Genomic DNA, 72089 nt, shown 5'->3' with positions numbered 1-72089 from the left:
ATTGGCCATTTTTTAATTGGATTATTTGTGTTTTTGCTATTGAGTTGTATGAGTTCCTTATATATTTTGGCCATTAGCTCCTTATCAGATATATGGTTTTCAACTATTTTCTCCCGTTATGTAGTCTGAAATGCCTTTTCATTTATTGTTTCTTTTGCTGCTCAGAAGCACTAAAAAGTTTGACATCGTCCTACTCGTTGATTTTGGCTTTTGTTGCTTGTGCTTTTGGTGTTTTATCCAAAAAATCATTGCGAAGACCAATGTGAAGGAGATTTTGCCTTGTGTTTTCTTCTTGGCGTTTTACAGTTTCAGGTCTTACATTTAAGCCTTTAAGCCATTTTGAGTAAATTTTTGTGAGTTGTGTAAGATAGGGGTCTACTTTTATTCTTTGGCATGTGGATATCCAGTTTTCCCAACACCTTTTATTGAAGAAACCATCCTTTCCCCATTGAGTATTGTTGGCTCCCTTGTCAAATATTAGTTGACCGTATATGGGTTGGTTTATTTCTAGGCTCTATTTCTATTCCATTGACCTATGTGTCTGTTTTATGCCAGTGCCATGTTATTTTGATTACTATAGCTTTGTAATATAGTTTGAGATCAGGATGTGTGATGCCTCCTACTTGGTTCTTCTTTCTCAGGGTTGCTTTGGTTATCTGAGGTCTTCTGTGGTTCCGTATGATTGAATTGTTTGTTCTATTTCTGTGAAAAATGCCACTGGAATTTTAATAGGGATTGCATTGAATCTGTAGCTCTACTTTTCTTTCTTTTCTTTTTTACTTTTTTATCTTGTCTTCCTCTTTTCTTTTTAGGAACCGCTCTGTGCTGTGGTTTCCTTACCAGTAAAATGAGGTTAAGGGTAGCATTGTTGTGAAAGTCTAAGGAGATACCACATGCCAAATTGCATTGATCTATCTTCATAAACCCTCACAATGCTATCCTAATCCACGTAGTAGTGGTAGCTCTTCTGTTTAAGCCAACAGTTTTATTAATGTCGATTTTCAAGAACATGTATTGATATTATGTAGAGTGAGTTATACCTGAGAAGTATTTGGGGAGAAAATCTCCACACACCACTACCCTGCCTTTTGTTATCCATCATTAACCAGCCTATTAGTGAACTGGATGGAGAAGGGGCAGGGGAGGTAGCAGAAGAGCTAATAAGACGTGTTTTGTTTTCACCTGAAAAATGGAGATAATAATAGTGCTTTATAGATTTGTTGTATTAAATGAGTTAGCACATGTAAAAACTTAGAACAGAGCCTGGGACATAAAAAACATGAATTCTCTTGGGCTTCCCTGGTGGCGCAGTGGTTGGGGGTCCACCTGCCGATGCAGGGGACACGGGTTCGTGCCCCGGTCCGGGAGGATCCCACATGCCGCGGAGCGGCTGGGCCCGTGAGCCATGGCCGCTGGGCCTGCGCGTCCGGAGCCTGTGCTCCACGGCAGGAGAGGCCGCAACAGTGAGAGGCCCGCGTACCGCAAAAACAATAACAACAAAAACAAAAAACAAAAAACAAACATGAATTCTCAGCATATGATCCCTGCCCTCAAGTAGCTTAGGGTTCATTTGGAGAGATAGGACTCATGCAATAGAAGGCAATTAACAGTACATGTTACCTCTTATCACTACATACATAGATTGCATGTAGTGTTAGGCCCTAAAAGTGCCAATAAAATAGAGAAAACTGTAAAAGCACCAAGATCAGAGCAGCAAGAAAGTCCTTTGGAGTGGAGTGATCAGAAATGGCTTCATGGAAGATGTAGGACTTGGGGTAGTCCCCAGAAATATGCCAGGGGATGAGTAGGTGGAGCTAGAGCAATGCAGTGGGGGCAAAAGAATGTGGGCTTAGACACAGAAATGCCTGTGGGGTGGAGGGGGAGGTCAGGCCTCTTTGAAATGCATTTAAGGAAGCCCCCTTGCACATGGCCTACTGGTAAAGCACCAAACTAAAAAGAGAAAAGCATTTCCTAACATCCAGGAGCTAGTCTGGTACTATCGGCTAGCCTTGGTGTTGCTAGGTGCTGGCCTGGCACTAGTAACAACAGCAAACTAGAGCTTGGTGTTCTGTTGAACCCAAACAATTTCACAGGACATCAATATTGGACAAGGAAGCTCTGCGACTATGATGGATAGTCACAGACAAAATATGAACATTGTCCAAACCACAGAAATGACCGAATATTTCTCCTTCCTGCCTAATATGAGTGACCACTGCTTCTTTACCAATTACAGTGTCAGCCTCACTCTAGTCTGCCCCCAACTCCAGATAAAATTTATTGAGATACTCATCACAGAACTGTTCTGCTTTCTGACAGCACCCAACCTAGAGTGAACCACAGCTTCCTTTGACCCTCCCCCAAGTCACCCAACCAAAGCTCAAATCCTATAAGTTTCTTTAGCACCCTTTTCTTGAGCCTCACAGTTCTCCATGGTGTACATTCTCTCTCGCTGCAGCAAGTGACAAACCCAGCTTGATCACTACATGTGTGTTCCTGGGAGTCTTTGGCTAGAGGACATTGATATTATCACTAAAACAACTGAGGGCTATGGTTGCAGACCTGCCACTCAGTTTCATTTCAAGAATCCCCACACACAATCCAAGAAATGTCTGAAACATTCACAGTACAACACAGCATGATAAATGAAAGGACAGAGGCAATCTTAGGCACTGTGGAGACAGAGGAAGACTTCTTTTAGTAACAAATCACAATCCCACAATCCAGTGCGCATCATACTTCCTTTTGTCCTGATCACGCTCCAGTTAGGGAGATGACTCAGCTCCTCTCTGCTATTGTTCCAACACCTGGACAGTGTCTTTTCACTTCCCAACAAGACTTGCAGCCATGGCTGGTTTTTCCCTGTAATCTATGTATAAAAGTCCACGCACCACAATGAAGAGCAGCCCCTGCTCGCCGCAACTAGAGAAAGCCCGCCCGCAGCAACAAAGACCCATCGCAGCCAAAAATAAACAAATTAATTAATTAATTTAAAAAAAGATAAGTATCTGAACTACAGTTCAAAGCAAGTTAACTCTGATTACAGCTACTGAATTTATCTTCTTTTAAAAAATGTTCTCTTAACATTTGGATGCATCATCCTTTCAATTAATAATATGCTGACAACATTTTTCTAAAACTGAGTATAGTATTTCCTTAGTTATGAATAAATCACAGACCCAAAATAACAAATTCAAATTAAAATTCATACTTCTGTACCAATTATCTCTGAAACTTTAAATTTAGATCCCTACTTGCACAGGAGCAACCCACTCACTGCAGCAACATGGAGAAGGTCTGTGTGCCATGATTTTGGAAACTTTTGACATATGTGAACTATCCTTACTAAAATGTTCAATCCTATTATCTTTATCTCATTGTTGAGTCGTTAACAGAAATCCAGTTCTGAAGGACCCCAGTCTCTCGTTATTCAACCTTTTCAGTTGCCTCACATCATTTCCCATATTTTTCCCCCATAGACTTTTCTCTTGATGAGTTTCTCTGGATGACACAATATAGGTAGGAAAGGTGTCACCTGGCGATGTGCATCTATTCCTATTGCATTAAATCCAAACTTTCTTTCCAAACTGAAGCGTGGAGCAATAGAGATCTGATTGCCCTAGAAGTACTTGAAAGCCTGTTAAGATTACTAACACTGAAACACTCAGCAAATGTTTCTCAATTTGCCTGGCTAAGTTCGAAATGGTAACATATACAGCATTGTATTGAAGCTAAAACTGGAAGCAACCAAGGTGTCTTTCAATAGATAAATGGATAAACAAATTGTGCTATATCCATACAATGGAATTCAATGATACAAGTAAAAAACTACTAATTCAGGCAACAATATGGATGGATGGATTTTAGATGCATTTTGGTAAGTGAAAGAAGTCAGATCAAAAATGCTACATAATGTATAATTCCATTCGTATTACATTCTGGGAAAGGCAAACTAGAGAGATGGAAAATGGATTAATGGTTGCTAGCGGTTTGGAGAGGAGGAGAGTTTGACTAGTGGAAGCACAGGAGATATTTTTAGCGTGATAGAAGTAATCAGTATGCTACTCTAGTGGTAGACACATGACACTATGCATTTGTCAAAACTCTTAGAACTCTACAGCACAAAAAATAAACCTTAATATATGAAAAAAAATAATTTCTAACCAACCAGGAGGTTGGAGGACCCCAGTATGAGATGCAGACTAATGAATCTAGCTATATTACAAACATATGACATAACCTCCCTGAAGGGAGTGTGGAAAATGATGCTTACCTAAGTAACTTTGCAAATGGTATTTTGACTGGCTAATGTAAAGCTAAAGATAAGAGAGTACATAAACACTCTACTTGGTAAAGGTGTTTCTCATGGAGGTACAGGTGCAATTCTAAAATTGATGTACATGTATACATTGGCCAATTAAGTAAATGGATGGCAGATGGTGGGAACCAGATTCCGACCTGTAGTGGGAGGTTGTAGTGGGAGGCTACAGATAAGCAAGGGGACGAAGCCAGAATGACACATGTGATAACCAATTAGAGATATCAGTTTGAACTCATGTCCATCTTAACACAGATACAGATGAAGACATAGAGAAATAATTCTTGATATGCAAGTATACATGGGTTAGTATGTATGCATATATCTCCTAGCTCTGTCACTGAAGGGGCCTAGAAGCAACAACACTCCAGTAGCAATGAGCACACCCAGTCCCCTGATATTTGTTTCTAATGCTATTCTCCAATAAAGAGAACAGGTCTCCTTGGAGAAAACGCTGATTCCAGGACTGGGGCAGGGAATACATAAGATGAGTCTGGAGCACCTTGTAGTGACAGAGAATAAGAACGTGCTAAAAACAAAATCCCCAAATGATGAGGGTATATCGAAGAGACACAGGAACTGATATGAAAGAGTTTCCAGTGAACAAAGCTGAAATAAGCTGAGTCAAAATATACATAATGAGAATATTGGATTATAACCCAAAGTAAAAAATAAATATCCATGTGTCCATGCTGATATTAAATAAATAATTAATAAATAAATAAATGGGGGAGAAGAGACAAAGCTCCTGTGCTGAAGAATTCCAAATAATTTATGTAGATACTCTGCCTTCAAGGAGGTGGAGTGTAACCCCACACTCTTTAACTGTGGGCTGGGCATAGTGATCTCCTTCTGAAGAATGCAGTATGTAAAGGGGGTGGGCTGGGAAGAGTAATGTTACAGTGGAGAAAGCTGACAGACAGTACCTCCAGCCAGGTGACTAAAGTCAACATCAATAATGACAAGTTGGGTTTCCCTGGTGACGCAGTGGTTGAGAGTCTGCCTGCCGATGCAGGGGACACTGGTTCATGCCCTGGTCTGGGAGGATCCCACATGCCGCGGAGCGGCTGGGCCCGTGGGCCATGGCCACTGAGACTGCACATCCAGAGCCTGTGCTATGCGGCGGGAGAGGCCACAGTGGTGAGAGTCCCACTTACTGCAAAAATAAAAAATAATAATAATGACAAGTTACATTGCTAGCATGTACCCTTGATATGATGTGATGAGAAAGGCACTTGACCTCTGTGGTTTTCCTCCCTCAAAACCCATAACCTCGTGTTAAAAGCATCAGGAGACCCCTAACACGGTAAGTCAAGCAAAATGAGAAGACAAAGAAACACACAGCAGATGAAGGACCAAGGTAAAAACCCACCAGACCTAACAAATGAAGAGGAAGTAGGCAGTCTACCTGAAAAAGAATTCAGAATAATGATAGTAAAGATGATCCAAAATCTTGGAAATAGAATGGAGAAAATACAAGAAACAGTTAACAAGGACCTAGAAGAACTAAAGAGAAAAGAAAAAATCATGAACAACACAATAAATGAGATTAAAAATTCTCTAGAAGGGATCAATAGCAGAATAACTGAGGCAGAAGAACGGATAAGTGACCTTGAAAATAAAATAGTGGAAATAACTACTGCAGAGCAGAATAAAGAAAAAATAATGAAAAGAATTGAGGACAGTCTCAGAGACCTCTGGGACAATATTAAACATACCAACATTCGAATTATAGGGGTCCCAGAAGAAGAAGAGAAAAAGAAAGGGACTGAGAAAATATTTGAAGAGATTATAGCTGAAAACTTCCATAATATGGGTAAGGAAATAGTCAATCAAACCCAGGAAGCACAGAGAGTCCCATACAGGATAAATACAAGAAGAAACCTGCCAAGACACATATTAATCAAACTATCAAAAAATAAGTGCAAAGAAAAAATATTAAAAGCAGCAAGGGAAAAACAACAAATAACACACAAGGGAATCCCCATATGGTTAACAGCTGATCTTTCAGCAGAAACTCTGCAAGCCAGAAGGGACTGGCAGGACATATTTAAAGTGATGAAAGGGAAAAAACTACAAGTAAGATTACTCTATCCAGCAAGGATCTCGTTCAGATTTCACAGAGAAATTAAAACATTTACAGATAAGCAAAAGCTAAGAGAATTCAGCACCAAAAAACCAGCTCTACAACAAATGCTAAAGGAACTTCTCTAGGCAGGAAACACAAGACAAGAAAAGGACCTACAATAACAAACCCAAAATAGTTAAGAAAATGGTCATAGGAACATACATATCGATAATTACCTTAACTGTAAATGGATTAAATGCTTCAACGAAAAGACATAGACTGGCTGAATGGATACAAAAACAAGACCTGTATATATGCAGTCTACAAGAGACCCACTTCAGACCTAGGGACACATACAGACTGAAAGTGAGGGGATGGAAAAAGATATTCCATGCAAATGGAAATCAAAAGAAAGCTGGAGTAGCAATTCTCATATCACACAAAATAGACTTTAAAACAAAGACTATTACAAGAGACAAAGAAGGACACTACATAATGATCAAGGGATTGATCCAAGAAGAAGATATAACAATTGTAAATATTTAAGCACCCAACATAGGAGCACCTCAATACATAAGGCAAATACTAACAGCCAAAAAAGGGGAAATCAACAGTAACACAATCACAGTATGGGACTTTAACACCCCATTTTCACCAATGGACCGATCATCCGAAATGAAAATAAATAAGGAAGCACAAGCTTTAAATGACACATTAAACAAGATGGACTTAATTGATATTTATAGGACATTCCATCCAAAAACAACAGAATAAACTTTCTTCTCAAGTGCTCAGGGAACATTCTCCAGGATAGATCATATCTTGGGTCACAAGTCAAGCCTTGGTAAATTTAAGAAAATTGAAATCATATCAAGTATCTTTTCTGACCACAATGCTATGAAACTAGCTATCAATTACAGGAAAAAATCTGTAAAAAGAATACAAACACATGGAGGCTGAACAATACATTACTTAATAACCAAAAGATTACTGAAGAAATCAAAGAGGAAATCAAAACATATCTGGAAACAAATGACAATGAAAACACGATGACCCAAAACCTATGTGATGCAGCAAAAGCAGTTCTAAGAGGGAAGTTTATAGCAATACAATCCTACCTTAAGAAACAAGAAACATCTCAAATAAACAACCTAACTTTACACCTAAAGCAATTAGAGAAAGAAGAACAAAAAAACCCCAAAGTTAGCAGAAGGAAAGAAATCATAAAGATCAGATCAGAAATAAATGAAAAAGAAATGAAGGAAATGATAGCAAAGATCAATAAAACTAAAAGCTGGTTCTTTGAGAAGATAAACAAAATTGATAAACCATTAGCCAGACTCTTCAAGAGAAAAAAGGAGAAGACTCAAATCAATAGAATTAGAAATGAAAAAGGGGAAGTAACAACTGACACTGCAGAAATACAAAGGATCATAAGAGATTACTATAAGCAACTCTATGCCAATAAAATGGGAAACCTGGAAAAAATGGAAAAATTCTTAGAAATACACAGCCTTCCGAGACTGAAACAGGAAGAAATAGAAAATATGAACAGACCAATCACAAGCACTGAAATTGAAACTGTGATTAAAAATCTTCCAACAAACAAAAGCCCAGGCCCAGATGGCTTCACAGGTGAATTCTATCAAACATTTAGAGAAGAACTAACACCTATTCTTCTCAAACTCTTCCAAAATATAGCAGGGGGAGGAACACTCCCAAACTCATTCTACGAGGCACCCATCACCCTGATACCAAAACCAGACAAGGATGTCACAAAAAAAAGAAAATTACAGACCAGTATCACTGATGAACATAGGTGCAAAAATCCTCAACAAAATACTAGCAAACAGAATCCAACAGCACATTAAAAGGATCATACACCATGATCAAGTGAGGTTTATTCCAGGAATGCAAGGATTCTTCAATCTACGCAAATCAATCGATATGATACACCATATTAACAAATTGAAGGAGAAAAACCATATGATCATCTCAATAGATGCAGAGAAAGCTTTCGACAAAATTCAACACCCATTTATGAAAAAACCCTCCAGAAAGCAGGCATAGAGCGAACTTACCTCAACATAATAAAGGCCATATATGACAAACCCACAGCCAACATCATCCTCAATGGTGAAAAACTGAAACCATTTCCACTAAGATCAGGAAAAAGACAAGGTTGCCCACTCTCACCAGTATTATTCGACATAGTTTTGGAAGTTTTAGCCACAGCAATCAGAGAAAAAAATAAAGAAATAAAAGGAATCCAAATCGGAAAGAAGAAGTAAAGCTTTCACTGTTTGCAGATGACATGATACTATAAATAGAGAATCCTACAGATGTTATTTTAGGATTACTAGAAAACTACTAGAGCTAATCAGTGAATTTGGTAAAGTAGCAGGATACAAAATTAATGCACAGAAATCTCTGGCATTCCTATACACTAATGATGAAAAATCTGAAAGTGAAATTAAGAAAACCCTCCCATTTACCACTGCAACAAAAAGAATAAAATACCTAGGAATAAACCTACCTAAGGAGAGAAAAGACCTGTATGTAGAAAACTATAAGACACTGATGAAAGAAATTAAAGATGATACAAATAGATGGAGAGATATACCATGTTCTTGGAGTGGAAGAATCAACATTGTGAAAATGACTCTACTACCCAAAGCAATCTACAGATTCAATGCAATCCCTATCAAACTACCACTGGCATTTTTCACAGAACTAGAACAAAGAATTTCACAACTTGTATGGAAACACAAAAGACCCTGAATAGCCAAAGCAATCTTGAGAAAGAAAAATGGAGCTGGAGGAATCAGGCTCCCAGACTTCAGACTATACTACAAAGCTACAGTAATCAAAACAGTATGGTACTGGCACAAAAACAGAAATATAGATCAATGGAACAGGATAGAAAGCCCAGAGGTAAACCCACACACATATGGTCACCTTATCTTTGATAAAGTAGGCAAGAATATATAATGGAGAAAAGACATCCTCTTCAATAACTGGTGCTGGGCAAACTGGACAGCTAAATGTAAAAGAATGAAATTAGAACACTCCCTAATACCACACCCCAAAATAAACTCAAAATGGATTAAAGACCTAAATGTAAGGCCAGACACTATCAAACTCTTAGAGGCAAACATAGGCAGAACACTCTATGACACAAATCACAGCAAGATCCTTTTTGACCCACCTCCTAGAGAAATGGAAATAAAAACAACAACAACAAAAAAAACCAAATGGTACCTAATGAACTAAAAGCTTTTGCACAGCAAAGGAAGCCATAAACAACACAAAAAGACAACCCTCAGAATGGGAGAAAATATTTGCAAATGAAGCAACTGACAACGGATTCATCTCCAAAATTTACAAGCAGCTCATGCAGCTCAATATCAAAAAAAAACAAACAACTCAATCCAAAAATGGGCAGAACACCTAAATAGATATTTCTCCAAAGAAGATATACAGATTGCCAACAAACACATGAAAAAATGCTCAACATCATTAATCATTAGAGAAATGCAAATCAAAACTACAATGTGATATCATCTCACAGCAGTCAGAAAGGCCCTCATCAAAAAATCTACAAACAATAAATGCTGGAGAGAGTGTGGAGAAAAGAGAACCCTCTTGCACTGTTGGTGGTAATGTAAATTGATACAGCCACTATGGAGAACAGTATGGAGGTTCCTTGAAAAACTAATAATAGAACTACCATATGACCCAGCAATCCCACTACTGGGCATTTACCCTGAGTAAACCATAATTCAAAAAGAGTCATGTACCCCCATGTTCATTGCAGCTCTATTTACAATAGCCAGGACATGGAAGCAACCTAAGTATCCACCGACAGATGAATGGATAAAGAAGATGTGGCACATATATACAATGGAATATTACTCAGCCATAAAAAGAAACGAAATTGAGTTATTTGTAGTGAGGTGGATGGACCTAGAGTCTGTCATACAGAGTGAAGTAAGTCAGAAAGAGAAAGACAAATACCGTATGCTAACACATATATATGGAAACTAAAAAAAAAAAAAAAAAGGTTCTCACGAACCGAGGAGCAGGACAGGAATAAAGACACAGACATAGAGAATGGACTTGAGGACACGGGGAGGGGGAAGGGTAAGCTGGGACAAAGTGAGAGAGTGGCATGGACATATACACTACCAAATGTAAAATAGATAGCTAGTGGGAAGCAGTCGCATAATACAGGGAGATCAGCTCAGTGCTTTGTGACCAGCTAGGAGGGTGGTATTAGGAGGGTGGGAGGGAGGGAGACACAAGAGGGAAGAGATATGGGGATATATGTATATGTATAACTGATTCACTTTGTTATATAGCAGAAACTAACACACCATTGTAAAGCAATTATACTCCAATAAAAACGTTAAAAAACAAAAAGCATCAGATATATCCCAGTGAGGGACAGTCTATGAAATACCTGACGAGTAGGCCTCAGAACTATCAAGGTCATGAAAAACAAGGAAACTCTGAGAAACTGTCACAGGCAAAAGGAGTCTAAGGAAACATGACAATGAAATGTAATGCAGTGCCCTTGATGGGATCCTAGAACAGAAAAAGGACAGTAGGTAAAAACTCTGGACATCTGAATAAAGTATGGACTGCAGGTAATATTAATGTATTCAATACCAATATTGATTCTCTAATTGTAACAAATACATCATACTAGTGTAAGATGTTAGCAATAGGAGAAACTGTGTGTGAAGTATACAGGAACTCTCTATTCTCTTTGCAACTATTTTCTTAAAGGATTCTAAAATAAAAAGTTTATTTAAATAGTAATTGCATGTTTAGTACATGTTTTGTTTTTAGTGTGGTTTAGGCACTGGGAGGAACATAGTAATGAATAAAATGACAAAAAAATCCCTGGCTCATGGATCTGACATTTTAGTGAGGGTGGACAGGCAATGAACAAAATTGCGTAATATGTTAGATGATGACTAATAAAAATAAACTCAAAATGGATTAAAGAACAAAATGTAAGGCCAGACACTATAAAACACTTAGAGGAAAAAATAGGCAGAACACTCAATGACATAAATCACAGCAAGACCCTTTTTCACCCATCTCTTAGAGAAATGGAAATAAAACAAAAATAAACAAAAGGGACCTAATGAGACTTAAAAGCTTTGCGCAGCAAAGGAAACCATAAATAAGATGAAAAGACAGCCCTCAGAATGCGAGAAAATATTTGCAAATGAAGCAACTGACAACGGATTAATCTCCAAAATATACAAACAGCTCATGCAGCTCAATATCAAAAAAACAAACAACCCAATCCAAAAATGGGCAAAAGACCTAAATAGACATTTCTCCAAAGAAGATATACAGATTGCCAACAAACAAGTGAAAGGATGCTCAAATCACTAATCAGAGAAATGCAAATCAAAATAACAATGAGGTATCACCTCACACAGGTCAGAATGGCCATCATCAAAAAATCTAGAAACAATAAATGCTGGAGAGGGTGTGGAGGAAAGGGAACCCTCCTGCACTGTTGGTGGGAATGTAAATTGATACAGCCACTATGGAGAACAGTATGGAGGTTCCTTAAAAAACTAAAAATAGAACTCCCATACGACCCAGCAATCCCACTACTGGGCATATACCCTGAGAAAACCATAATTCAAAAAGAGTCATGTACCACAATGTTCACTGCAGCTCTATTTACAATAGCCAGGATATGGAAGCAACCTAAGTGTCCATCGACAGATGAATGGATAAAGAACATGTGGCACATACATACAATGGAATATTACTCAGCCATAAAAAGAAACGAAACTGAGTTATTTGTAGTGAGGTGGATGGATCTAGAGACTGTCATACAGAGTGAAGTAAGTCAGAGAGAAAAACAAATACTATATGCTCACACATATATATGGAATCTAAAAAAAAAAAGGTTCTGAAGAATCTAGGGACAGGACCGGAATAAAGATGCAGACGTAGAGAATGGACCTGAGGACACAGGAAGGGGGAAGGGTAATCTGGGATGAAGTGAGAGAGTGGCATGTACTTATATATACTACCAAATGTAAAATAGATAGCTAGTGGGAAGCAACTACATAGCACAGGGAGATCAGCTTGGTGCTCTGTGGCCACCTGAGGGGTGGGATAAGGAGAGTGGGAGAGAGACGCAAGAGGGAGGAGATATGGAGATATATGTATATGTATAGCTGATTCACTTTGTTATAAAGCAGAAACTAACACACCATTGTAAAGCAATTATACTCCAACAAAGATGTTATAAAAAATTAAAAATAAATTAAAAGAAAAGAAAAAAAGAAATTAAAAAAAGAAAAATAGAGGAAAGAGGTATAGGAAATGTAGAGGTGAGATTTTTAAACAGGAGGTCCAAGGACAACCTCGCTGAGAAGAGCACCAATATTAGGACAAGGGCAGGAAATTTTGTAAGGGTCAAAACATAGTAAATTATGCATTCTATCTAACCCTCCGTTAATCAGAATACAGCTCCCTCAGGCATTTTTGTGGTTGGTTTCCCTGCGCTGTGCTTTTTTACTGACGTTCCTAGAACATCTTTTATCCATTTAGACCCCCTTTCTCAAACATTTTTGTTAGTGCCAAATAAAGCAAAAGAGAATTGCAAGAATATAAGGAAAGTTGTGATTATCAAGCTATTTTAGGATTTTTAAACTTTTGTTTATGGTAAATTTAGGAAAGTAAGTAAATATGATTTCAATAGAAGTAAATAGTGGATAACTCCTGAATTAGGAAATCCATGTTTTTGTCCCCTTTATTTCTAAGAACATCTGTGGCCTATATTCAAGTATAAATTTCACCCCCTGTTGGTGAAAACATTCTTAAGCCTGATCAGATGAAGCCACTGATGATAAAATGGGCATTTTCTATTTCTGTATATTATTATATTTCTGTATAACTTGATCAGATGGCTAGATATCATGTCTTCTAAATTAGGAAATCACAGGGTTCAATATTAGTATTCAATTTCTAGAAAAGGGACAACAGAAAGTCTAAAATAAGTCAGTAAACAAAATCAATCTGTATAAGAGCAAGTTAATACATAATAAAGTGCAAACTATTTTAATTGTGGTGATGTCCAATTTATCTATTTTTTCTTTGGCTGCTTGTGCATTTGGTGTCATACCTAGGAAACCATTGTCTAACCAAGGTCACAAAGATTTACATCTATATTTTCTTCTAAGAGTTTTAGCTCTTACATTAGGTCTTGGATCTCTTTGGAGCCAAGTTTTATGTACAGTAGGTGGTAAGGATCTAACTTCGTTTTTCTGCATGTGGATATCTAGTTGTCCCAGCACCATTTATTGAAGAAAGTATTCTTTCTACATTGAATTGTCTTGGTACCTTTGTGGAAAATCAATTAACCATTGATGTATGGGCTCCTTTCTGGACTCTCAATTCTATTCCATTGGCCTATATGTCTATCCTTATGCTAGAACCACATTGTCTAGATTACTGTAGCTTTGTAGTAAGCTTTGAAATTGGAAGTGAAAAGTCCTTCAACTTTGTTCTTCTTTTAAAAGATTGTCCTGGCTATTCAGAGTCCCTTGCATTTCCATATGAATTTTAGAATCAGATTATCCATTTTGTCTAAAAAAATACAGCTGTGATTTTGAGAGGGATTGCCTTGAATCTGTAGATCAATTTGGGAAGTATGCCATTGAACAACAGTAAGTCTTCCAATCCATGAATATAGGATGTCTTTCCATTTATTTGAATCTACTTTAATTTCTTTCAACAGTGTTTTGTAGTTTTCAATGTACAAGTCTTACCTCCTTGGTTAAATTTACTCCTAAGTATTTTATGATTTTTATGCTATTGTAATTAGAATTGTTTACTTAATTTCATTTTTAGAATGTTCATTGCTAGTATAGATAAATACAACTGATTTTTGTATATTAATTTTATTTCTGCTATGGAAAGCTTTTGCCCAGGGGAATGACTTCTCAATGCTTAATTCGGGAAGCATCATATCAGAGCTTAGTTTGGATAATCCCTGGGTTTTTCTAAACCCTGTGCTTTTAGGGCTAATGAGGTCTTGAAATAGGAACAGTTGAAATGGAGAGAAAGAAGTTTTGTTTGTTTTATTTTTAAGAGATTTTCCTTGTCTATCTCCTCCTCGTCTCCCTCAATACCACTACCTCAATCCAGGCCCTTATGGTCTTTCTCTTGAAATTTTGGTAACAGTGATTTTCTGACTGGAATCTCCTGGTTTCCAGTCTTGCCACCATCTCCCATCCACTCAAATGCCTTCTCCATGCTGACACTAGAGTGATCTTTTACACCATAAATCTGATATATTGCCAAACCTAGCGGTCATTTCTCCTCCCCTCTTCCATTACCTTTTAGCAACACTTAACACATTTGCTCACACTCTCCTTCATGAAACACTCTCCTTTCTTCACTTCTGGGAAAGTGCTCTTCTGATTTTCTTCATACCTCACCAACTCCTTATTTTATATTTCCTTTTTTGGATCCTACTGGTCTGCTAAATCTCTAAGTGTTGGGCCCTGTCCTGGGACTCTTGTTTCCCATACACTCTCTCTAGCAATCTCAGCCAGTCCCATGGCTTTAAATACTGTCAATACTGATGACTCTCGAAAGTTTATCTCCAGGACTGACTTTTTCCATGAACCCCAGACATGTGTATCCAGCTTCCCACTTGTATGGCATCTCAAACTTAATATGTCCAAAACTGTACTCTTGATTTTCCCCCACCTCCAGTTACAGAGTTTCCCACTTCAGTACCAAGTTGCTCAAGCCCAACACCTAAAAGTCATCTTTGATTCCTTCCATCCTTTTACCTCTCACCTGAAATCTCTTATCAAGTCCTATTTCCTCTACCTTCAAAACATATTCCAAATCCATCCACTTATCTCCATCTCAACTACCACCACGTTAAGCTAAGCCACTATTATTTCATTCCCAGATGACTACAATGGCCTCCAACCTGGTCTTTCTGCTTTAATTCTTCACACACACACACACACACACTCCAGTCTCCATACCAGAGTTATCTTTTAAAAACATGAATCAGATCATGGTCTCAGGGCAGCCAATAGTGTAATTGCAGTCTGAAGGCCAAAGGCTTGAGACCCAGGAAGAGCTAATGTTTCAATTGAATCTAAAAGCAGGAAAAAGCTGATGTCTATGCTTGCAGGCAGTCAGGCAGGAGAAATTCTCTCTTACTTAGGGAAGGGTCAGCCCTTTTGGTCTATTCAGGTCTTCAACTGATTGGATGAGGCCCACCCACACTGGGTGGAGCAATCTGCTTTCCTCAGTCTACCGATTCAAATGTTAATCTCATCCAGAAACACTTTCACAGACACACTCAGAATAATGTTTGTCCAAATATCTGGGCACCATATGGCCTGGTCAAGTTGACACATAAAATTAACCGTCACAAGTGATAATTTGCATTTGCATAACCTGTAACTTTTCAAGAACATTCACATATTTCTTCTTGTTGACTTAATAGCCACTCTGTATGTCGGAAAGGTAGGTATTAAATAGCCTAGGGGAAACTGAGCCTCTGAAAGGGTAACTGAGACTAAAGTCCAACTCTGCAGATTACCAACTCCATCTACCAGCTCAAACTCTACTTCCAAGGAACAGTAAAATGTTTAGACAATGTCATGGAAATAATAGGGACCCAAGTGATTTGAATGGAAACTGAAAGAGGTATTCACTAAATAATCAGATAGATCCTCATAACCTGTACATCCTAGCATGGTTTCTCTTGTGGGTTTTTTGCCCATATGAGGGATTAAATGAGTTGCTTCAAAGTGTTGCTTTATGGTTTATCTGGGTGCTGTAGAGGGTACCTAGTGCTCAGTTGCAGAGGAGAAGGAAGGTGGGAAATGTGTATGAAAACATTTTGTGGGGGAAAAAACCAAATAGGTACAAACACAGAGGATAGATCCATTACCTCAAGTGGCTTTTACTCAAGTGGCTTTATTCTACCAAAATTCAGTGGGAGGAGATGTATGAATAATTGGAAAAGACAAATAGAATAAATGGATTTATCCTTTCCAAACATCCCAGGATACCTATTCAATCAATATTTTAATTATTTAATTTTTGCCTTCCCCCTCTTAATGCCAACCTGTGCACATTTGCAAGGGCTTATCACAGTGGTGAATGTCAATGAGAGCATTCAGAAGGGAAGAGAAGCTCCTAGAAATAACTTTGTAAATGTTAACGCAGGAAATCATCTTCTCAGGATACAAATGAACAAATGTACAAATCAATTCTGACATTCTGCCTTATAGAGTCTGGTCAACATAAATATCCCCTCTAGTCTGAGTACTCTTCTCCTTGGATTAGATTAGTTAGTTTAGTAAATTAAATATTAAGAGAGTCGTATGGTGTGATGTGTAACCTTGGCTCAGTTACCTGACCTTTCTAAGCCTCCATCTCTTTGTCTATAAAAGTGGGGAAAATATAAGTCCCTACTTCTTAGAGTTGTTTTGGGGATTGCAACCGATAATGTGCTTAACACAATTCCTGGCACATAGAGAGTGGTCAAAAAATATTAGCTGTTATTATCTAAGGTAAAACAAATGCCAATACAGTGGAAAGTACACGTTGTCCCAGAAAGAACACCGAACTGGATTCTAGCTCTGATTCTGCTACTAAATTGTCATAATGGCCTTGGGTAAATGACAAAAATCTCTCTGGACTTTATTCACTTGTAAAAAATGAAGACCTTGGACTAGATGGTTTCTAAGGACCTGCCCAATTTTAAATATCATTCCACAATAATTCCATAAGTCCCCTATGACAGAAAAGTCCACTCTCTCTGCTCCCTACTAGCCCAAAGGTAAGAAAAACTAAAATGTGTAAATTACTGGATTTAAGAATATATCCATGAGACGATCAGAGGCAAAGTTGCACAGGCTCCTCAGCAGCACTGCAGAACTTTTCTGCCCGTGGCTGTAGCCTGTCGTGAGGGGTGGATGACAGCGGGAGCCCTGCAGGAACCTGCAGGAGAAGGTTGGCACAGTCCAGGGGCGCGTCATGAGCACACCAGACGAGGCTGAGGAACCCGCGCCTTATCAGCGACATTTATGTGCCTCTACCCTTCGCATGTGGAACACATGGGCGTGCTTCAGAGGCACCCCTATAATAGTTCTTTGATGACCGTGTCTGGAACAATTAAAACATCGCACTGATCTAGCCTTTGGCCTTGTGCGTATGAACCATTACCGAAAATTTGTTCCTGAAAAAAAAGAGCTCTCTCCAGAGCCTGGAAGCCTGTCGATTTCTCATGACTTACAATCCGGAATTGAAAGGCTGTGTGGAAAATTGGTCTTTATTGATTTGGGGGGAGGATATTAAAAGCACACCCAGTCCTGAAATTGTCTCTCTGCACCTGTTGTAGAAAAGACTAAGCGACATTTCATAGAAGCTCACTTGCAGACTTCCCTTTCTCTGGAGGAAAAAAATAAAGAAAAAAAAGGTAAATGTAGAAGTTTAGTGGCAAACATCTCAATTACTGTAATGTGCTGTTTCCAGAGAAAGAAACTAGCAAAATAGCCTTCAGTTCGAGGGTTGGTCAGTTCCATTGGTTGAGTGTGATGTCAGGGCACCCAAGGGATACCTATAAGGGATGTCAAGTGTGCAGGGAACCCAGAGGGAACCCAGGGGGCACCCAGGAGGCCAAAGGACAGGTTCTACTGACAGTGAGGAAAAGCATCATGTTTCTATGTGGCTTGGACAAACCATTCCATTAGCATAAACATGGAGAAACCTGGGACACCACTTGCCCTCACAGAAGTGTAACAAGCGGGAGGTGGTTACTGCACAATCCACTCCTTACCGTGTACAAGAGAGGTACAGGGAGAAGCCCATGTGATGTTTCACGCACAACTTTGTGGCGTATGTGCCCTTTGATGTGGTCAACACATGCTTAGGGTCCGCCCTTCACTTGAGAAGTTAGATTGGATCACTGCCTCTTCCTCCAGGGTGATGAGGTTTTGAGGAAATTATTCTCAATAACCAAGCTCATAATAGAGAAACTTCCAAAAATATTTCCAAAATGATTTGGGGGAATGACTTAATAATGACTCACACTCATTCAGTACTTATGTGTGACAGGGACTCTGAAAATTTCTTTCTATGATTGATCTTGTTTAAACTTCACAGTAATCCTCTGATATACACCATGAGGTACTATTTTCCCCCCATACTGTAGCCAAGGAAATTAAGCCTCAGACAGAGGAAGTCATCTATAGGTAGTAAATGACAGATCTCTGTGACTCCAAAGCCGTCATGACTTCTGTCATAATAGTAATAGAAGACACAGCCCCTTCCTCGAAGAAGAACTAGGAAGAATATGGGGCGGGGATAAGGAAGAAGGCTTATGAGAAGCAAGCACACCCTCTCTCCTTGTGCCTGTGACTCAGCTGCAGCTGTGACTCACAGAAGACTGAAGGTCACTCAGCAGCTTGGAAATGACCTGGACTTCAGTATTAGAGCCAACACATGAGTGCTGTGGTACTGGGTGTTATCCCAAACTGACCTCCCTCACCACCACTCCCACGGAATTAAACATTCTTCCGTCTCCCACGCCTGCCTTCTCTCAGACAAATGTGATCAAAGACGCAAATAAGGTGCCTGATTGTGCTGGTTGGAGGGGGTGGGGAGGGCAGAGGTGGGTTCTGAGACACAAGGGAGGTTGACACAGAAGCGATTTCCAGGGTCCAAGAATTGGGCAGCGCCCCAGACCGGTCTCTCAACATTCACGTAGCTGGTGAGAATGGGGACTTCGGCCCCTCTGGTGTTGATCAGGTGACAGACTTCCCTCCCACAGGATGCTGAGAAAATAGAATGCATGTCCTTCTCTCTCTCCTCCATCGTATTACCCAGACTGGGAACAAATTTCTCTAAGTCAAACACCATTCTCATCCACAGGTGCAAAATAAAGGAGCTGCCTTATATGAGGCTCTGCAATTCCCCGCATTTAGCGAAAGTGGGCTGATTCATCTATTTACATCTGGTTTGCAGAGGTGTGGCCGAGATAAAAGAAACTAATGGCGGGTATTCATTTCCAGCAGTCTCTATACTTATCATCAATTTTCTACCTGAGCATAAATGGGAATTTCCGGTTGTTGTCATAGGTTTGGGATGGAGGAGACTGAGGGCTGCGGGGGACGTGTCTACTGGGCAATTTAGCCCTTTTAGCCTTGGTAAATCCTCAGGTTCCCAGGCCTAAGTTTTTTGTTGTTTTTTATTTGTTTTTTTGGTACCCGCCAGCATGCAATCCTGGTCTTCCTGTGTTTTCTTGCCCACACATCACTTTACTCTCAAGTACATCTGGCTTGTACTCATCTCCACCCACCCTTCCCCCCCAAAAAGGAGGCCTGCCCATTCTTGCCAGGGAACCAGACCAGCAGGGATTACCTAGTCTGAGTAGCACCAAGCTTTTCAGAATGAAGTCTTAGGCTTTCTGTTTTCTCAGGTTTTGTCCTCCCACTCTTTAGGGCACTCCCCACCCCCCCATTCCTGAAGACATGTACACAACATATATACTCCCAACCCCCAATCCCCACCCCAGGTTGAAGGCCTTCCTGACAATAGGGCCATATTACACAGCCTCAGGCTCCTCCTTGATAAGTGGGCTGAAACCGTCACTCATTCCAGTTATATAACCATTGGTCAGCCAATTCCCACAAGGCCCATCTCAGACTTAGTTGCACCCCGTAATTTAATGATTTCATAAGTTACAAGAGGTGTGGCTGCCAGGTTGCTATAGAAACTTTTGCTCCACTGACCTTTTAGTTTCCCCCCTAATAAAATTTTAAAACAAAGTTAAATCAACTATCCAATAAGGGATTGGGTATATTTTAAGTATAATGTGCTCTTTCACACCGCTGAATGCTTGAAAGCCTTTTACCTCAGACAAATTCAATTTGTCTCCTGGGTTTTTTGTTTTGTTTTGTGTTTTTACATTTTCAATCAAATAATCCTATTAAGTTCCCCAAAAGGAGAAATAATAACCTGAAAATTACCCTTAATTGTGTATGCTCTTGCCAAAGGACTGTCTTCAATGTCATGCCTAGACTCCATAGGCTGGAATGGAGAAGGAAAGACCAGGGCATTTATAAGATATGGCAAAGAAGAGTTGGAGGTATCGAAGTCTGGCAAGCCTGAGGTCACACCGCAAAACGATCAGCTAAAACTATGTTCTAGGCCCAAGGGATTAGGCCACAAAAGCCCTGAGTCCTGTGCCTGGGAGACCAATGAGCAGAGGTAGGGGCCCAGGCAACCGGAAGTCAGGCCCCAGGCAGGTGGCTGAGGAACAGTGTAAGTCCCTAAGAGCAAAAATGAACTCGGGGCTGAATAACTGCCTTCTGATATAATGTTGGGAACCATAGATGCCTCCTGTCCAGGAGTGGTGGCACCAACTAGTAGCCTGGGAGAGCTATATAGACCCCTTCATATCCGTCTCCCAAAGTTACCCTCAAATAAAAATATTAAAAGCCTTCTTTGATGAGGACAACCTATATTTTAAAATATTGGGTAAAAGTTCCAAAGGACCATATTTGGAGACTTCTGGTTTTCCTACTCCTCCACTATGTACCACCTAAATAGAAGTAGCGTGCTAGTTACATAAACTCAGCTTCAGGCCAGCCCCCGGCCACACGGAGTGCCCCTGCTTCTTGGCCCAACTCCCCACCTCCCACTAGTAACTATTTGTTGCCCTTAATAGATATATAGATATTCTTTCTTTATAGATATTTTAGAGCTACCGCTTGGTCTCAGGATGAACCTTGGTTTCCAAGTAACAGAGAATCAACGGTTACACAAAAATAATGTCGCATTTCCCTTATTTACCAGTCTTCATGGCTGAGTCCAAGAAGGTCTGGGATAGGGCAGAGGGGGACGCATTCTAAGGCAGCTTTCATTCCCAAGACAGCCCAGACTAAGCAGGGCTCACAGCTTCCTTCTCCCAAGGGCCCCACTTAGGGCTGAACAACGTCTGTGGGCTAGCCAAAGCATTAGCTAAGGATGAGGAATGAAAAGGAAGGAACAAAAGGAAGTGGGAAAGAGGAAAGAAAGGAGCACCTCAGGTCAGGTGTTCCTCTTGAGAGCACCTCCGATGGCTGGAGCACTGCTCAAAATTACCTCAATCCTGGGAGCTCTGAGGCCATCACCCATCCAACTTTGAAAGTGCCTGACACCTAGAAACTTCTGCAGTTGAATTACTCTCAGGTTACAGATGCAGACCTGAACCGTAGCGGTCAGTGGTCTTAATCATAAGCCACAGAAGCCATCTCTAACTGATATAGGGAGAAGATGTATTTATTTAAAGGTTCTTGGTAGCTCACAGAATCCCTGGGAGAGCTAGGGAGCAAGCTAGCTGTAGAGCTAGCCCACCCAGGACATTCCTACAGTTGCCTTCAATGGCACTAGACATGGCAGCCTGAACTATTAATGCTCTCAATGTTGAATTCCATCTTGATGCAACCATTGCTGCTGCTAGAGAGGCTCTGCCTCCCCCAATATTCATCAGTGGGGACTTCCTCAAATATTGGAAGGGGGTTTAGAGTCTGGGAAGTTCAAAAGAAAGGGGGTGGAATTCATTCACTAAGGCTGCCATAACAAAATAACACAGATTGGTGGCTTAAACAACAGAAATTTATTCTCTCACAGTTCTGGAGGCTAGAAGTCCAAGATCAAGTGCCGACAGGTCTGGTTCTCCTGAGGCTTCTCTCCTTGGCTTGCAGATGGCCACCTTCTCACTGTATTCTCATGTGCCCCTTCCTTTACTTATAAGGACACTGGTCAGAGGGGACTGGGACCCATCCTAATGGCCTAATTTTAACTTATTTAACTCTTTAAAGGCAGTATTTCCAAATACAGTCACATTCTGAGGTACTGGGCGGGGGTGGGGTTGGGTTAGGGTTTCAACATATGAATTTTGCAGGGGACACAGTTCAGCCCACAACAGGGACAAATGTTTATTTCCCCAAGTTTGCCACCCTGCACTATTAGTTTGGGAGGACTCACTACTCCATCCCCTTGACCCTTCTGGGGGCAAACCAGGTTGTCTTCCCCTCCCGCAATCTTATCTAATACCAGCTACTTTTCCTTCTCTACCAGTCCTCTATTGAGGTCCCAGCAAGTTTTGTGGCTGCACTTACCCAAATTAATACATCTGGAGTTCTTAAATCTCCTGATCTGATATTCTTCTAGATGAACCATTGAACTTCAAACTCCTTCCTCTAACAGCAGTTGGTTCCTATATAAGGTATCAACTCATGTCCCAAGGACCAGATGGGTGGGGATATCCAGGAAGATATGACTACCATGTTCCTCAAGATAAGCTCTGAAGAAAATGATTTAGAATGTGGTCCCACTGCCCTTAGAGGGATCACAGTGTATGTGCAACACTGTTAACCTAAAAAAGGTTAGGTACAGGGGCAATGTTTTCATTATCAGAAATACACTATCTTCTTTTTGCAATGCACTTCTAGGTCAACCAGGAGTGTTAACCCAAGAGTTTGTCTATCTAGTGCTCATTTTGAAAAATTCCATAATCCCATTTTGTAAATTGGTAGTTATTCATTTTCCCCAATGGATGGCTATGATTAGAAGTGCCCTAGCTAAAATTCTGTTTGAAAAGAGTAAAATGAGCTGCTTTTATTTGTGAGCCCCACATATACATCTCTGGACTCGATGTGATGACCACTTTTCTTTAGCCATATAGACAGAATGTTCTACCATTTAGCTCCACAGCTAAGGGATGGGAGAGGTGGGGAGAGGTGTAAGGCTACTCCTGGAAAAGGAGGGTTTTTGAATGGTGGAAGCCAGTAGAGGATAGAAGGAGAGTCAGAATGAGACTTTTAAAAAATATATAACATGGCTTCCTGAGGTGTGGGTTTTGTTTCTCTTTTGGCAAAGCCAAAATCTATGGGGACCATAATCAAAATGCAAATGTATATTGGGAAGCCATAAGGAAGCTCTTCAGGAGAATAAGGCAAAGCCTGTTTGTGGGAGATGCTGGGAACCATGAGCTGGGCCAGGCAGAGGATGACGAGGCACGCGGTGTTCGGAGGCTAATGGGGAAAAAGGGACGCTGAGACCAAAAGACCAGAATGATGTAATGCGAGCCTCAGAAAATAAGGGCTAAAGGTGTAAAGGAGGGAAACCAGGTGGAAATATAACTATGGATCCAAGATGGGAGAGCTCAGGTGTGGTGGGGCAAGGACAGAGACTACCAGACGAATAAAACAGGGGGGAAACCAGGAGGTGAACGTCCAATTGGCTTTAGCTTAGACCCTAGAGTCAGAGAAAGACTATTTCAAGAAGGGCCCAGGTCAGAAGGCAGAAAGTAAATAGAGCTGCCTATGGTCCTCTAGGCAGGATGGTCCATAAATGCATGTCAGGGGGCTCTAAGAGCCCCCAAATATATGTACCTATGTATATGGCTTTTAGCAGATTCTCAAAGGCAGAACGACTTATATACATTTTCTATTTACACAGAATGGCCCCAGAGAGATTCAGTGAGTATTTACATTTGCTTGTTTTCTGGGTCAATTCTAGGCTGTAGCCAAATAGTCAGCATGCTGGGGAGACCAAGTCAGAGGGAGGTGTGGGGTGCAGTCCTCAAACTGGTCAAGACTGGGAAAGTTGGTAGTTTGGGTCCTCATACTGGTCAGACTGGGAAAGTTGGGAGTTTGGGTCAAGTTCAAATTTAGCATGTGGTCCTGATATGCCGAACCACCACCAAATCACTGGTATATTATGGGGCTCTTATGTTAACCTTGGTGACCTCAAACAATTATGGCTTAGAACTTCCTATTAAAGAGTGTGGACTTTACATTCACACTCATAGTGAAAGCCAGGCCTATCCCTAAATCTTCAGGGTCCAGAGCAAGCGTACCAACAGAAGTATGTGTATCATGTTTATACATATTGAAAAGTTGCAGATAAAGCTAACAAAACGCTAAATAAAATAATATTCTCCTACCTTGACAACTATTCCTTTATATTGATAAAATCAAAACATTATAACTATGGTTTTCACATGTGGAAAATTAGTAAAATGCCAAAAACTAAAAAAAAAAAAAAAAAAAAGAGTGTGGACTTTAGTGTGTAGATAGTTCTTAGACAGAGAGCACATGAATGGGCTTCATTGATTCCGAGGAGGTCTGTAAACTGTATATATGCAAAGTGTATTCAAAATAGTGTGTATGCCTTTTTCTAGAGAGCAGATACATAAAGTTCTGCATTTGTGTGTGACACAATAAAGGTGGTAACTAGTGAGATACAGCAATATAAAGAATGATGAAACAACAAGGTCCTACTGTATAGCACAGGAAACTATATTCAACGACTTGTCGTAAACTACAATGAAAAAGAAAAAGAATATATATATATAGCTGAATCACTTTGCTGTACACCAGAAACTAACACAATACTGTAAATCAACTATACGTCAATTTTTAAAAGTTACAACAAAAGAATGACGAAATAAGGTTAAACTATCTGCTTGAATGACCAAAAAAGTCGGGACAAGGTTGTTTCAGCCTGGAAGGGTTTTCAAGCTTGTGCAGTCCCTCTGGAAACTACAGTGCGGGTCAGAGCTGTGAAACCGAGGATGAAATTGACAGTACTTGTGAGAGGCCCTCTGCTGCCAGAAGGCTTATGTCAGGGCAGGGCAAAACATGGCCGGGGCAGCTAGGAAAGTCATTTGATCAAGGCCTTACATTCACGACCAACTTCAGGGTTTGAGGTTATCTCACAACGAGGCTATTTTTCATACATTCACAGAGTTTCACTGATAGGTCTGGACAAAGACACCATTCATCATACAACTTAAAGCTTGTGTCCCATTTTCAGACAACACTGCATATAGTGCAACACAAATTAATTTCTATATAAATATTGGATTTATCTTGTGAATAGTAAAGTCATGCTGTATTAAACTGCTCTGTAATTAAATATGTGAATGTGTTACCACAAATTTTGTAAACTTATCTTTGGGGTTTCCTTTTTTTTTTTTTTTTTCTGTATACTCACTATAAAATTTTTTTAAAAATTGTGGTGAAAAGCACATAACATAAAATATACCATCTTAATCAACTTTAAGTGTAAAGTTCAGGTGTGTTCACTATATTCATATTGTCGTGCAACAGATTCTTAGAACTTTTTAATCTTGCAAAATAAACTCTATCCTCATTGAACAAACTCCCCACTTCTCTTGTGAATAGCAAAATTATATTGCATTAAGCTCTGTATTAAATGTGTGAATGTGTTGCCACAAATTTTGTAACCTTATCTTTGGCATTTCCTCATATTTTTGTTTGTTTTAATACATTGGAAGGATCATAAAATGGAAGTGGTCTGGGACTTTCTCAGCTTCTGTGATGTTCTCAATGGTCAAGTTCAGCCATACATCTAAGCCCCTAGGTGTGCCATCCTGTAGTGGGCAGGGAGAGAGAATAAGCTGGTCAGGGAGAGGAGAGGATGAGTCCCAGCCAAGCCAGGGGAAGAGCCATGAGGACACCTTTGATGGGAGAAAGCTCCCTGCCATGGTGAGAAAGCAGCACTCTGGAAGCAGACTGCCTGGATTCCTATCTCCCTCCACAGCTTGATTGCTCTGTGCCTTTGAGCAGGTTCCTTAACCTCTCTGAGCCTCAGTTTCCTCTTCTATAAAATGGGGATGGTAATGGTATTTGCCTTCCAGAACTCTTGTGAGCACTAAAGTGCACTGCCTGGTACATAGTAAGCACTCAATATACATTACCTGCTTCTGTTATTATTATTATTATTATTTACCCTTGTGTAGTGGTGGTAAAAGTGAATCTCTCTAGCTGGGATCTCCTGGGCTGAGGACCTGTCAGTCCATTTTGTCATGACCTTAGTGGGATGAATGATGAGGATTCAGCTGCTTAATTCCACAGAAATCCTAGGCCGGGGGAATAGTTTCAGGCTTGTGGTTTGAAGGGGGTGAGTGTGGAGGGATGACCTCAAACAAAAGCATAGAGGGGATTGTTGTCTATTACGTCCATTTCAACAGCCGCTGAAAAGGTTGGTCTGAAAATGTCTTGTCGATCACACCATCTTGGTGTCCCCAGAAGACTCTGTTAAAGCACGAATAAATTATCTAAGAGCCCAAACCAGAAATCTGGACTCCTAGAACTTTGCATGTCCACATGAATTAGTTTTCAGGATTGCATTTTCCTGAAAACAGCTATTGGCATTGGGGGTAAGCTGAGAGTTGGAGAAAGGAAAAAGACCCAGAGCCAGTGCTGTGCTGGTAAAAATGTAGCAAACGGCTCCCTGGGAGAGGACCCCTAACTTCCAGTGTGCTGTACAGCACACACCATGGCTGGTTTTGGCTACCAACCTGACGTCACTGATGAGAATGAAAAGTAGTACAACAATTAGGAAGTGATAAACTTTGAGTATCCATTACTTTGTTTTTAACGTAATGTGTTTAATTTTAAGTTTATATAACTCGTTTTAAAATAATGGCCGTGTTTAACAACCGCCTTGTAAAATTTCTGAAATCATAACAGTTGGCTTTTGTGAGCCAGGATGAGCCAGCTCCAGCGGCCCACAGCCGGGGCCCTGGCTTATGTTTGGTTGACCAAGGTGAAGAGATTCATCTGGGCCCATTGTCCCAAAGCCTTCAGGTCTTATAAATCACAACCCTCACTCCAGCCCTGCCAACTCCTTTCTTTCCCCACTCCACCCTGGCCTCCCCACTTCTGAAGGTTCCAATCACTCCGCAAAGCATGTCCAACCCACAAACCCTCACTTCTCTTTCTCTCGTCCAAACCCTAATGGGACTCCTGGGCTCAGCAGCAGGAGTCAGGCTGTGCCGAGAGGACTCCCGTGGCGGTTACCCCACGAACCCTGACTTGGCTGGCAGGCTGGGCTCTCACACGCTAGCCCTGCAAGAGAGCAGCTGGTGGTTTCAATCAGGATAAAACAAAAGTGTTTGGCACTGGGCCCTGTTTCCCTGTCAGGAACCACCGTGCCTTGAACCCTGTGCTCTGCCAGGCTGAACTGCTCACAATATTCCACACGATTGGCTGATGGACCACTAGATTTTTTCATGTGTTTCTTCTGCCTGGAATGTTCTTCAACCCCTCCACTCTTTCATCTGGAAAATTTCTCGTCCTTCAGGATTCAGCTTCTGTACCACCTCCTCCAGGAAGCCTTCCCTGAATACCTCCCCAAGCAAGATTAGGTGATTTTCCTTTGAGGAAAGTAATGCTCTGTATGATGCTCTGTGTTTTCTTCCCTAGGCTGTGAGCCTCTCAAGGAAACAGACATGTTGTGTTCTTCTCTGTAGCCCAGTGCCTAGCATATAATGTGTCCTGTAAATACTTGTTCCATTAACAAGTGAATGAGTCGGAGGTGCTACTGCCCTTGCAGGGCCTGGACTAAGAATTACCACTGTCGCTGAGCCTCTATTTTGCTGCCAGTTCCTATAGGCAGAAAGGCCTCTGGTGAACACCCTCCCATCTGAACTTTGAAGTAGAGGTGAGCATCAGAAGACCCCCCTTTTCCACTTATTTTTGAACACACGTCAAAGATTTTATTTCATTCATAATTAATGAGGGAAACAGTAAGATGTCACAACCTGTTCCAGGGAGAATTCAAAGTACCTTATTCTACTTTAAAAATCCCTTCATCTGTGGATTTATAGTCCTGTATTGATGGCCAACAACCGCCCCTGCTTCAGGCATCTGGCCCCAGTGGGAAGGATTAGGTAGACAGCCTTCTTTTCTTTGTGAAGCTGTTTCATTAATAATGAGGCTTTTAAAACATTCAGGAAAGATGGAAGTGGACCAGGCACTTGATGGGATTATTGGACCTACAAACCAACCTTGAAATCTCTTGCTTCTGGTCTTCCTGTTAAGGTAGATAAATGTCTGTTGGTGGGGGTGGGGAGGCAGTGGTGGGAATACAGCAAACCCAAGGCCCGAGAAGTGAGAGCGGTGGGCTTCATGAGACGCAGTCTTACAACTGTGGAGTGAGACAGCCTGGATCCCAAGCCCAGCCTCCCTGCCTCCCAGCTGCGTGGCCTTCAACAAGTTGCTTTATTTTTCCGAACCGCAGCATCCTCCTCTGTAAATGATGGGTGATAACAGCACCTACCTCAGGACCAAACAAGATAATGTGAAGCACAGCACCCAGCACATTGTTCACATTCGGTAAATGGGAACTGCTCTTTTGCTGTCCCCCTTACTGCAGGTTCCCCAACCGAGTATCCACCAGCTGAGTTGTTCTCCTGGGTCCGTAGCACCGCATGGTGGGCAGCTCATAATACTGGTTAAGGGTGTGGGCTCTGGAATCACATTGCCCAGGTTTTAGTCTGTATGACCCTAGGTAAGTAACGTAACCACCCTGTGCTGCAGTTTACTCCCCTATAACATGGAACTAGAGATACTTCCTAGATCATAGGGAGGATCCCCCAAGAAGCTAAATATTTAAAAACCTAGAAAAGAGCGTGGCATGCAGGAGACACTCAGTGCATGTTAGCAGGGTCTTTGAATGCCTAAGGTTTAAGAACATGACAGTCATTGCTTCCTGAAGACATGACTGCAGTCTTGGTTTGGACATAAGTGGCATCCCCAATCAGGATGGAAGATCAAATCCAGTCACCATGAGAAGAGGATGCCTGAACTTCTGTCTAGAAGGCGGTGAAAAGGAAGTCACTTCATTTGTCATGATTAACCATTTCCACACCCTTCTTTCCCTCCCTCCTTCCCTCCCACCAGTTGGAACTCATCCCTGTAGACTGCCGGAACTGAAGAGCTTAACTCCATTTGTGGACTTCATGCTTCCCTAGCCCTCCTCCCTGGTCCTCTTACGAAAGTGCTCACTGGGGCTTGCAGGAGGAGTACGTGGTCCTGAGAATGCAGTTGCATGCCAGGTGTGGCAATGGGCGTCCTGATGGGTCAAAGGGGGCAGTGATCTCCCCTGTTCCCGAGACCGTGCTATTTCCATAATGCACCTCTAATATCCAAGAGAAGCAAGATTTTTATAGCGAAACTGGACTTCTGTTAAGTAAGCTATTCGGGGACTTAATTTCATTGCCCTTGTGGTATCCAGAAATTGTTGATATTGCCTTACTGGGAGGTAGGTGGTGTTCTGCAGGAGGGCTAGAGGGCAACACTTCAATAAGCAGAGGAAAGGGTTTTTCAGGGCTTTCTAATGCAACAATGACACTGGCTAATACATGTGTATAAGAGGACAGTAAACATGGGTGGCCAGTCAATGGGAGGATCAGTTGAAATGGGGAAATCGGCAGAAACAAAGGGTGGGAGAGGTGGGCTCCGAGATCCAGAAGCAGGGCTCCTTGGGGCCTCCGCTCTTCTGCCTTGACCAAGGCATGGCTCTGCACTGGGCTGACCATGGACAAGTCTGGCTGGGAAGCTTCTGCATTGCCTGGAAGAAGCCAATATGGAAAGTATTGACACCACCCCCTTCCCATCCCACCTCAGCCCCTCCTGGAGTTAAGAACTCATAAAACGTAAGAGGGGAAGGAAATGTTTAAACATCTGAGAGCCTGTGGATTTAGGGCATTTGTCCTTCCCTTCTCTTGCTCCTATCTTATTTTGAGACTGGGAGTTCCTTCTAGGGAGGCATCTTTGGCCCTGGAGAACTCAAAAGGGTGGATCCCAGAGGAGAGGAAGCAACAAGTGTTGGCTTTGGCTTTGCTCAAACAAGACCTTCTTTTTCGATGATCCAATCCAGTTCTCCAGAAAGGATTAGGCAGGCATTCTGGGCAGAAGAACTGCCTCGGAGGGAAGATTGTGCCTTTGGCCAGCGTGTGCTCTATCTCATGAGAACCAGACAGTAGCAGACGAGGCACAGAAGGGCGAAGTCCAACAGAGCCGAGCGTCCCCTTTGGGCCCTGGTTGGCAGGAGTTCTGATTTTTCTCAACTACCCGAAAGATGCTGTTACAAAGAACAAGGTCAGGCCCAAGTGGAGTGTTCTATCATTTTGGTTTTTTTAAATTGTTTTACTCCTATGTCTTTTTTTCTTCAGTGGTAAAATAGAACCTGTGTAAAGTCCTCAATGGCACGAGACTAACATCTGTACCGTAAAGGAGGTGAGATGTTGCTGAAGCTCTCGTGCCACAGTCAGCTCAGTCGACACTGCTCATTGCCCTAGTCAATTTTACCAATTTTCCTGTCAAAGGGTTCATGCTGTGGGCCTTAGCTTTAGCCTATTGTTGAGAAACCATTTAATTGAAATAAAACGTGTCATTTGCTTTCATGAACATTTTATCATGCCAAAGAAAACAGAGTAGGTAGTGCGCTCTGCTTTAAGCAAACTCAATATATGAATGGATTGACAAATAAAGTAGGGGCAGATTATTAGCAAAAAGGTTCAATATAATTAGTAACAACAAGCTTTTCTGGTGCATTTTTAAACAATTAGTTTAATCAGTTCACACCTGCCTCACTGTCACGTACATAAGAGCTTGCTTTCTGAGTGCAGGTCTATTTCCTTGGAAGATCTCCTGGTCAAATGTATTACAACCAATAGGAACAAGAACAAAATAGATGTTCTGATCCCTTTCCTTTCTATTCAGCTTCCATCAAAAAGATACTGGGCTTCCCTGGTGGCACAGTGGTTGAGAGTCCGCCTGCCGATGCAGGGGACACGGGTTCGTGCCCCGGTCCGGGAAGATCCCACATGCCGCGGAGCGGCTGGGCCCGTGAGCCATGGCCGCTGAGCTTGCGCGTCCGGAGCCTGTGCTCCGCAACAGGAGAGGCCACAGCAGTGAGAGGCCCACGTAAAAAAAAAAAAACAAAAAGTTGAAGTTATTTGGGCAATTCTTGCCCTAAAGTATGGGTAGAGTTGTGTTAGATACAAAGTGAGACAACAGGAAACATTTTTTAATGAACAACAAGCTTTCACAAAGACTGTCTATATCACATTGTTATTACAACATAGATGAGCTGAAACTTCTTTTGTACAGATTTAGAGGAAAGAAGACCCTAAAGAGACATCAAGCATATAGAGGTAGTTGAATAGCAATATGGGAAGAAAAAAAAAGCATTATCTTAATTCCCCTTTCAGCTCATTACAGTGCAAGAGTAAAATGGCTGCTTAACAAACAACTGGAATTACAAACACAAAGACACATTTGCCACTGTTTAAATGGCTTGCTGGATATTTTAATCCTGGCATTACTGAGAACTGCATAAAATGACGGAACTAGTTTATCTAATAAGCTTACGATGCCACATTGAACTATTTGCTCTCCTTTGATTTTGTTGTTGTTTATTATTTTTGCTTTGACTATAGATAAATGTCAAGCAAGTTTTAAAATGATGCATAAGCTACAGTGTTGCTTTGTAAACTTTAAATGGCTACACAGTCACGAAGCAAAAGCTTGAAAATGACACCAGGAACAGAGATTACAGGCACTTCTCTCTCAAGGTTAATTTAGCTCATTTGAAAATACCCATTTGTAAAGGAAAATGTCTTCATTTCACCTCTGGATGTGCATAATCCAGATTATGTCGAACAGTGGGAGCTATCATTCTAAGAGGAACCAAACGTGTACATTTTACTTGGCCCCTTTTCCTTCTTTCTGCACTCAGGAAAGGCCACAAATTGCAGCCCATGCAGCTGGCTGCTTCTCAGAACTGTCTTCTATCAAATCAAAACCTCATTCCTCAAGCCCAAGAATGGGCTGAAAATCTGTCCTTTTCCCTTATTTGGGCTGCCTTCTATTTGCATCTCGATTACATATCTCTGCTATGATTCTGCCTTAGGAAACAGAAATGGATGCAAAGTCAACATGTTGGGAACTCAAGGAATGAGTCCCTGAATAAAACTCCCATCTTGGAAATGGAGTTGGTGAGGGGAAACACAGCCCCCAGCGGGTTCCAGTCTATCAACAGTATGTGATCTATTGACAGTAAGAGACTTCTGAGTGCTGTGAACCAGCCTCAGAGCTCCACTGCTCCAACAGCCAGCCACATGGGACTATCTGAGCCCAGTCCGGCTCCACAGGCAGAACTGGAAGGGCCACATGTACAGTGATTCCATGAGTCCCAGCATGCTGCAGCAGCAAGGGGCTAGAAGCAGTCGGCCTTCAGAAAAGGCAAACTGTTGACACAGTCAGTTCTCTACCCCACTGAGTAAGGACCAAGCACTCTTTTCTCCAAGTTGTCTACAGAAAATTAGTTTTATCATTTTTCATTTTCTACATTTTGCTGGTTATTAGCTAGCAGCAATAGTACAGTACGAAGCAGAAAGGCATAATGTCTGCTTGGTACCTAATATATATACACACATGTACATATATACACAAACACACTCATATATATATATATATATATATATACACACACACACACACACACATCTATATACATACACACACACACAAATCTATATACATACACACACACACACACACACACACACACACACAGAAAATAACCTACTAGGAAAAGACTAGGTAAATCACAATAAACAGGAAAATTAGCTGAATAAATGGCACTAACTACCAAGGGGGAAGTCTTGTCCTTCTGGCCTAGATTTAACTTTATGTTTTTCCTGTATATACTCTTTATTCCCAAGCTTTGCAGCAAAATCAATTTACAAGCAGTGAAACAGTCATGTCCAATTGATTACCCCATTCAAGTACGTATCAAAGAAAGCCAAGGCTTAGCCTTGCACTTTGCCTCCCACCACTACTGAAACAAAAGCTTGCTGTAAAACAGTCCAAGTGTGTATCCAGGCTACTGAGAGAAAAGTGCAATTCTGCCTAGCCAAGCTACATTTGCTGGAGTTAGGTCCTCTCTTATCAATGTGAAATATTCTATGATGTGGAATTTTATACATTTTGGAGAGCAGGAAGTGATGAGATGGTTATTCTAATGGAGCTAGAACTTAAGGCTTTCGTTATATCAGAAATTCTAGACCTCCAAACAACACTAATTTTTAGCCCTCTTGAAAGAGGAAAAATTTGCTGGTATGGGATTCTCCCTTATCTCTGACCCTAATTTGTTTTCCAGTCTTTTCATTTTCCCAAACAGACTTGACTCCCAAAGGCATTACATGTAAATATTTCATCAAGTTATGGTCTGAAAATCAGAGGTGTGGATTCCCCCAACCAAGTTTAAAGGAATTGGAAATGGGTATTGTGTGTAAAGGCAGGGTTTTATGCCAATGTAGTCCCCTGATGATATTCTGTAACTATGAATAATCTAATCGTAGCTACTATTTGTTGAATGACTCCTATGTGCTAGGCACTATGCTAAGTGATGTATATATATTATCTCATGTAATGTTATAAGAACCCTACATGCAGTATTTATCCCCACCACTTGCTAGTTGACAAACTGGTGCTCAGAAAAAGTGAAATCACAAAAGTAACACATCTAGCAATCCAAGACACTTATGACCCTTTTCTTTCTTGCATTTACACTAGACAGTAGGAAATTACTGTCCTAGGACTGTGTTATGACCACATGGTTGGGCACCAGGTGGGAGAGGGAGCCTTTCATTTCCTCCTACCTGAGCCTTGCAGAGTTTGCTTAGGCAGTAACCACGCCTATGCTTCCATTCTTTACCAGCCCAGCTGGGCTCCAAACATCAAACCTGGTAACATAATGTTCTGACAACACGGTGTTCATTAAGAAAGCGCAGAAAAGGTTATTTGGTTTCTGCTTACATGAATCTCTTTTTTGTTGCCTGGATCATCTCATTCTCCCTTTTCTGTTTCTGGCCACAGGTGGTGATGGAAGAAGCCAGACTGATTACCTGAGGCATTAACCTCTAGCGGGAACAGAGTGGATGGGCTGTGTGGGAGTCTCGCACTGCAGCTGTCCAGAGTCACATGGGGGGAGGATAATTTGCGTGAAGGTAGGAACAACACGATTCACTTCTTCGCTGTCCTAATCTTTTCACTGTGTCATTGTAACACTCCTGTTTTCAGGTTGTCCTGGCACTAAAGAAATCAAACGCACTAAGCAAGCTAAACAAGACCTCACTCTTACCCCCTTTACCACTATTCTTCCCCTGTATTGAAATATTTGGCCCATCTCAGTGAGGAGGAAAGACCGTGTTTAGATAAAATCATGGATTAATTGCTTCCTTTGAAAAGATTTGAAAGCCAAAAAGATAGTTTGAGGGTTTCTTAAAGGGTTCTACCCTCTTTCCTGGCTTCTTTACACTTTTAATAATGAACCGTCCTTCATCAAGTGTTTGCACACACGCTAGCCAGGCCCTGATCCTCAGAGCCCTGAGAAGAGGTGAGGTATGGAGGCTAGCTGGGCATGGCTGTGACACGCCAGACTGAAAACCATTACCTCTGAAGGGTTAAATATTATCCTGCCTGAAAGTCCCATTACTAACTGCCCTGGGGAGAAATTAAGATGTAATTAGATTGCTGAAATAAATGCCTATAAGAGATTGTAATAGAAGACACTCCTCTAATTCATCTCTTGATTCCAGGAAAATAATTCCTTCATCCTGGCTCTGTATGACACATAGAAAATGGATTACTTTTATTGTACCCTGGCTTATTCCACAACCTATGCCAAATCCCTTAAGTATTTTATATTGTTGGATTCAAACTGAAAGCAAAATAGAATCTGTAAGGATAGATGATCTTGGCATGATTCTGAACTTCCTTTAAGCATCCAATTGGATAGATACAAAAATGGTTCAAGAACTGGGATCAAATGTAGCAAAAACTGTTAAAGCAAAAATTGCACATTTCTAGTATTGTTACTTCCCCCTAGGTACATGGTAGACCACATCAATAAATAAAGCAGTATTTTTCAGTAATGCACACTTAAATAGTTACAAACATACATGTAGAAAAAAAGGATATGGTAGTGCAGAAAATAAATTATTAATACAGAAGGAAGTATGAACATTATTTTACACAACGCTATATAAAATATGAACCATTTGGAATGACACCTCAAAAGTCAGTGAAATAATGCAGCAACATGATTAGTAACTGGGCATCACATTTCAACCACACAGTCATTCGTCTATGAAAGACAGAAAATTAAAGCAAAATCACGTTAAACTTTGAGAAAATTTTACGTCAAAATCAAAAAAAAATTTTTTTTCTTCTGGGCTCTTAAACAACCTCTGCTGTGCATGTAGTTGTGCAGCATGTCAAGAAGCATCTTAAGAAAGAAAGTTTCAAACAGATCACATTCTTTTGGTCTTTCTACTTAATCTCTTTCTGATCAACAGCACGCTAATGCCTCTGTTTGATGCTTCCTTCTAAGATGTTATTGCAATTAGGTGTATTTACAAGACGACTCCCCCATGGTGGTGAGGGGAGCGTGGGAGCTCCTTTTCAGCAATCCACTCACTAGTTTTGGTTTCGGGATATAAAGGCCAGGACTCGCCGAATACCGTTCAGTCTATCCTTTAGGGACCTCATGGCTAGGAACGGGAGCTGAGCTCGGCTTTCCAATGGAAGAACCGCTAATGTCCACCAGCACCAGGCCGGGCCATTGGGGTTGATCTGCAAGAGAAATGCAATGGGTTCGTCTTATTCCTGTGGAAGTGATCCTAGCCTGTAGGCTTCCAAAGTTGCCAGGAAACATCCCAGGTGGAACTGCTTCCGCGTGTGGCAAGGACTGCTAATTACCCCCCATCTCTATTTCCCTTTATCTTAGCTGGGCATACAGCCACCCAGGGGGTGGGGGTGGGAAGGCTACGTTTCTCAGCCTCCCTTGCAGCTAGGTGAGGCCATAAGACAAAGTCCTGGCTAAGGAGATGTAAAAGGCAGTGCTAAGTGTGACTTCTAGGCCATGCTCTGGGAAAGGGGCATGCGCCCTCATTTCCTCTCTCTCTCCCCTTCCCCTAGCTAGCACACAGACATGCTGATGATCAGCCTTCTTCCATCAGGAGGATGAGGGCAACACTCAAAGGGCTTTGTCAGGAAGGAGCCTGGGTCTGAATGATCTCACGAACAGGGATGCCCCAGCCCTCCATCTCTATGACTTACACTCTCTATCTAGTTTAAGCTACAGTTATTTTTGGTAGTGGTTAAAGCAAACACATCAATTTCCTAACGAATACACCATACCTTCTAGCCAGTGTGATTTTACAAGCCGAACTATCTACTACAGTCGGCCCTCCACATCCATGGATTCAACCAACTATGGATCAAAACTGGTTGGTTGAATCTGTAGATGTGAAACCTGTAGATGCAGAGGGCTGACTGTACTCATTGCACTACAAATTTTATAGAAGGGATTTTGGTATCCATGGGGCCTCCTAGAACCAAACCCCCATGGATACTGAGAGACAGCTACTCAGCCTCTTCCACCTCTTAGATTCTGTTTAGGCCCTTTGGCCTGATGCATAGAGCATATGGGTCTTCAGTTCTCATGACCCCTTAGGCTTTGCATGTCTCTTACCTCCATTTCCCTGTTTCTGGCTGAAGGCAACAGAGTCCACATATGCCAGCTCACTAAACGGGGCCACGGCTAGCTTCTCCCCTAAAACCAGAGCCTATGATTCACAGCCCCAAAGCACAGCAATCCCACTTTGCAAAAATTCCAATTGGAAAACACAATCACATAGAAATATATTCCATCCCAGGTTTCCTCTAATAAAGAGCTTTCCTATCCTACAGTGATCCTGCACCAAAATTCTGTGTCAGCAGCGTCCCAGGTACACGTTGCAGACATTGGTGACTTAATTTCCTACTAAGCCCCAAATGAGCTTTCTGCCCACACCCTTCAGAAGGTTGGCTTTAGGACCGCAGAGAACCACATTCTACATGCGGGATTGTTTGCTTCCAAACTGGTCACCTGATTCTCCCACAACCTTCACTGCCTCTTCGCTTCTCTGTGCCTCTAGCTCCATTTGGATTCTTTTTGTCCCTCGCTGCAGTCTGTAACGTGTTATCCCTCCTATGATGAGTTCTGAATGTTAGACTGCCATATCCTGAACTGTATTTCCCAGGATCATTAACAAAGATGTTTAAGCTGATGTGAACACATGTGGTGGTTCCTAGGAAACCTCCTGCAGAGGCTTAGAACATTCTTATTAATGGGACCACTGGGGCTACAGCATTGACTCGATCAAACTGGATGGGTTTTATTTTTTCTGCTGCTGCTGCGGCCAAAGCAACAGTCCTAATAAGAAGTGAAATGAAACCCAAGATTTCGGCTTTCTGTGTCACTGAGCCCTTATGAATCACACAGTGGCACCTGTGTTTTGTCTTGTGGAAGATGCTGTTACCATTGCTGATCGCTATCTTCTGCCTGACTAGGGGAGAATGCTTTCCAGAAGGTGAAGGGGAACATTCAGCTTGACCATGAGGTTTCTCAGAGCTCTGCCGTAGTCCTGAGTCACAGTGACCCAGAGCCAGGAGCTGGATCATCTGGAAGCAATGGCCTTTCTCCCTCCAACATTCACGATGCCTTTGAATGGGGGCGGGAAAAGGAGCCACCTCTGTGGCCCGGAGAAACCAAGACACTGCAGCGCATTAGGGAACAGACTGGTGTTTTACAGCCTCAGAATGCAAGAGGAAGAAGGGACTTTAGGGACCTCCTCGTCTACCTCCCTCATTTCAGAGATGGGCGAAAAAGTCAGAAAGGGGAAAGGACTTAGCCGAGGTCACACAGCTAGAGAGGTAAGTAGGACCAGTTTTTTGGCATGGAAGTCAGAATATACATATTCTATTTTACTATTGTGATAAAGTCAGGAATGAGTACAGGGAATGAATCAAGGAAGTTATGGAGGCGATTATGTAGGAACCAGGTCAGAATGTGGAAAGGTGATGGTGGGAAAATATTTGACTAGGATATCTCCAGCCTTGTCCTAGAGAGAGTATTCCCTGACGTACACCAGGCAAACAAAGCTTGGTGAAACTTAACTATCTCCACTTTCCTGGAGAGCTCCAGATCTGCAGCTTGATCTCTCAAATGGACCTGTCCCTCCGGGAAATAGACTGATCCAGTAGAATCTAATGAACTCTTTTCTAGTATAACTCAGCCAAGGGTAAATTTAAGGATTGGGTCAGTTGTCTCAGGAAAACTTGTTCATCCCTGATGAGGACAATGGCAGGGGTCTGGACCTGCAGGGCTAAGCGTGGAGGGACCTGGGGGTGAAAGGCTTCTGTGATCCTGCAGTTGGAAGCCTGTAAGGCGGCTGGCCCCAGCTCCTCACTCCTTGCTCCTGCAGCAATCAGGGGGAGAGTTATGAAGCCTCCAGGAAGTGGCAGCCTTTGGTCTCAGCTCCCTAGGTACCCTTCTCGTAAGCCTGGCCTTTTGTGAATCCTGTCACCCTAACACATCATCATGGTGGGAATCTGGACCCACAATTAAAGGTTCTTCTGTTGATGGTGCCTGTGTTCCCATCCTCTCACTTAACTAATCTCCTAAAACCTATCTTGGATCCAAGTTCCTACTGCTTTACTTTAGTTCCTCCAGTTCCGATGTGGGGTCCTTTTGTTCTTATCCATGATGCCTACCGCCCGGCCGAACAAGACCGATTCGGATACATCTTCCTCTCTACGCTAAATTTGCTGGGTGGAAACCACACACGCATCTAATCACAAACCCCAGGCTGTCTCATCTGGTGGGGGTGACTGATTACAAAGAGACATTTTTATATACCTGGGGATCAGCATCTTTCTCTGGCATTGGACCAAAATGATTGAGTATCCGATTCTTCAGAGATGATTTGAGCGAATGAAACCATGACGACGCTTGCTCATAGACACAGTTATGTAATCCCATGAGCTCAGCACAATCCTCTCCTTGAACCTGAAAGTATCAAAGTGGAAGTGAAGCATTCTGTACCTTCTGCCTCATGCCTAGAGCCCCTTTTGACACCTGCCTATTTGCGCATCCATCCTGTCATCCTACGGGAAGACTCGCCCTTCTGGCTTTCTCCTGTGTAGCGTGTGAAAGGCTCCTCAGCCAGAGGATGGGCTGTGTGTAAATATTGCTGAGGGTGGAGGACAGAGAAAGGTTCAGCTGGGTAAATGAGCTGAAACAGCCAGACATATAGAAAACCAGTGATGCTAACTGGCCTGAGTGGAGGCGTGCTGTTAAACTAGGTTGTGCCTGTTCACGCCTCTCTCCTTTTCATTTTTTAAACATCTGCTTTCCCACTGTTCCCCGGGAAGAGAGGGAGCAGTGTCTGTGTCTCCGTATGTAACTTTATCTTCCATGTCAAATACATTTATTCGTTGAGCAAATGTTTATTAATCTCGTACTATGTAGTGAATGTAAATATAAACACTTATGGGATTATTTACCTCTTCTTCTACCCGTTAGTTCAGAAAACCAAGGATTAACTGGACATGTCATCTTTCTGCCTTATGGGATGATGGATTATTGGGAAGGGCTCTTGGCCAGGCTGCACAGTTAAAAATAGACATGTGCATGTGAATCTACAATTATCTCAAAAGAAAAAGGTTTCAAATATAAATAAAGCAAAAAATAAAATACATATGTATAGATCCAGCTCCAGATCTTGGTATCCCTGGCAGAGACCTAACTCCTATGCTGAATGGGCCCCAGGGTTGGCCTGGCTTGGCATCTCTTATGCATGAATACAAATCAGCAACTAAGCGGGGAAAGCCCAGACAAGGGGCGCAATCACTGCCATTCCACAATCGAACAGCAGCCTGGCAGCATTCAGTGTGGCAGCAGCAAATCGGTGAGAAATCCCAAGGCCCCCATCCATGCCCAGAAATCCTTTCGCAATCATCTTGGTCTGCCAAGCTACGGGGCTAGCTTGGCTTCAGGATTCGTGGCACTGACCACCCTCACCTTTTGGTCTTCAATGTATTCGATGTCAGCTGTGTTGTAACCATCCCGCTGGCCCTGATGGAGGACCTTGAAGCGTCTCTTGCCTATGCTGTCGACCACTGAGCGGCCGTCAGCAAAGAACTGAACATTTCTGATCTCTAGGATGCAGCCATATTCCGCAAACCTGTTTATGGGGAATGGACTCAAGAAAGTAAATTCTTGATGAGCTGTTTCCCTAGCCTGCGCACCTCCCCCCATTTTTATAACCCCATGTTGGGCCTTGAGGGACTTCTGCCTTCTTGCCTGTCCCAGGGTCTATAGCTGCAATAACACCACAGGCAGTGCCTGTATGAGAAAAAATTTTAACGTGTAACTGCTACCATTTATTGTACTGTGCTCATATATGCATTATTAACTCACCAATCCTCCCAACAAACCCAACGAGGTAGGCACTATTATTGTACCCACTTTACAGATAAGGAAACTGAGTCACCGAAGGTTCAGTAAGTTGCCCGAAGTCAAACTTGCTCCAAGGATGGAGCCAGAATATGAACCCAGGCAGTTTGACTCCAGGGACCACACTCTTATAAAACACGTTTTAGACTATATACCACCTGTTCAACAAAAGGTTGATCCTGGGGTTCCTTTAAACAGGCAGCCTCTCACACGGTAAACTAGGGGCCAGAGGGACCCTGATCCTTACAAATGCTCCTGGGAGCGCCCCAAAGTAAAACAAAAAACCCTTTCCACCCAACCTCCCTTTACTTGCATAGCTCCTCACTTACCTTTTGACAGGATCTCCAAGGCACATGCCAAACTGTCGTGTGCCTGTCTCAATGCATCTACGAATCATCAGACGGTAACAAGGCTCAAAGATGTGCAGGGGACAAGGAACCGTGGGATATGCCATGGTACACACGAAAATAGGCACGTTCTTATTTAAGCTGTCAGGAAGAGCAAAGGACATGCATCTCACAGCGTTGAAGCAGAACACAGAAAGGTTGGTCAAATTTCACCATGTGGTTCCCCCGCAGGAAGGCAAGGAGACATCAGGTTGAAACTGATAAAAAATACTAAAATGCATCTGGCGCTGTGGGCTGAATCCCATTATCCGGTGCACAGGTTAGCCTAAGGGCTACGATTAAAATTGACATTCTACACATTCTAATTTGGGTAATGAAGTTCTCTAGTACCTTAACATTGTCGGTGATAGTTATACCTCATATTATTCTTTCTTTCTTTCATGCTCTCCACTCCAAACAATCTCTCCAGGTGTCTTGCTGGCAGTATGGGGAAGGGTGGTAAAAGTGGACCCAGCTCTCCAGAGGAATGGTGGGAAAATCTCTGCAAGACCCCCGTGAACATCTCACATATTTGCAAAGCCCCCAGAGGATCTGCATGGCAGGCCCAGCTGGGAGGAGGAGGGAGCAGTGGAGAGGCAAGAGTAATCTAGCCCAGTGATGTTCAAACACTCCTGTGTGTGCATCAGAATCACCGGAGGCCCTTAAACGCAGACAACAGGCCACTGCACCCCCCCCAGAGACACTGGTGCAGTAGCTCTGAAATCGACACCTACGAGTCTGCCTCTCAACATGTGCCCACGAAGACTCAGACACATGGCCTGATGGGGAACCACCAATCGGGCCAGCTCCTCCCAGATCACTGTTATTTTATTTGTCTAGTAAATCCAATACAGGGACATCTGAACATAAACTTACCAATAGATATATAAGATCATTTGCCCAAATCTCAAAAGGATTAAATTTAGGATTCCTTTTAAGAGAAACCCACCTAGTATATTCCAGTGTTTGTCAATCAGACATTAAATGGTATTTGAGAAGAGGGCCCAGAGAGACTCAAGGTGAACTTAAGAATCAGAAATAAAGATAAAGATGCCTTGAGTAGATCTAATATGTTAATGAGCAAAGAACGATTTCATTTCTGGCTCCCCAGCACAGCGTGTTATTCAAAGTGAGAGGCACAAACGAACTGGTGGCAGTTTAGAAATGTTCTCTACAGGGTGAGCATAAATCCAGAACAGCTTTTGCCATCGGGAACTTTGCCCCCAGAATGCTGTGAGAATCCCACCAGGGACGGGGAGATGGGGGGTCAGCAGTATGAGAGACAGAAATCAGTGATTTCCTTCCTGCTTTTTCTGCTAGGTGAGTTGTTCTTCCGGCCAGGCAGAGAGCTTGGAGCCTCACTTCTTTCTCCATCCCTACTCTCTACCTCTCACAATACCTGTGACGGAAGAGGAAGCGTAATAACAAGCAGCATTCTTACTATTGCTTTTAGTAAGTGCTTACTATGCACTAGCTCATTTGATCTTCATAACAAGTCCAAGTCTGTTATTATCCCCAAGTTACAGATGAGGAGACTGAGGCCCAGAGACGTTAAGTGACTTGCCTAGGGTCGTGAAGTATACTCACTTTGTGGCAAAACTGCATCATAAGCCCAGGTCTGGCTGATATCAAAGTTCTTAACCTCATAGAACCTCCTTATGTACCTGAAAACCGTCTTCTGGATACAGCTGACCCTTGAACAACACGGGGGTTGGGGCGCCAACCCTCTGCCCAGTTGTAAATCAGCATATGACTTAGGGTCGCCCTCGGTATCCGAAGTTCCTCTGTATCCGCGGTTCTGCATTCGTGGATTCAACCAACCAGGGATCGGATAGTGTAGGACTATAATATTTACTACTGAAAAAAACCCACGTGTAAGTGGAACCGCGCAGTTCAAATCCATGTTGTTTAAGGGTCAACTGCACTTCATTAAGCCCCCCTGATTAAATTATTCCAATAATTTGGTATCCGTGATACCCAGTTACTAGTGCCAATATGTGACCTGGTCAGTGGTTCGGCTTAGGTTTCTTCAGTGGGTGCTGGTAAATGAACAACTCGCTTTCTGAGGATGGAGCGGGTAAGCCCTTGTTACAGCATTTGCCAATTTCTGTGGTGTTAAATGCTCTCACTGTGGCCAATTTCAAGCTACCAACATGGTATCACTAAATGAGGAGTTAGGAGGGAATGTACACTTTCAGTTCTATGACCTGGTATGAGTGAAACTGAAAACAGCAATGTGCGTATGCATACTTAGAAAGTTCTTCCATTTCCTCTTCATAAAGCCTTCTTCGTTCCTTGAGTTCTTCTGGCAGGAATTTAGCTATTAGCTCTTCCATTATGACATTTTTACTGTATTTTCTTGATGCCAAGCACTATACGGGGAACAAGGCAATTAGATATTATGCAGTCAACAGAAAAACACAAACCACTTCTGATGTAATCAGTAGAACAGTTAAATGTCCCACATACTGGAGTAATTTAGACCCAGCTGATACTATCATAATGTGTATATTCTCTGGAGGTTAGAGTTTAGCTTAAAAAAAACCCACATGCAATGAATTACTTTTATAATTAGAAAAATTATTTTAAAAAGGGGAAAAGACCTGCAATGGAGTTTTAAAAATGTCATAGCTTTCCTACAACGCTGAAATTGATTGAGATCATGTTCTTGTCAAAAAAGGGAGAAAATCCTTTCCTTTCCTTTTTCTGATTATTGCGTTTATAAGCTCCCAGAAATGGTCTCCATCTGGGATATGCTGAAAGTCCGTGGTCAAAAGGTTCAGGGAACTAAAAAGCAATTTTCAATTATTGATCCTTTCCTGCTGTGCCCCACTCCCAACCCCACCCCAGTGCTTGGGCTTCGGGATATTTCAAGTCTATATATTATACATAGTTTTTTCTCCTCTAACTTTAGTTTTAAAAAGAAAAGCTATACTGGTGATTTCATTTGCCTATTTTTTTTATTATACCGTCTAGGTATCACTGGATTTATGTTATAAACCCTGATTTCATAACCTAACTCGGGCTCAGTTGTCAATTGTCACTATTACTCTCCTCCCAAACACCCTTAGTCCGTGCATATCCAGGGATCTGCAAGGAGTGGGTGTTTGTGTGAACCAGGCAATGGGAACAAAAACATCTGCAGAGAACTGCTGGCTATGGAAACCAGCCACACAGACCCAGCAGGGGGAGCTCCTGAGTATAAAACGGCAGGCTTCAGACATTTTTTCCTTTCCCAGTACGGGCTACGTCTGCCTATTCCGCAGTGAACATGATCGGAATAAGATATTTCTCTCTCTGGAAAATGGTGCAAGTGTGACCCTGTGCGAAGACACAGAGATAGATGGGAATATCTTCTAGCCCCTAAGTCCAGGACCTCACAGCCTCTGCCTCCACGATGCCTTCTCAGCCACTGCCATTGCCTGGCTGCAGAAAAACCGGCTGCTTTGACCAGTCCCAGTCTTTGGGGAAAAGCAATGACTCAGGAGGTAGCCTCTCCAAGAAGGAGGTGACTCCTCCGCTGATGCTGAAACAAAAACCCAGTAAAGGTACACACTAAAATTTTAACGGTAGATTTTCCTTCTTTCTGTTAATCTGAATGTTGTAGTGTTGCCACAACACCAATGTATTATTGAAGTATAAGGACCATGGGCTTCTCACCTACAATCAGGACAGCAAATACCACCTCTTCACCTAGGTCATATATGACATTGACCCTGCCCGGCAGCCCAATACACAGCCTCAGGGCTATCCTGGATGATTATTTCACTCCCTTCCCTTAATTTAAATGTTGGGGTGTTGGGAAAGCTTGACACATGACTCCTCTGGATCTACATTCACCTAGAGGTAGCCTTGCATCATCTCCAACCTCTCCTCAGGGATGACAGGGGTCAAGGAATATTTATACTGATTGTAAAATATGGTACACAAGTCCCTGGGGTGGGGGGACAAGACGGATGCCCACATCTGCTTGTGCTATAGAAAATTACAGCAAGTCCATTTGAAAGACAAAGGTGGCAGTTTGGGTGATTCATTTTAGAGAATCTGGAAGCCCCAGAGATTTTCCAGCAGACAAATGTCTGCTGATAAGTACAGTGGCAGCTGAGGAGTGGGGCAACGACCACAATGAAGGTCTGTGAGGTTTTCCTGGGGACCTGGGAGTGCTCTCTTCAAACCACAGACTAAACATTGATGATAAGGGGACATCGGAGCTCATCTGGTCCAAGCCCAGGGAGGACAAAAGATTCACCCAACATGATAGTGAATCAGGTGCCATGATGGGATTAGAACAAGAATCCATGTTTATCATCATTTTGATACTTTTGTTTCCAACACAAATTAATTTCACTACTGACAGTTCATAAAAAGCTAGATGTTGCCTCATTTCCCTGGAGGACTTTGTGGAGAGGGGAGGGGTGGCTCTAAGACAGGAGAAATAAATGGTCTGAGGGGGTGTTTTGCTGTAGCACAGTGCAGTGGCTTGGGATCCAATAGGATGCTGTCTTCGTACCCAATTCTCAATAAGCTAACCCAATCAAGAAAGAAAGAACGTTTTACCTGCGAAAGACCATCTTTGCACAGTGGGCACTTCGCATTGTGATCTAGGCATCTTTCAAGGCATTTTAAGCAAAAGGTGTGTCCACAAGGTGTTGTGACTGGCTCATAGAATAATCTGAAATTTAGGAATCAGAAGGCAAGAAAACTGCAATCAGACCAAACATGAAAGACAGAGCTATTCAATGTTCAGGTGTTATAGTATTATTTGGGAAATTCTATGTGCGGGGGTGGTTCTTTTTCCTTTTTTTTTAAAAAAAACCCCTGCTGTTGTTGCAGTTCAGAAAAGCATTTGCTTTTTATTTCTGAGCTGGATTTAAATGCATTAAATTATGCATTTATTAAAATTTAGGACATAGCTAGATCATTTTGTAACATTAGTTCTAGTCAGTCTCTTCCCGGGCATCCACACTTTTTCCCCCGTCAGGTCCTAGAGAAATGAAGATGAATGCCCAGAGTGTCTTGAATAGCTTCCATTCTAAAATACTCAGCCAACCTGTTCACCTGAATATATGTAAACACATAGATAAACAAACACACACTCCCATATTTAAGTACTTTATATCATATTACACTGGAAAAAGACTAGGCTTATTTGCTAACCTTGATTCCATTTTTCATCTAAGCAATGTTTACAGCCTGAAGGATCTCAAAATTGCACCTGTAACAAACATAACTGCCTTTTATATGGATGGATCATTTTCCTAGGGACAACAGAGTAATATTATTAATGTGCTTACTGATGGATAGACAGACAGACACATACATATATACATGTGTATGTATACACATACTTTAATTAGATCCTATTTTAATTGTTTTGCAGGAGCTGTCTATTTTTTCAAAGCAATCTGAGGATCTCTTAAAAAGCGGTTCTGTACATTCAGAGATTCATGGATTTATTTTGCTTAAAGAAAGGCTCACCTGCAGCAGGACCACTGGATGGGGGCAGCTGAAGATGATGCTTCAGAAGCGGAGCTCGCACTCACCAAGAGGACAGAGAGAAGGGAAAGACGCCTGACCAGCCTATTTTGACCTCACAAGAGTGTTCAGTTGACAGGAAGAGGCTGCAGGCTGCGCAGCCCCCTCGTGTGGCCAGGAGGTGCACCAGCAGCCTGGCCCGCACAGCCAGGCTGAACAGAGGAATCAGAGCGTCAGAGCTGAAAAGTACTTGAGAAAAAAATCGAACCCGCCAATCAGAATGAAACTGAGATCCAGAGGGGATGAAGTGGTTGATCTAAGAGTACACAGCCAACTGTTGGCAGATGACATGGAAAAAGAAAAGGTACACGACTTCCCCTTCCAGTAGTGTGCCTTTTCTGTTAGAACAGTGATTCTCAACCCCTGCTGTGTGTGAGAACCACCTGTGTTGCTTTTTCTTTAAATAGCTTTATAGATGTATTATTGACATAGAGGTATAGACTGCACATACTTTAAGCGTACAGCTTGAGAAGTTCTGACACACGTACACACCTACGGGGCCACCTCCACAACCAAGATAATGAACATGCTTGTCACCCCCAAGTGTCTCCTTGTGCCCCTGAGTAAACCCTCCCTCTTGCTCCTCCCCAGACCACCGCCCTCCCACCATCACCTGGGGAACTTTAAAAAACTACAGAGGCCCAGGATCTCACCTACAGAGATGCAGATCAGTTGGTCCAGGGTAAGGGCCAGGCATCAGGATTTGTCGAGCTCCTGGGGTGGTTTTAATGTGTAGCCAGGGTTGGGAATCACTGTATTATACAATCCTACTAACCTCTGCGTAGGCGAATCTACTCTATTGGTCTCCAAACCTAATTATCAGAATCCCAGGTGGAACTTTAAAAACGCAGACGTGGCAAAGTCTCACTGGATAAAGTTTACAATTCAGGAGGTCAAGGGGAGGAGCAGAGATTTGATATTTTTAACAAGCCAATGAAGGTCTGGGCTAGGAGAGAGATTTTTCATATATTTACTGTTTTCTACTTTTTAAATGTTATCAACCTGTTTAAAAAGCAGTTAATTTGTTTAACCGAGTTAATAAATTTTAGTTACTAAATTGGTCAAAAAGTAAAATTAATTTTCAGAAAACCTCTTTGATGAAGGTCCTAACCAGTGTACTGAGGCAAGGAGAAAAAAAGTTTGAGGACTTAAAAGGGGAAAAAGCAAATCTGCTGTTATTCACAAATGGTATGATGATGGACTTAGAAAATCTAAAAGAATCTAAAGAATGATTATTAGAATTAATAAGAACTGATAGAATTAGCAAAGAAGCTAGAGAAATACACACACACACACACACACACACACACACCATTCAACTGTAGCTCTATATACCAGCAACAAGCATGAGAGAATACATTTTTGAAAAGGTGACATTTACAATTGCTTTTGAAAAGTGAGTGCCCGGGAATAAATCTAACAAAAGTTTATGAGACATCTATTGAAAGAAACTGTAAACATTTCATTGAAAGAAAGTAAAGAAGACCTAACTGAGTCCCAATAAAAACCCCAATGGGTTATTTTACTTGTTTGTTTGTTTTTGTGGAACTTGGCAAGTTGATTTCTCAACTTTATAAGGCAAGGCAAAGGGCCAAGAAGAGCTGAGACACTTTTGAATAGCAGCAATGTAGGAGGACACGCTCTACCAGACATCAGAACTTACTATATAGTGATTAAAACAGAGTAAGACTAGCACAAGGACAAATAGATCCGTGGAATAGAAAAGAAAACCCAGAAATAGACCGAGACCCAGATTCTTGATTTATGACAAGTGTGGCGCTTCAAAGCAGAGGGAGGATTTTCAATACATAAATAGCATTCTCAATAACGCTATCTGGGATAGCTGGCTATCCATAGGCGGCAAAGAAGTTGGACTGCCTCTCACACCATACACAAAAAGCAATTCCATGTGGGCTGTAAAAATAAATGTGAAGGGCAAACAGTACAGCTTTTAGAAGACAAGATAGAACATCTTTCTGACCTCAGGGGGGGAAAAAGATTTCTTAAACAGGACACACACACGAGAAAGCTAACTGTAAATGAAAAGAGTGATCATTGTTACTGCATTAAACTTAAGAACTTGTTAGCGCGTCGAAAGGGGCCATTAAGAGAGCAAGAAGGCAAGCCAGAGGGGGAGAAGATATCTGCAGCACACGTGACTAACAAAGGACTTATATGTAGAACATACATAGAGCTCCTACAAGTCAGTAAGAAAAAGAGAGATAACCCAATCAAAACTGGGCAAAGAGTTATATACGCACCAGCAGACATAAAAACTGTTCATAGTAACGCTGTCCATAATAGCCCTAAACTAGAAACAACCCAAATATCCATCCAGAATATAACTGATTTTGGTCGATTCATACAATGGGACACTATACACTAATGAAAATGAACAAACTTCACCTACATGGAATAACATGGATAAATCTTCATCCTGAGGAAAAGAAGCCACAAAAAAAGAATCCATTCTGGATAATTCAACTTATATGAAGTTTTTTTAAAAATAGGAAAAACGAAATTACACAGTTTAGAGATACATACAAAGGTGTCAAGATAGTGGTTTCAGTGTCGGGGGGGGGGTGTCATGATTTGGAAGGGGCACACGGGCAGCTTCTGGAGTCCTGGCAATGTTTTATTTCTTGGGCTGAGAGGGGTTCCATGAGTATCCTCTTTACAATATTTTGTTAAGAGAATATATTCATATTTTTACATACTTTCCCACTGTGTCTATTTCACAATTTAAAGTGTTTTTCAAAATTGAGATTTGCAGGCTGATTTTGGGAACTACTGCTGTGATCTAACTCCTAGAAGCAGCCAAAGCAGATGATCTCATTTCCTCAGTAATTTGAGACCTATGAATCCGAATGCTTTTTATACATTACTTGACGACGCTAATGATGAAGACTGACTGATGAATCTGTATCTGCAAAACGATTTTTCTTGAGAATTTCAAGCCTTTTGTTCATTGAAGAATGTAATCCACATACAAATAATAATGATATAGCTGGCCAATTAATTGCAACAAATACTGACAATTAATGAGCAGATGAATGAAACAGACACAGAAGGATACAGCAACTCTTAGCAAGAGCTATGATTAAAATGCTCCTGATCTCAGTGGTCACAAACAAGAATGCTGCCACAGATGCTGCATGATTATTGCTTTGAAATAATTCAAGGTTCAGATGCTTAGAATATATCATCTTTCAATACTCAACCCACTTCTATATTCAGGCTGACTGAGTAAAGTGACTGGGGACAGATGGAATATATTTCTCTCGCTATCCTGGATGTGTACAATACTGTTTTTCATATAAATTAACTTTATACAGTCACAGGCAATAATTGGACTAGCTCCATTTTACTATTGAGGAAATTAGGACTCAGACAAGTTAAAGAACTTGTGCAAGGTCACACAGCTAGCTAATAAGTATCAGGGCTTGGGATTCTAAGTCACATGTGAGTCACAAGCCCATCTTCCTTCTCCACTACATGACACAGCCACGACTGTTGTGTTCATCTATATCTAGAACATACACCATCCGTGTACATGTAGATGCACACACTCACACACACACCCTTTCCTCTCTCCCTGTCTCTCTCCCTTCCTTCTCCCCACTGCCAGAGAGAGAGAAACTCTCTCTATGTAGATAGAGCTAGAAATAGATATACACTCAAATCCCTCTCCCTTTTATTTACCAGTTTAGGTAATGATTTCGGAAAACACTTCAGGGGGGCATTTATAAATCAGAGTAGGGCCAGATTTTCTCACAAGAGAGCATTTTACATTGTCACAGTGATGGAGTAAACAATAGTAATAATAAATGCTTTCAGTTAGATGTCAGCCCGGATAAGATGTTTGGCCTGTCTGGAAATAGCTATCTTTTCCCACCAGTTACATCCTTGTATTGTGCTCTTTTGCTGCTATCAAATGAGAGCAAAGAGGGAATGAGGAGGAGGGAGGGGGCAGGGGGAGAGAGAGAGAGAGAGAGAGAGAGAGAGAGAGAGAGAGAGAGAGAGAGAGAGAGAGAGAGAAAGTGAACTGAGCAGCTAAAACTAGGTTAAATATAAAGCTTTTCATTTCAATTGACAAAGAGGTCACTGGGCCATTAGGTAACTGGTTCAAATATCAAACATTCTTGCTCCACATCTCAAAATATCCTTGTCACCCCAAAAGTCCTGCTCCACAGCAGCCCCAGAGGTGGCCCCCAGGGCTAGGATATCTGGAGCAGGTAAATCCCAAGGGAGGATCTGCACTCACTAAAGACTGAGGGGCAGAGAGTGACTTCCCTCAGCACAGCTCTCCCCGTCCAGCAAGGGATCCAGCAAGGGAAACTCGGAATGGAGACTGGCAAGTTTCTCATTAGCTCACCCTCCAACTGCTGCTCCATTCACTCTCTCCACCATTCTCCCTGAGGAATTTATAAGCCCCTCGGGACTTTCCCTCTAGAATCAGAACAAATAAATTCACACTCTAACTTGTCTTCTACCAATGCAGCACCACGGCCACTGGATTTCATTCTAGAAACCTGCACAGGAGGTACAAATGTCTATAGTTTCATGACTCGGCAGATTGTTTGAAAATATCTACCCTTAAACCCTCTCCACCAAAGACACATGAGGGTCATAACGGAACGTAATAATAATCCTAATAACAATTTTAAAAAGAAAAGCACTGAAGAGAGGTAGAAACAGGAGCTTTTCCAAGGCTGCAATAATTCCAGCTAAAGCATATATTTGAAATGGCCTCTGTCGATATGTGATTTCTGACTTGGAGACAAGCCCTGTTGGAAGGGGAACTACATGCTTTTGAACTAGGGCTACAGTTGTAAGAGCCTTGCGATCAGAAACGTTCTCTAGACCTGGCAGGCTTCTTTCCACCATAGAGCAGCTATGGTGGAGTCCCACCCACCCCACCCCGGCCCAGTAACTTACCAGCCCGCACAATAACTTCTCCAGGCAAAGGTGGGTTTTTGCTTTGAAGTCTCATTTAGAACAGAGGGGCAGGATAAGGGAAATAATGGCTTTTAAACTCAGAGCGAGCCAACTAGAAGGGGGTCTTATCCTCTTGGTGTTTATTTCTTGGACCAAATTTCTAACCCTTCTCTGAAGCTCCCTGTTGAGATCAGGGACAAACAAGATGAAAGGGAGAAAAGCAGAGGAAAGGGAACAAAAGAACTTCAACCTCAGGATTCTTAGCCCTCAGGGAAAACACAAACAGGATGAGTCTGCGTGTTTGATTCTGCGTCCCCGGGATGCCGGGAGGAGTGTTAAGGAGGATAAGTACACCAAAGACCCAGGCTTTCTGAGTGAGCTGAATCAAGTCTATCAAAGGCTGACATCTGAAGGACCACGGCTCACATCGCGGGCTGAGAGCCACAAAGGCGTTATTACCTGTGGAGGCCCATTTGTCTGCTAGGTTGCTGTGAGGGGGAGGGGTAACTGGTTACACAGCCCATCCTACCCTCGCCCACTCCACCTAAACTCAGACAGTATACGGCAGGCTTGCTGCTACCTTCTTTATCGAGTCTGTCTGAGCTTATGAGCAAATCTGACAACTCTAATTTTTTTAAGAGAGAGAAAAAGTATGTGTTCGGGTAATGGCTATCTTACTCAATTTTATTCAGAGGACAAGAAAAGTCATTCCGAGTATGCCTGGGATTGATACGGAAGGCATATGTGCTTGTAAAGGGCAAGAAGACCTCTGAGGAGCCTCCGCTGGCTGGATCCATCTGTGTGGTGGACCGAAAGATTTTTCCTGACCTCTCTTCTCTTGGTTCAAGCATCTTAACAACTTTTGTGCAAATATCTCAGCCTCCTTTTAAAGCTCTTTTGGGGGGAATAAGGCACACTTGAGAAACTACTGAAAGCTGTGGACCTCGTCCTGGAAAACTCACACACGCGCACACAGACACACACACACACACACTTTTACATATAACTGCAGGGAATTCTTAGATCTATTAGAATCCATAGATAGAACCCCCTCAGGGGTCCATGGACCTAAAGTTAAAGAACCTCTGGTCTAGGAAAAAAAGTTAACATTTATTGAGTACTTACTATATGTCAAGCACTATTCTAAGTGTCTTAAATAGATTTTCTCAATCATAACAAGCCCATAGAGCAGGTACTACTGTTCTCTATTTTACTCATGAGAAAACAGTGGCAGAGAAAGTCACTTGCTCCAGGTCAAACAGCCAGTAAGTGGCAGAGCCTCGGTTGAAACCCAGGCACCCTGGCTTTGGAGCAGCTCCTCTTAGCCACAAAGCCATAGCTGTGAAATGAAACAAGTGAAAGTGATTTCTTTGCACAGACAACTACTGTAGCAGTTTCCTTTTTGTGTATGTTGGAGGGTGGGCAGCATGTGGATAATTTGTGTGTCCAGAGGTCTGAGAAAGTAGAGATGACGTGGCAGTGGGTGGAGGAGAGACGCTTGGCCAAGCGGTACATGCCTACTACTGACTACTGTGCAGGGCACAGAACAAAAACTAGTCAGGCCCTCTCTTGGCTTCCAAAGAATAGGCCTGTGGTGCTGACACTGGCCCTTGAGCTTTGAGACCTTGAGCAAGTAGCCAGTTGAGATTAGTTCCAGGGTCACAAACTTAAACGCCTACAAGGCTCCCGGAAAGCAAAGCAAACGCGAGAGGAAGGCTGGTGTAAGGCAGTGGCCATGGCAGGGGGGCCGTGACCAACTGGAGTGCGTGTCCTGTCTCAAAACATTCACCTTTCACAAGCCCCCAAATCCCGTGAAGGCCGAACAAAAGACATCCAGCCTGTGCGCCATCAGTCTGTGACCTCTGAGTAGACCGTTTCCTTTCCACTCTCTAGGTATTTCCAAGTCAGGAGTGCGGGGGATGCATTCTGTAAGCAAGGGACACAAGCTAGCCCGTGTGACAGTTAACGGCGTGATTTCCATTTTGTTAGAACCACGCTTTTCCGTGCTAACCAACCAAGCAGCAGTAGTTCACTAGCAGACAAGTCCCGACTCCAGAGGGGAAGAACACTCAGGCAGTGACAGTACACATCACATACCTCATACAGAGGGAGCATTCAAGGTCAGAGGCGTCAAAAGATGCGAGTGGAACACTGAGAGCAGGTTTGGCCCCCGGAGCAGCGGGAGGATCTGTGGTTTAGAGAGCAGAAGTCAGAGCTGAACCAACCTTGGTTTCACAAACAGCACTTCTGAGGCAAAAGAACCCAATTATTTTTTCAGCCTGCCACTCTCACCACCGCCCAGAGAATTGATTTAGTGGCCACGTGAGCCACTGAGAATGGGGTACCCTGAAACAGGCGCTCACGGGCTTCCAACAGTCCCATAAAGAGACGCGCAAGTCAGGGACCGTCCGGAGCCCTGGGGGCTTCCTTCAAATGCAACAGGCGCCTCACTCAACAAGCGGCGGCGGCAGCAACTCCGCGGACTGAGCCAGGCCTTCAGAGCTGACACTGAATCTTGGCACTGCCAGCGCTCTGGGAAAGGTATCAAGCTGCGGCTGCCGCTTCTCAGATGCCTGCCTACGGGAACACGACTGGGAAGGAGCGGGGTGAGGCCTGATCGCGCTGCCCTCGTCCTACGTTCCCAGAATGGGGATGGGGGTGGCCAGAGGCTGGCCTGGAAGGAGGTGACACCATCGAGGGCATGAGATGTCACTACTGGACGCTGTGCTCTCACAGAAGCCCCACAGGCACCCCGGAGGCGGCAGAGCTGAGAGCTGGGCCCCGCGCAGAGCCGCGGAGCCCTCCCGTGGAGGGTGAGGGCCCTCCGCATACTGGGGAGCCGGGCCCTCCTCCGAGCCGCTTGGCCCCGGGGAGAGTCCGCACCTGCCTTAGACGCTTTCCTAGGCACCTCGGGGTCTTGGGGCTCGAGTTGGCCGCGCTTCCTTTTCTTCCCCTGGCATTTGCCAGTCTTGCTGGAGGCAGCCTGGGGAGAGGCAGCGGCCCCCTCCTCCTCCGCTCCGTCCTGGTCTTCGGGGCCGTCTTGCTGCCTGTCCCCTTGCACCGGCACGAGGTTCACCGGGCTGCCTCTGTGCCCCCCGGCTGCTGCCGTCTCCTGACCAGAACAATGTGGGCGCTCCAGCGTTTCCTGGAAAGGAAGAGCCGAACATCAGGATCTCCTCATGACCAACGTCGTCCTCTGATACTTCTCCCCAGGGGCACAATGAGAAGATACCGCACAGTGTTGATCATCTAGAGGACGTGTAGCTTAACTGATGGGCGGTCACAGGGCACAGGCAGGCCCAGCTGGGGCGGAGCGGAGGAACCTCTGTCCGAGGCGAGGACAGAAAGGCGTGCGGGGAGAGAGTCTTTGGGCCGCGCTGAAGGGAGGGATGGCAAGTGCAGTGCCAGGCCCCGCTCCCCTCCAAATCAGTCCCCAGTCACTACCTGGTGGAAACCAAGGCATGCAGTGCAGCCAGGGTACATCCAGCCACTCAGTACTTCCTCTCACCCTCACTGCCATTCCGGGCCCTCCTCGAGCCCCACACCCAACTCCCAAAGAACTTTCGGGAAGGCTCTGGCACAGGTGTGTTCACAGGCCTGCCGAGTGCCCTCACGCTCCAGAGCTATGTGTTATACTGGTCAAACAAACTAGGGACAAATTAGTCTTTTCACTAGATTTTGGGTGAGAAGTCTGAAAAAGAGACAAGATCATTTGGTGAAACGATCCATAATGTCTCTAGCCTTTTAAAGAATTTTTGTCCAGGAGAAGGACCTAGAAAAGAACAAATCCAATGACAAGGTGTTTATGCAGGTTTACCTAGAGAACCCCTCTCTACTGCACATCCACAGCACATGGGTCAAAACGCTCATGCTGTTTTCTCCCCTCCAACTCCAACCAAAAAAATTGGTAGATAGATGAAAAATGGGCAGTGCACAGCTGGGAGAAAATGATGAGGTATGGAGAAAAAGGATGTGGGTTTTCTGAGTCCCTAACCTGGGGAGTTCAGGGGTTTTTTCAGCACTGTGGCACTGCCGCATCCTTTCCACGAGCCCCAGGCATAGTCTACACGGTACACCGCTTTGCAAGGCAAAGTCTGGGTGGAAACCCAATCCCTGCTCCCCAGCTGGCTCACATGGGAAAGCCAGGGGTGCTGCTTTTCTTCATTTCAGATTGAGCTGCCATTAGAAGCCACTCCAGGGACTTTGGTTCAGTGTTAGGGCTCTCAATCCTGTAATAATGAGCTCAATCACGTATTGAGATGCACTACGGGTGCTTTGATTTCAGGAGATACTCTAAGTTCTGCCCCCCCCCACCCTTTTTTGAGTCAGGTACACCTGCATTTTATTCATTCTCCAGAGCGGGGAAAGAAGTCAGGGAGATGTAAGATTCTCACCTGTCAGAGAATCCAAGAAGCCACAGAGACCCCAGGGCTCACAAACAGGGGAGGAACACGGATCACAGATGGTGGGCAGGCGGAGGTCCCGAGGTGCCTAGACCTTCAGAGCTCAACTCTGCCTTCACGTCTGCCCTTCTGAGCCCCCGCCTCTGCCCACTTGCCCTCTGCTGGGAAAGCTAGGGCCTGGAGACCATCGTTTTCAAAGACTCAAATACCTGCGACTTCCTAGGTCGCTTCCCTCTCCCCCGCTCCAAATATGTATTGGAAGTCTACTTACGTGTAAGACACGGTGCAGGAATATGAAATTACCTCCCCTTGGGGATCAAATGGAGTTGTCTTTGCACAAGGAACTTAGCTGGGAGCAGCTTGCACAAACAAAAAGCAGGAAAGGAGGGGCTGTCAGGCCCTCTTCCCAGGCTCCGCCCCTAAGCTGATAAAGCCACCCGGACTGAAGGGCTCCAGGGGAAGTGGGCCAGATCCTTTCTAGTCTGTCAACTCTCTCTTTCAGCTGGATCTGACCAAGAACTGAAAACTGAACGTAATAAATCATCAACCCCGGGCCCCCGCCTAAAATCCAATTTCATCTTTAGGAAATAGCCTTCTAGCGAAGAACGCAGCCATGAGCGACTCCATTTCTTCTTTCTCGGGAACCGAATGAGGTAGGAGAGTGAGGGCTCACTCCCCATGTTTGCCCACAAAACAGCCGAACGAAGAGTCACGAGCGAGCTGGGTGAGTGGAGTTTTACCTGTGACAACTTTGGTAGATTATGGCTGGTGCCTTCAGTAGCCAATGACTCTACGTGTTCCTTTAATCTAGGGTGAGGTGCCAACAGCTTCAGGATATCGGGAGAATGTTCCTGAGAAGCCCCCGGGAATGATGGTGAAAAGAAACTAAGGAGAAGCTGTGACATAAAACAGAAGACTTCACTACTTAAGTTTCTACAGGTGCTTGGGTGAAGGGTGGGGGGAGGAAGGGGCAAAGGGCACAGCTTGCGGGGCCAAACTCCAGGGAGGAAGCCTTGGACCACAGACCCCGACACAGTGGGGTAGGGGTCCTCACTTCAGCGCATCGGAATTGCCTGGGAGCTTAGGGAAAGTCCAGGTTCTAAGTTCCCATGCCCGGCTCCCCCAGGTCTGAAGTGTGGCCTGAGAATCTGGATTTTGAAAAGGCACTACAGATGCCTTTGTCACCCTAGCCAGAGGTGCAAACCACCACTCCGCTGCTGCCATTCCATAGAAATATCTGCAGGGGGATTTCAAAACCTACCTAGGAGGAAAGAGGCAGAGGTGAAGACGGGAGAGAAACATCAGCTGGGGGACCTGGAGTCGTGTCGGCGACACCCCCATGGGTAGAAGGTGACAAATGTCATCGAGGTTCCTCGCTACTTCTTCCCACCCTGCCCATTTTGCTCCCTCCTCCATCAGCCCCGGACCATGAATCCCTTCAGCAGTGAAATGTCCGGAAAAGCAGAACCCAACCTTCCTTCCTCTTCTCCTAGTCTCTCCTCCCCGTTTCTGGCCTTCACTTTCCAGAGAATATCAGGTATCTTCCAGGACCAGGGGCAGGCCGGTTCCAGTCTATGGCTGGCTTCCTTTGCAATTGATAAGCTGGGGGCAGTGGTGCGGGGGCAGGTAGAAGACCCAGAAGGGACTGCGAGACAAAGATGTGCGGGCGCGCGGACGCTGCGCCATCGGCTGCCCACATCCTTGTTTCAGTTCTCCCCTGTGAAAGTGCCAGTCATCAGCATACATACGTATCTATCATGTGTAACACAACACAGGAAGGCAGGTCACTCACTTCTAAAACATATTCACAAGTTTGCCACTGAGACCCACTAAAGGGCGCTCCACCCTTTGTTCTGGGTAATAGGGTATTAACTCATCAGGAGAATCTGACCGAAAGTCTGACCAAACTCTCTCTGGTTTGACTTGCTCTTTTGCTGGGCCCCAGCAGTTCCTTCATGATGTTCCTTCTGATGCCAGCACTTTCCACATAGCCAAGCCCTGCTCGTCCCTCAAGGCTCAGCTCCAGCACTACCTTCCCCTACCTTCCCAGCCTCCCTGATCTCTCCTGTCCTTCCGTGTTCTCGACTGCACCATAAGATAGCACCTTACACTACACAGTCTTGTGTTAGCCTCGAATTGCATTGCAGATGTAAGTCTTTCTCTCTAACCAGATGGTCACCTTCTGGAGGGCACGTGACAGATGTCCAATAAATACTCATCACACTGGATGGAACTGAATTAAGACACTAGCCATCCCAGGGCCCAGGGAGAGGCCTAGGGTTCAGACCCAAAGTCTTCAGACAGATGCCTCTATCTCCTCCCAGCTAGGAGTTGGTAAAGGAGTGAGGTGGGGAGGCACTCACAGTGACCAGGGCCATAAATGCCACCTTTCAGAGGCTCCTCCCGAGTGGCCCACCAGGACCAACCCACCTCTGAAGCAATCTCCCTGGAATTCTCCCAAAAAGAACAGTATCAGCCATAGGGCATCCCAAGGTACAGGGATAAAAGGGTAGAGTGCGGTGAGAGGGAAAGAGAGGCAGAGAGGGAACTCGAAGGAAACAAAGCAGAAGCAACAGCAGCTCTGACCTTCTTCCTTTAATACCTAAGATAGACTAGGCCCTCTCAGTGGCTTTGGAAAACAAAATTTGGGGTCGCCTCTCAGTGGGAATGAGCATTCCACATACGAATGGAAGTCAATTCCACTTCAGTGTCTGCCTTTGAAAGGCCCAAATGGCTCAAGAGGGCAAAAAAGAATCTGAGGTAAATACAAACATTAAAAAGAAACCCAGGCCTGTGAGTGGCTAAGGCAGCTGATTAATCCCAAGTGAGCCTGGACCATCTCTGTCATACCTTTATCCCTGGAATGGGAACAATCCAGTAAATAAGCACAGCGCAGGTCCTCAGTGTTCTTAGGTAACTGCCATGCCCTCGCCACACTCAGTGGAAACTCGCCTCTAAATACTCACCCCAGCTTCAGAACTCTGCAACACTCGTCACAGGCAAATGCTCGCTTGTATTGTCTGAAATTTATATTACACTATATAACAAGTGCAAGATTGTAAGGTAGGTCCTTGAGGACTGACACTGTGGCTTATGCCTCTCTGGGTCTCAGAGCTTAGCACAGTGTGTTCCCCTGCCCCGCTAAGGCAGCTGTGGAAATGACACTAGGTGGTCTGTAAAATCAGGCTGTAAAGAGAGATCAACCCAACTGATGATACCAGAGCCTCTCAGGCCAACTGGGAAATGGACAAATGAGAATAAAGGAACCACTCCCTCCTGAGCTCAACACCTGCCTCTTTTGGCCTTTGCACACTCTGTCCCCCAAAGTCAAGGCTCTTCTAATCGCCTTTGTCCATCCATCCCAGACCCGGGTAATTCCATTGCTGCCGTCCCCCCAGCCCCAGCGGTGGGTGCTAAGACTCCTGACAAGGCCTCCTGGGGCAGCAGGATGGTGGAGCAGCTCACAAGGCAGACTCTGGAAGCAGGTGGAGTTGGGTTTGATTGCTCTTTCACCAGTCACTAGGTGTGTGACCTCAGGAAAGTCACCAAGCCTCAGCTTCCTCATCTGTCTCATCTGTAACATGGGCATAAATAATAGTACCTACCCTCATAGGGCCATTGGGGAAATTAAATTATATCTTCCCCATAAAGCCCATAGCACAGTGTGGGGTGCACAGGAAACGCTCAATAAATGTTAGCTGTTATTATTATTATTACTCACACTATGGAGTGCAGTTAAGATTTGGGAAAGGGTCCACAGCTTGGAGCAATTCTCTGCCACCAGCGCTCTGACTAACCAGGCCAAAGCAACTTCCCGGAAAAGAAACCTTCTGTGAGAGGCATAGCCTCCAGAGCTCAGCTTCCCCTAGTTCATTGATTTTGCTAAAGATTCCTTTCTGGGGCCTTCAGAAACCACTCCTGTCTCTTGCGCCCTTTCTTCATCCACTGCTCTGCCAAACTGTACTGGGACAGAGGCACTTGGGGAGTGGCGGTGAATAGGGAGTGGGAGAGAAGAGGCCACCACTGATTGCTAACATCCAACTTCCAGGCCAGTTAGCCAGACCGTGAGAATACATTGCGGAACAGTAAGCAACGAAGTCCACGAACTGAGGATGCTTGAGCCTTCAGTAACGCGCCCAGTATTTAAACAGTAACATCCACATTCTCCCAGGACTCAAGAGTTGGAATGACTGTTTGCATGTGTTGTAATAGTCCTTGACTTATATTCCGTATGTGTTTTACTTCTAGCAAAGGAGCTGAAGGTTGGAGTTCTGCATATGGCAGGGCAGATGGGACCCAACATCCCTTCTGAGGAGCTGGCTGCCCTGTGTGACTGGTGAAGCTGTGACTTAGCTAAAGAAAAGTTCTACAACTGCAGGCAGCCTCACACACAGGACCTCTTGCCAACAGCCAGAGTCTCCTCAGGGGGCCTCCATCCCCGTGTTAGCTTATTTGGTTTTATTTTGTTTTGTTTGTTTCCCACTGACAACCCAAACCCCGAGTCAAAGAAGCAAGAACACCCCTCACCAGCTCCTACAGATATGCAGGAGCTGCTCGATCTGATTGTACACGCCAAAAGGATGGTGCTTCCGGGCCATCAGTTGGCACTTGTGTCTCGCTCCTGTCCCCTCAACCCAGGGAGCCACCCACTCAGGACCCCCAATCCCAGGAAGGGCAGTTCCCTCACTCCCCCCACCCCGGAGAAGACAGAGGGGTGGGGGCCCACTGGGCAGCTGGACCTGACGTCATCTCAACTCACCCTTTGGGCTTCAGCTCTTGCTCTTTTGTTCTTTCCATCGAGGGACACACAATATAGAAACTCCCTTAGTGCTTCCTCCACCTTGCCTAGGGTGGCTAAGGCTTGCGCTTTTCTGAAGTGTGCCTGGAAGAAAACATGAGCATTCAATCCCATTCTTATCCACCTCTTGATGCTGCTATCGTTCATAACACCAGCTAACTGCTTCGTGGGTTTTCATTGTCGTGTGAAGGGTTTTAAAAGGACTATCTCATCTATAGCCCTACTAGGTAGGCAACTGTTCTGAAGCCCATTTTCAAGGAGATAAAACTGAGATCCAGAGAAATGACTCACCCAAAATAATAAGAGATTGTGGAATCAAGTTTTGAGCCTGGGACTGACTGATACTGAAGCCCAAATTCTCAACCACTGTGCCTCCGCCTCCCTCTCTCCCGGCCCCACCACTGTATTGGAGGAGGTACCAAATGTAGCAAGAACCCCCATTTGAGCACATACTAACCAGGTTTCAGGACCTGCCTGGATGGACCTTCCTGGTAACTGGTCTGTCAAGCAGAGACCTGGTCCATCTTACCGGCTGAGCGACCACCTACACTCACTGATCATTTATCAGAAGAGGCCCAAGTGAGCCAAGGCATGTGATCTCTCCAAGACCTCGAAGGTAGCTAGTAGCAAAGCTGGAACTAGAACTGTGCCCCTCCCCGCGAAGCAGACCGCCCTTTGGAGGGCTAACCAGGGCCTGCGCAAACGCTTTGGCTCCGGTGGGCCCAGCCCCCTCGCCACGTCTTGAAATAGCATAAGAAGTTCTAGGGCTCCTCAGGGTCCAGGCCCAACTGCCCTGGGAGAGAAACCCTAAGGGGTAGGAGAGGTGCATCCTGGGGAAGAGTGAGGAAAAAGAAAAGAGGTGGGAGGAGGGCTGCCTCCTCTCCGTGCCTTAGGACAGGTGCTCCTGGCAGCTTGGCTTGGAGGCTGCCCCTCAGGGGCCTGCTCCCCACTCCCTCAGCTCCACGGCTGAGCCCGAGTGTAACTTAGTGAAGGAAATAATGCAGGGTGCAGCTGCTGGGCACTCTAATATGCGGGGCCTCCCCTTCCGACACGCCTCTGCAGGCCGCAGTGCCCTCCGGCTCGGGCCTGGCTACAGGGGCCAGCCGGGATCTGCCTTCCTGAACAGTGGCCCCTGCTCCAAGCCTCTTGGGGGCCTCCCCAAGAACTCCCCCTCCTTCTGGAGCCGGATGCATGGCTTGTTGCATCTTCCCAGCAGTGCTCTGGGGGCCCTCAGGAGAAAGGCTTGTGTGACATTTCAGGGCGGCTAGAGGGGATAAGTGCTGGCAGCCTCGAGAGGCTTTGGGATGTGACCAATCATACCCGTATATACTCCAGCTGCTCAGGGCCGCCAGCTCACCCTCCTGGAGCTGCACCGCCTGCAGGAGAATTTGAGAAGCACGAGCCCTGGCTGGGTGGCTGGAATAGGGCTGCACGAGGTGAACTCCTCCCACAAGGGCATTTCATATAGAAACGGTGGGAAATATGCAAATCGGGGTGTGAGGCGGCTCTGAATCAGAAGCACCGTTCAAGTCTTCTCTCGACCCCCAAGTCAGCAGAGTTCTCTCGTCACTGCCTCTTTGCTTACGCCAGCACTTTGGGGAAATGAACTCCTGTTTAATATTTCCACCAACTCTTCCTTCGCTGCGGAAGTCACTTTTCCTGTTTCATCCAAGATGGTCCACTGCTTACTCAGCCTTGTTTCCCACTGCACTGTCGAGGCCCCAACCCTTAGGGGGCCTAAGCAGAAAGAGTTGCAAGAGAAGTCCTCTTACGCCCAGGCAGCTCACTGGCCTGCACCACTACAAGGCCTGAAATAGCTCCCACTGAAGCTCCTGTGGGTTAAGACTTTGGTGACTTTGAATAAACTGTAATTGTGCTCCTTGGGAAAGAGAATATACTAATCCATCATCATTCATGAAAACCTTCTCATGAAAGAACATACGAGATTCACTCTGACATTAATGGCCCAGTATGCAGCTCCACAATGTTTTATCTGAAGTTCCCAGATCCTGAAAACAGTCTGATAATCCAATATTTTCATAAGCTTGACATCAGAATCATTAGGTGGCAAAACCTGACCTAGAACGATGTGTGTTACAGTCTTTGTCCCACTTCGTGTGTATTTTCATGTAATATCCTGCAGAAATAGCGTGTGTGACTATGGGGCGCTGTCCAGAGCTCAAACCTGGGCTTTGTGAGATTGGGAACATTCTGGATTCTGAACATATCTGGCCCCACGGGATTCAGATAAGGGATCACAGCCTTGGATGAGTTGGGGTTGTGTAGAGAGAGCACCACACCAAGAGCCAGCGTTACAGCTCACAGAATGGTCTCTTGGCCATGCTCCCCTGTAACCCTCACTGCACCCCTGTGAGGCGATCAGGGCAGACAGCAAGATCTTCCTTTTGCAAACTAGGACACTTAGGGTTCAGAGAGTGAAGCGACTTCCGCATGGTCACTTAGCTTGCAGGTAGTAGAGCCCAGGCTCAAATCTAACCTTCTAAACAAAATATTGAAATGTGGCTGATGGCCAGTCCTGAGGCCTGACAGATGCAGAAAGTGACACTTTGCACCCTGGCATCTTGAGAGATGCTGAACCTGTCTTTCTCCCCACCCCTCCACGTGACCTACATGTTTAGGGGAACCGGCAGGCTGACTGACTACATTAAGGACTTGAGATGGCAGAATGAGCCAGCAATACTTCTCTCTCCCTCCTGTTTCTACTGTCCTGGGAAAAGAATGATGCTGTTGACGGCAGACACATACAACGCTATGTGCCAGGCATCGCTCTAATGTGTCTGCATGCATTAGCTCGTGTAATCCTCACAACAAACCCTGTGAAGTAGATGCTTTGAATATCCTCATTTTATAGATGAGGAGATGAGGTACAGGGAGGTTAGGTAATTTGCCAAGGCCGCACAGCTAGTAAAAGTAGCAGAGCTGGGGCATAAACTCAGGCAGTCTGGCTCCCAAGTCCCTGCTCTAGAGAGTCACAAGGCCCAGGCTGCTCTGCGGGTCATCAGTGGAAGATCAGGTTGGGGAGGAATCCAGCTCCCTCGCAGATCCCTAGGTCACCCTTTGTCAAGGGACCCCCCAGCTCCCCTGAAGAGCCTTCTCCCTGCTCTGAGTGAGGGAGGCGGTCCTTCCTGCCAGTTCCGGTCTACAGTACAATTCCTTCCCATCCCTCCCATCCCACACTCACCTTAAACCCCATGGGGCGGAGCTTACATGCTATTTCTGCATCATGCAGTGCATCCTCATGAGACTCCAAGGTGAAATAGATTTGAGACCGGTTGCTGTAGAGCAAGTGGTCATTTGGAGCTGCCAAAATGAGAAAAAACAAACAAAAAAACCTTGAGCAAAATGGCAAGTTATCTAGGACTTTTCTGCTAGGGACCCAAAGGGGGAAGCTCGATCTCCAGTCCTAGTATTGCCCTGCCTACCACACCCCCCAGCCACTCTGGGTCTGAGCTTCCCCAACTGTAAAGAAGTCATTTTTCCCCTTCTCTCAAGCAGTTCCTTAGAGGGCCTGTGGTGTCAGTGGTGCATTAGCAACTTTGACTCTCGCACCCTGGAACTCTCGCACCCTGCTTCATGGCCGTGGCTAGCAACTGGCAGCCTGGCTTCTGGGTGAGGTATTGCCCACAAGGAAACAGGCCAGGGAGGAAGGAGAAGGGGATGGCCAGATGTGACCCCCATCCTTGCCACCAGGAAGACAAGTCCCAGTTAGTCTCCCAGTGATATCAGCGACATCTCTGTCTACAAACCCCAGCACACGTGAAGTTCTTCTGAAGAAAACAGAAATGCATCTGCAAGCCTCCATCCTCTCATTACAGATAGGCAGATGTGAATGGACAAGGCTTCTGGGAATAAAGTGAGGTTGGCTCTCATCAATACTCTGAACCACTAGATGCCAGGGCTGGAAAGGCCTTTAGAGATCATCTGGCTCAATCAACCCATTCTTCAAGGAAAATCAAGCCCAGAGAGGGGAAGGCACCTGCTCAAGTCTAGCTAGCTGGCCAGACTCATTACTAACTTGCAGACTTTGAATCTGGGGTGGGAGACAGGTTCCTTTTTTTCCGAAGGGGAGTGTAGTACTTCGAATAGTAAGGAAGAGAGACTGGCCATCTTCCGGCACCAAGATACTCTTTGTTGGGGAGGTCCCTTTCCTCTTAGAAGGGTGAAGAGGTCTTGACATTTTTCACCTTGACTCCTCTGGTGGTGCAAGGAAGAACCCCCAGGGGAAAGTGGTGACAGCAACAAAGGGGGAGGAGGAGGAGGGCAGGAAGGGGCTTTCGTGGCCCTTGGGGGTCGGCTGAAAGGAATGGAACCTCCCTTGGAGACCTGGGCTTAAGCGGCTGCCACCTGTCTACGTCATACTGCCCTGCTCTTCCCCAGGGACTGGGCTCCACCTTCTGCTGCGGGAACAGGCTTTGTTGGGGTTTTTCCCCCAGGGGTGTGCAGAGGGTTCGCCTGGGTGCCCATTACTTGCTCTTAAGACATCAGTCAAGAGTTTGCAGTCTCCTCTGTCCCTTTCCTTGCAGCACACACTGTGCTTTGCTTGGGCACACGGGGTCTCGTTCCTCCCCCTCCCCCACTACCTGTTGCAAGCTCGGGTGGAGATGCAACACGTGGAGGCGCCAGCCCACCCCCTCCTCCACCCATCCGAGTGGGGCTCAGGGCACCCTGGGATCCCAGAGCCCTGTCTGCCCAGCCCTGTCGCCTCCTCCCCGGCACGCTTCGCCAGACACCGCGCCCTGCCGCCGAGCTCCTGGCAGCCGGCCTGAGCTGGGCAATACCCGCGGCTCGGCGGCCACTTCCTGGGTCCAGACGCGGGGGGTCGGGGAGGGGGGAGGCGTTCCCTGAGGGAACTCGGGCGCCCTAGTGCGGCCCGAGGCGCGGGACTGCCCGCATCGCCCTTGAGGCCGCAAAGACCACCCATCCCTCCTCAGGCGGCACGGGAAAGCGGGACAGAGGCGGCCCCCTTGGCAGCCAGCCCACGGTCCCCGAGGATCCCCGAGCCGTCGCCTGGCCGGTCGCCCTCTGGTCTGTCGGGCTGGTGTTCGAGGCGAGAGCGCAGGCTGCGGGCGGTCGGGCGCGGGGGGGGGGGGGGCATCTATTTCAGCCGAGGATCGTGTGATAGGAAGCGGTGACAATGAGTCACAGGGCGACGGGGCGCGAGCGCTCCCCCCACCCCGCCCGCACACGCTCCCGGGATGGTTTCCGAGGCGAGCGTGGCCCACTTCAGCTACCTCAGCCGTTACACAATCCCGCCCGCCCGCGCGGAGGGGGGGCCGCCCGGCCCCGGCCGCTCGCGGCCCTTATGCAACCAGTGCTCTCCTGACCTAATTCCACGCCGGACCCACCCCACCGGGAGCCGCGGCCCCGGAAGGGACAACTCCCGGCAGCCACGGCGGCCCCAGGCCGGGAGGGCGCTGCAGACGCAGGCGCCGACCGAACATCCCAGGCTGGCGGGAGCCCAGAGGCCCCGGCGCGCGAGTGGGAAGGGTGCGAAGTTCCCCTGCTGGCCCGAAAGCTACGGACAGGTGTTAAGAGGGGCCCGTGCGCGCAGCGACAGAAGGAGAAGGCGAGCCCGAGAAACAGACGGTGACACCGAGCAAGAGCCAGAGTGACAAAGATACGGAAAGAAAGAAAAAGACGGAGAAACAGAGCGACACAAACAGAAGCAGGGACTGAGACACACAGAAACACACAAGCTAACAGGAGACACAGAAGAAGACAAAGAGCAAGGAGATAGACAGAGACCCAGAGGAAGGGCCATGAACCAGTAGAGACAGAGAAAAAGTCGGAGACGGAACTCCAGAGCCCCCCTCCCCCACTCCGGTCGCGGTCCATCCCAAGGTCCGCGCGCCCTCCTCCGCCCGGGCCCACCCCGCAGCTCCCCGCCGGGCTCGTGCCCCCACCCGCCCCGGCCCCGGCGGCACGGTGGCCTCACCCAGCCTAACTGCCTCGTTGTACTTGAGCAGCGCCGCCTCCACCTGGCGCTCGCGGTACAGCCGGTTGCCCTCGTGCCGGAGTTGCGACGCCCTTGCCGGGCCCGGGAACAACTTCCCGAGGAGGCCGCTGAGCACCACGTTGACCCGCAGCGGCGGCGCCTGCTGCCCAGCTCGCCGGGCCCCGCGCGCCCGCCCGGTGGCCACCATCAAAGCGGAGAGTTTGACCCCGCACAGCGCACAGCGCCGGTCGGCTGCCCGCCCGCGTTCCAGGCACAGTTTACAAAAGGTGTGTCCGCAGGACAAGGACACGGGGTCTGAGAGAAATCCATGGCACTTCCGGCACTTGAAGCCGTCCCACACCTCGGTGGCCTCGGCGGCCGTCGCCGCCCCTGCCTCTTCCGCCGCCAGAGCGCAGCTCGCCCCGCGGCTCCCGTCCGGGGGCTCCGGCGCCGGCTCCTCGCCTTGAGGGACTTTCTCGGCCAGGCAGCGCACCAGCTGCTCCAGCTGCTCGGCCACCAGCTGCTGCCGCTCCGAGAGCTGTCGGTACACCTCGAGGGCTTCACGGAGGCGCCCCCCAGACGCCAGGGCGTCGGCCTGCGTGAGCAGGACTTTGCACTCCGGCGTCGAGGCCCTCGGAGGACGCTCCTGCGGCGGCGGCCGAGTCGGTAGAGGTGCGGGGCCTTCTGTAGCCGCCTCTGGGTGGGGGCCCGTGTCTCCGCGGGCCGGTGATGCCGCCGGCTCCGCCAGCTCTAAGTTGTTGCTGCAGAGCTCGGCGGGCAAGCTCAGCATCTGTTCAGTCTGAAATGAATCCATAGGGAGAGGGACATGCGTGGGGAAGAGGCGTCTAGGGCCCGGGGACGCGGAGCAGGGAGCGGCGGCTGGAGGGAATCGGGGCTGCCACGGCCGCCGCTCTGCCGCTCGCCGGTCCCTGCAATGCCTCCGCGAGCTCCATGCCGGCCGCCCCGCGCCGCCTAATAACTGTCTTGTCTCAGCAAAGTGTTATATAAAACGACACCACGTGACGCGCCGCCAAGCCGCTCATTGGCCGGCGGCGGGGCGATTGTTACAAAACCAGACAGTTTTGTAACAGTGTTGTGCTTGCTTCTGTGGGCTTAGCTTTTCTTGGCTTCTTTTTGCGGTTGTTTGTATTTACACTCTGTCTTAGTTCCCCCTCGCAATGTGGTTCCTTTTCGGAAGACGGGGAGAGAAAGAAAAAACCCAGCGTCTTCTCCTGGACTTCTCCGTCTCCAAACCCTACCCCATCCCTCCTCCAAACCCGTCAGCAAACAGGTCCTCTCTGCCAGCCGCCTGCTAGCTGTCCCCTCTCCCCTCAAGAGGCCGGTACCTCGAGGCACGCAGTCCGCCAGGTCTTTAGGGACGCCGGAGGCTTGCCCTCCCAGGGGCGACGGCGGCTGTCTGCGAAGGGAAGCGGGTTGGGAGGGTTCCCGGGCAGCCCCCACTCGGGTACCGGCCCCGGCTCCTCACACCCGGGGTCCCTGGCCACCTTCCCCAAGGAGTCCCCCAAAGGTAGTGAGTGCGGTTATCCGAGGGCGCTTGATCTCCTGTGCCGGGAAAGACTCGGAGCAGCGGGCCCGGCGGGCTCAGCAGTTTGGCGGCGCTCGCTGAGCGGAGAGGGACATGCGGAGAAGATGCGCTCGCCGGCTAGCGCCCGGAGGAGGCCCCCCGCGCGCCCCGCTTCCTCACCTCTCTCTCCTCCAACGCTGCAACCTGCGCTGGGGCGGGAGGCCGGCGCCCCGGCCCTGGGGGCCACCGGCAGGATGGGCGCGGCCGCGAGCACAAGGCCTGCTGGGGTCAGTGGGCACTCGGGGGCGTGGGAGAACGGCGGGCGGAAGGCGGGAACCCAGAGCGCTGCTCGGGAGAAAGTCCGCGAGTCCCGGCGCACTCCAGCGGCCGGCCCCGCTGCCTGCCGGTCCGCCGCTCCAGAGCGGAGACTTCCGACGCCGGCGTGTCACAGTGGGGGGCTGCGCCCAAGCCGCGATGCTTGGCTCACAACGGCTAGGGGTTTCAAGGGTGCCCCGCTTCCTTACAGAAGGCCGGAGTGAACCGCCCACCCCACGTCTCCCTCCCACCCCCACACTTCGGACGGGAGCCACTCGCTCAAATAAGGGTCCTGCTGCTCCAAGCAGGGAGGTGGGGTCTGGACTTGTCTCCGGCTCAGTGGGCCTGCGGAGTCGGCAGGCTCTCGGTACTGCCTGGAGCCACGTCCGAGGTAGAATGCTGCCGCAGAGGCCTGAGGACCTACAATGGGCGCCTGCTCTGGCCATTTCTTAGCTGAGTGACCTTGGGCAAGTGATCTAAAACTCTGGGAGCCATCGTTTTGGCTTCTGAACCAGTGTCAAGGATGACTAGTTATGTTTCAGAGCTGGGAACCACAGGCTCCATCCGGGCTGTGTCTCTTTAGGTCATTAATCCCCCTTGAGTCAACACCAAGGTCCCAGAGAACAGGTACTGTGCAGCTCTCCTTAGAGCCTCCCTCTGAGACAGGATGGGGGGACAGGGTCAGAAGGGAGAAGGGACACGGGCACATAGGGGAAAGGGACCAAGAAAAGAAACCAGAGGAACTCAGGATGTAGGGAAGAAGGCACACATCGGAAAACCTGGCTTGCAGCCCTGGCTTTGTCATAACTTGCTGTGAGACTTTGGGCGAGTCCTCCCACAAGGTCTTAGTTTGACAAGGTCTTGTCCTAATGTCCAAGGTTCCTTCCAGCTTGAACCTTGACAGCCTTCTATCCTAAGACTAGATGTCATGATACCCAACTCAACTACTTAAGTACAAAAGACTAGTCCAGATGCTGTGGGAGATGGTGGCTTGGACAAGGGGGTGAGGTCAGCAGTAGTAGTGGAAGGGCAGGGGTGGCTAGATGGCTGTCCTCTTCTTCAAGGTCAGGCCTGAGCTAGAGTTTGAAGCTGGGGGAGTCAGGAGGCCAAGAGGTGGAGGAGAAGACTATGCTGGGCAGTTGGGGAGAAGCTGGAGCTCCTGCTGACTTGCTGTCTAAGGGGAGCTCCTTTCACCTTCAGTTTCCCCTGTTAATTGAATGGGGTCTATCAATCCGTTCAGGCTGCTATAACAAAACGTCATAGACTGGGTGGCTTATAAACAACAAACGTTTATTTCTTACAGAGAAATTTATTTCTGGAGACTGGGAAGTCCAAGATCAAAGTGCTGGCAGATCCAGTGTCTGGTAAGAACCCTCTTCCCGGCTCAAGACAGCTGTCTTTTTTCTGTAGCCTCGCATGGTGGAAAGGGGCAAGGGATCTCTGTGAGGTCTTTTATAAAGGCATGAATCCCATTCATGAGGAACCCTCATGACTTAATCACCTCCCAAAGGCCCCACCTCCAAATACCATCACATTGGGGATTAGGTTTCAACATATGAATTTTGGCGGGGGGGACACAGTCTGTAGCAGGCTTCCAGGCATTAATTATCTGCCTGTCCCTTCTGGCACCTGTGAGGAGGGATAATCTGTGGGGCAGGTAAAGAGATTTATATGAAAGGGCCATGAGATGGAAAATGATGACCTCTTAATTCAAAAATTTTATCCCTTTGACAGGTTTTAAAAATAGATATTGGTTATCCAAAATTGTCTTCCAGATGCAGATTTGGGCTGTGCCTTTGCTCCCTGGACCACCTCGACAAGTAAGCATTCCCTGGGTTGGCTTCCCTCCCTTACCCGCCATGGCAAGGAGGCAAGGAGAAGGCCAAGTCAGGCAGCAGGTTTCATTCAGTCCTGCAGACTTCGAGTAGAGTTGCTCTCATCAGGTGGCCCCTCCGGACAGCTGTGTGTGCCATGGCTAACCAGGAACTTAGGAAGGTTGAAAGCTGCCAGTGTGTTGCAGGGTGCAATGGTGCAAAAGGCAGCACCATCGACTCACTGACCAGGCCACGTGAGAGTTTTACGTTGCATTTTCACATCAGGACTGCCTGTAGGATAACACCCAGTGGGTTTCTATTGAATACTGGAGAACATTACCACAATGCTTGTCTTTCCTTCTTTCTTTAAACAAACATTCCATTGGTATTCATTTGTGGACCAACTCACAAATCTCCTACTCAAAACTTCTTCTCCTCTGCCCTTAATGATTGAAGTTCCCTAGAACTTGACGATGAGGGGAGAGGAGAAACTGAGAACGCTTTTTCAGATGCCAATATTTCCTTTAAAGGGCTGGGTCCTTCAAACCTCCATTTATTTTGCCAGCATCCCCTCCTGGCTAAGGTTAACCAAGAAAAAGAGCAAGAGTTGATCCGCTCCTCCTTTTCAACTGACTTACAGCAAGTTTTCCAACTGGGCCCTGAGGATTCTCTCTGGGGCCCAGAGGAGACAGCAGGCAGGGTTCGACTCTAGCTCCCCTCAACCAGGGCAACCTTGTGTCCACCTGTTTCATGTAGTGAGCTTTGGGGATGATTTCATTGAAGAAAGGCTTTCCCTTCCTTAAAATTAAAAAGTTTGAAAACTGTGGCAGTTTTCACCTCTTTTAACATATTTGCTGAGCATCGTCTATGTACCAGGCACTGTTCTAGGTATTGGAGATATATCAAAGCAGCACTTCGCTCCCAGGTCCTTCCTTATATATGGTGGCAGCTTTTCCCCACACATTCTTGTCCCGGCCTCCCAGGCCAACTAGAGGGCAAGGACTAGTGTCTTATGTCTTTCATTTCCTCCTCAGGGGACAGTATTTGAACAGACCGTACTGAACACTGCAGTGGACATTCTGACCCTACATGGGAGTGTGCAGAGGGACAAGAGGAAACCAGCTAGAATATGTCATACCTTTGCCCTGGGTTGTTCACAGAGAGAGAGGGCATGCAGATAATTAAGGGTTAACAGTCCTACACTTGGAAAGGACTGGTAACAGCTCTGGGATGGAAGAATCCAGTCAAAGCCAGGGAGCTGCAGTGAGGAATGAGCGACACCGCCACACACACACACACACACACACACACACACACACACACACACACACACACACACTCTCTCTCTCTCTCTCTCTCTCTCTCTCACACACACACACACACACACACACACACACACACACACACACACTCACACTAAGCATGGAAGCTTGGCCAAAGCATTTACTTGTTCTTTACTTGAGTTTCTCATTTTATAAACTGGAGATGATCCATCGATTATGTAGTCCTTAGAGGAAAAAAAATTAGGCATGGTGGGCATTAAAGACATTGACATGAAAAAGGCTGCCCTTGCTATCTAGAGTAGCCAAAAAATCCAAAGCTAAAAGAAACTTTACAGATCAGCCCCGGTTTCACAAGTGAGGGAACCAAGGGCTAGAGAAGGCAAGCGACTTGCTGCAGGTCACAATGGGAGTTTGTGACAGAGCCAAGATTGGAAGCTAGGGCTCTTGCCTCTTTGTTTAAAGTTCTTTCCATGTGACCAGAAAGCTTCCAAAGGACACAGAGCGTCTCCCAAAT

General features: G+C 45.4%; 1 protein-coding gene across 4 annotated transcripts; it reads right to left on the bottom strand.

Annotated features, from left to right (window-relative positions):
* Positions 1-30675: 30675 nt before the first annotated feature.
* Positions 30676-67597, bottom strand: LONRF3 (LON peptidase N-terminal domain and ring finger 3). Of its 4 annotated transcripts, none has more exons than XM_082864849.1 (12): positions 66639-67597; positions 63885-64003; positions 60644-60766; positions 56625-56780; positions 54365-54626; positions 53579-53669; positions 45566-45680; positions 43259-43380; positions 40952-41110; positions 40188-40350; positions 39024-39173; positions 30676-35914 (listed from the first exon to the last, which is right to left on the bottom strand). In XM_082864849.1, the coding sequence occupies exons 1-12, from the start codon at positions 67450-67452 to the stop codon at positions 35759-35761; spliced, it is 2430 nt and encodes an 809-aa protein (XP_082720975.1). In that variant the 5' UTR covers positions 67453-67597; the 3' UTR covers positions 30676-35758. The 4 variants fall into 4 exon arrangements, 3 of the variants coding, with proteins under 3 accessions (XP_082720975.1, XP_082720973.1, XP_082720974.1); XR_014327121.1 differs by lacking the exon at positions 56625-56780 and having other exon boundaries at positions 32787-32808; positions 32847-35914; positions 40188-40368; XM_082864847.1 differs by lacking the exon at positions 56625-56780 and having other exon boundaries at positions 40188-40368.
* Positions 67598-72089: the final 4492 nt, after the last annotated feature.

Source organism: Leucopleurus acutus, assembly GCF_964270905.1.
Source record: "Leucopleurus acutus genome assembly, chromosome: X".
Lineage (NCBI taxonomy): Eukaryota > Metazoa > Chordata > Mammalia > Artiodactyla > Delphinidae > Leucopleurus > Leucopleurus acutus.
This window is presented reverse-complemented; position numbering and strand designations above follow the sequence as displayed.

What these genes read in the sequence shown, in the direction of transcription:
- LONRF3 (XM_082864849.1), bottom strand. Translation starts at nt 67,452, where the DNA reads ATGGATTCATTTCAGACTGAACAGATGCTGAGCTTGCCCGCCGAGCTC. An exon ending in CAAGAGCTGAAGCCCAAAGG is followed by an intron (nt 56,781 to 60,643) that starts GTGAGTTGAGAT and finishes TTTATGTCACAG; the next exon opens with CTTCTCCTTAGTTTCTTTTC. An exon ending in GAAATGGAAGAACTTTCTAA is followed by an intron (nt 41,111 to 43,258) that starts GTATGCATACGC and finishes TCTTCCTGACAG; the next exon opens with CTTAAATAAGAACGTGCCTA.